The 72089-nt window shown below is 40.9% G+C and overlaps 3 protein-coding genes across 5 annotated transcripts; 2 read left to right on the forward strand and 1 right to left on the reverse strand.

Annotated features, from left to right (window-relative positions):
* Nucleotides 1-2010: 2010 nt before the first annotated feature.
* On the forward strand, nt 2011-34390 carry LOC131371199 (cullin-3-like). Of its 2 annotated transcripts, none has more exons than XM_058419047.1 (16): nt 2011-2308; nt 12264-12461; nt 13934-14047; nt 20263-20423; nt 21371-21485; nt 21997-22225; nt 22422-22567; nt 25794-25970; nt 27064-27234; nt 29296-29403; nt 30947-31071; nt 31414-31510; nt 32455-32586; nt 32889-33075; nt 33505-33650; nt 33823-34390. In XM_058419047.1, the coding sequence occupies exons 1-16, from the start codon at nt 2246-2248 to the stop codon at nt 33952-33954; spliced, it is 2301 nt and encodes a 766-aa protein (XP_058275030.1). In that variant the 5' UTR covers nt 2011-2245; the 3' UTR covers nt 33955-34390. The 2 variants fall into 2 exon arrangements, with proteins under 2 accessions (XP_058275030.1, XP_058275028.1); XM_058419045.1 differs by having other exon boundaries at nt 2012-2308; nt 32452-32586; nt 33823-34389.
* Nucleotides 34391-49161: 14771 nt separating this feature from the next.
* Nucleotides 49162-65648, forward strand: ap1s3b (adaptor related protein complex 1 subunit sigma 3b). The gene is made up of 5 exons (XM_058418952.1): nt 49162-49310; nt 58886-59064; nt 63926-64034; nt 64417-64554; nt 64925-65648. Exons 1-5 carry the CDS (start codon nt 49308-49310, stop codon nt 64958-64960), a joined length of 465 nt encoding a protein of 154 aa, XP_058274935.1. The 5' UTR covers nt 49162-49307; the 3' UTR covers nt 64961-65648.
* Nucleotides 65649-65970: 322 nt separating this feature from the next.
* On the reverse strand, nt 65971-68887 carry scg2b (secretogranin II b). Of its 2 annotated transcripts, none has more exons than XM_058418949.1 (2): nt 68731-68887; nt 65971-68110 (listed from the first exon to the last, which is right to left on the reverse strand). In XM_058418949.1, the coding sequence occupies exon 2, from the start codon at nt 68103-68105 to the stop codon at nt 66354-66356; it is 1752 nt and encodes a 583-aa protein (XP_058274932.1). In that variant the 5' UTR covers nt 68106-68110; nt 68731-68887; the 3' UTR covers nt 65971-66353. The 2 variants fall into 2 exon arrangements, with proteins under 2 accessions (XP_058274932.1, XP_058274933.1); XM_058418950.1 differs by lacking the exon at nt 68731-68887 and adding an exon at nt 68237-68381.
* Nucleotides 68888-72089: the final 3202 nt, after the last annotated feature.

Here is a 72089-nt window from a genome sequence, read left to right on the forward strand (position 1 = left end):
TATATCCGCTTTTATTACTGTAGTTTACATTTTAAATCTAACCTACAGGAAAAGTTAGACAGGATCAATGTCATGGATCTTGACTGAAACTTCTATGATTCAGATATAAGGGGTGTCAGGTTTAATGGGACAGTATTGGGCAGTAACTAAGCAGTACTTGTTTTCTTCCCTTTTCTTCCCTTTCACTTTCCAAAACTCCTTCATTGTCAGATGAGGATCAGTTAATGTTAACATCGAACATCAGAATGGGGAAAAGTGGGATGTTTGAGTTTAACAGTGAAGTGGTTGCTGGTAACAGATGGGTTGGTTTGAGTATTACATAAACTGTTGATCTCTTGGGATTTTCCACACAAAACAGTGTCTAGAGTTTACACAGAATGGTTCTTGATGAGACTGGCCAGACTGGTCTGAGCTGACAGGAAGTCTATAGTAACTCAAATAAGCACACTTTACTAACTGTGGTGGGCAAAAAGAATGTACAATACATCAAACCTTGAGGTGGATGAGCTTCAAGAGCAAAATACCACATTGTCTTCTACTCCTGACAGCCAAGAACAGGAATCTGACATTTTCATGGGCACAGACTCACCCAAACTGGACAAATGAAGATTAGAAAAAAAAAAGAGAAAAAATCTGATCTTTTCCTAGTCTTCATCTGTGCCCATTATAAAAGAGGAAGACTGTGTCTTTCTGCTGCTGTAGCTCATGCAGCTTGATGTTTTGTGTATGCTGAGATGCTTTTTGTTCACTATAATTTTGCTTATTTGAGTTACTATATTCCTCTTGGCGCTTGAACCAGTCTGGCCACTTTCTTATTCCGAGCTCTCTAGTCAAACTGTGCTGTTTACACAATTGTGCTATTCGCTGGAAACATTACCTCAAGCTCTTGACCTCTCTCTGCATGTTTTTGTGCATTGTGCTGCTGCCACATCATTAACTGATCATATAACTGAATGTGTAGGTGTACAGGTGTTCCTAAAAAAGTGGACGGTGAGTGTGACATTTTTCCTATTAGATATAGACAGTCAACATTTTCAGAAATTTGTTATGTGTTGGAGTATTTTGTTTTATCAATGGCAAACCTGTATCAGAATACCTGACTATCTGAGCTACGTTATATATTGCCAAAAGTTTTGGGACACCCCTCCAAATCATTCGGTTCAGGTGTTGTTTTTCAGGGGTTGGGCTCGGCCCCTTAGTTCCAGTGAAAGGAACTCTTAATGCTTCAGCATACCAAGACATTTTGGACAAATTCTTGCTTCCAACTTTGTGGGAACAGTTTGGGGATGACCCCTTCCTGTTCCAACATGACTGCACACCAGTGCACAAATCAAGGTCCATAAAGACATGGATGAGTGAGTTTGGTGTGGAGGAACTTGTCCTGACCCCAACCTGATAGAACACCTTTGGGATGAATTAGAGCGGAGACTGCGAGCCAGGCCAAAACTGGGATGTCTTCCTCCACATGCACATGAATGTAATATGGAGCTGTCCCGCCCTTGGCAGCTATAACAGCTTCAACTCTTCTGGGAAGGCTTTCTACAAGGTTTAGGAGTGTGTTTATGGGAATTTTTTGACCATTCCACTAGAAGCGCATTTGTGAGGTCAGGCACTGATGTTGGATGAGAAGGTCAGTCTCGCAGTCTCCACTCTAATTCATCCCAAAAGGGTTGAGGTCAGGACTCTGTGAAGTTCCTCCACACCAAACTCCCTCATCCATGTCTTTATGGACCTTGCTTTGTGCACTGGTGTGCGGTCATGTTGGAACGGGAAAGGGTCCCACAAAGTTCGGAGCATAGAATTGTCTTGGTATGAAGCTGAAGCATTAAGAGTTCCTTTCACTGAAACTAAGGAACCGAGAACAACGCCTGATTTGTCGGGGTGTCCCAAAACTTTTGCCAATATCGTGTACGTTCTGTCGGTCAGGGTGTTCGCGCAGCTTACCTGCACGCGCTCTGCGTGTGTGTGATCTCGCGTGATTTGGCGTGACTGCGCTGCGAGATCCTAACACATCCGCCATCACCACAGCTAAACACACAAACTGGGCAGTATCAGTAGGCTAGAGGCAGGCAAAGCTTCACAACATCACAGAGCCAGACAGAAGCCCAGGCCTTGGGGGAAAGGTCGAGTGGGGATTCATAAATGATTGTATGACGCTGTCCTGATTAACCAACAAGCCCCCAAAACACCGTGTTTGATGTTTGAGGAGAGTCAACACACTCACTGACCAAAAAAAAAAAAAAACATGTCTAATCTGAGCAAAGGCGGCACCAAGAAGGACACTAAGATGAGGATACGAGCTTTTCCTGTAAGTAATAGCCGGTGTTATTAGGAGCAGAGAAAACCCCAGCTTTCTCGAGCCCCTGTTTGACATGCTGTGCTAATCTGTGGTGCTGAATCTTTCCTACCTGCTTCCATAGCCATCAAGCCTGCTAGCGGAGTTTAAAAAAAAGTCTGACGCTAGCAAATAGTCTTATTATTACAGGCCACATGTGATGAAGTTAAAACATTTTAAACACCTGCACAGATCTAACCGATGTTTGCATGCTGCAAAAAACTTTTGGCAGCTAGTTAGCATGTCACAGAAGTTGAGCTAGCCAGGTAACATTAGCCCTTGGTGTGTGTGTGTGTGTTTTTGTTGGTGCCTCCTACGTAGCCAGCTGATTTACTTTCTCATTTTATTGTCATGGTTCAGTCACTTATCTGTTTGGTGTTTGGGTAAACAAAAAAAAAAATCACGTTTGTGGATTGTTTGTTGATTAGCCTCGTAGTGTAGCCTGCAGATAGCTGGGGTTTAAGTTAGCATCTTTTCCTCAGCTGGCTAGTTAGCGAGACTGCAAAGAAACTCATCTCAAAGGCAGAGCTTTAACTGAGTAATGTTTGACAAGTTGCTTTAATCCAGCACAATATGAATGGGGAAAATGTAGTCAGGGAAATATTTTCCGTCTAAAGGCTGCTGGTGTGTGTGTAATGGGGAATGGATTGTTTTGCTAGCTTTAGCCAGACAATCAAATTAACTGTGGCTTGAACTCGCTTTGTCTTACAGCAGACTACAGACAGACTGCACGTCATTAAGTTAACGCATGCGGTTATTATGTCTGATCACTCATGTGTCTGATCTCAGATCGCTGTCATGAGATGATTCAAAGCATGAAATAAATACACCTCCTGTGCTTGTTTGTTGAATTAAATCCTTTATTGAGTCAGCGAGAATATCAGACTCTCTTGGCTTTTTTGGTGACGTTCATCATAAAGTTTGTGTTGTGCATGGAGAACAACTGTATAACAGGGAAATAAAAGGGCTGCAAGTAATGAAGAACATTTTTTTGCTTGATTAATTGTTTAGTTTTGTAGGATTATACAGACTTGCTTTCAGTAATCGCTTTATCCTGGTCAGGGTCATGGGTCAGGTCATATACCTGGATACTGGGCAGGAATACACTCCATCATAGGGCTTTTAATGCACACATACACCGATCAGGCATAACATTATGATCACTGAGGGAGCTAAAATGGCCTAAATGGCTAAACACGCATACACACTGTAAGAATGAAATTATCTTCATGGGTGTAGGGAGTTTTGACAACCTGGTATGTTTTGATGCTCTCACTGCAGATCTGTCATGTGATGCTGTAGGTCCCAGGATGCCCACATGCCTGCATTATCTTCTAGATCTCTTTTTTTGTTAAGCTGTCATAGCCTGACCTGCCACAGACACGACTTACACCAATCAGCTATAACATTATGATCACTGAGAGGTGAAGTGAATAACACTGATTATCTCCTCATCATGGCCCCTGTTAGTGGGTGGGATATATTAGGCAGCAGGTGAACATTTTGTTCTCAAAGTTGATGTGTTAGAAGCAAGAAAAATGGACAAGCGTAATGATTTGAGCAAGTTTGACGAAGGGCCACATTGTAATGGCTAGACAACTGGATCAGAGCATCTCCAAAACCGCATCTCTTGTGGGGTGTTTGCAGTCTGCAGTGGTCAGTATCTATCAAAAGTGGTCCAAGGAAGGAACAGTGGTCATGGGCAGCCAAGGGACGTAATGTTTAAAGGCTCTTGAAATTAATATAAATGTCACAACCAGTATGGAGGTAGAGCTGAACTGGGAGGATATAACAGTGTAATACACACACACATGTCTATTTACATCCATCTGCAATGCAACAGTGTTAACATGTCCGCATGCTCGAGGCTAAGGCTGGGTATCCTACATGCAGTGAGTACTGTATAGAACAGTAGAGGTTAAAAGGGTTTAAGATGGATTTGGCTACTCTAGCCCTGCTAGGATGCCAGTCCTCACTGACCTTCCACCAGGGTGATGGCTTTTCTCCAAAGTATTCAGAATTGTTTGACCTCTTCTTTGCTGCAAATTCAGAAACAAGGATTGAGTCAGAGATATAGGTTCTGCATTGAAACACACTCTCTCTCTCTCTCTCTCTCTCTCTCTCTCTCTCTCTCTGAATATGCCTGTGTATACCCTTGACTTGCTCAGGTGTTGGAAACTTCATTCTTCTGAATCATCGGGTCAAGAGTGTTTGGTGCAGTGTCAGAGTAGTCTCTACCAGCGCTGTTTAAGCTGCTCTGTAATGCAGCATTCACACATACAATGACTCACAGCAACATCGTGACCAGAGATCGATCATTTTCAGTGAGAGCAGGCCACTTTCTGCAGCATGAGCGATAGAACCTGTTGGTGACTAGATGTGGGTACGTCCAGCGATGCCACAGAGTTGAGGAAAATGTAACTTTATGCCAATATCGAGCGATTGGTGCAGTGAATAGAGTAGAGCGCACGTGATCCAAGACAAAGAGTGCACACTGCTTCTACTTCATCTCGTATGATAGGATGCTGTTATACGCTGCTGAATTTCATGCACAAATGCCAAAACTGATTTGGAATACTAGTTATGCCACCTACTGATAAACCTTATTACTATGGCAACCAGTAATAGGAAGACCTACTGGGCACTTCATAGTACATCGACTGACGGCTTGCAGAGACAAAATCACCCTGTGTGTGAAGGCAGCTTAAGTGTGACTTGAAAAGCCTGACTTCAACACAACTCTGAGTGTCATGTGAATGTTTCCACTCGTGAACACAGCACAGCGGCAGGGTTTAGGAGCTGTGGGAACGTCTTCAGGTTGACTCCACATATCAGGGTTGAGGCTGAAGTTTTTTGTGACTGACAGGTGAAGCAGAATGACAATCATCAGCCGGTTTCAGGTTTATTTGACAATGTCAGCAACAGTTTACACCGAAATGTTGTGAGTCTCAGCTTCTGTACAGCTGTGCAATCCATACCTAAGTAGATTATTGGAAGGAGAAGAAGAAAGTAGTACAAATACAACATCTGTACAATGTATGCAGGATACATAGACAGTCTGCTTATTGTACAGAGTTGTGGACAAGCCTGTGATCAGCATGCACGTCAGTTTCTGCTTTTCCTCAAGTGTGTCACAGGCCAGCTTTAATTTTTTTTTTTTTTTCTGCTAATATGATTATTTTCCATTTCTCACTCCAGTATAACAGATATGTTGTGAGCTGGGAGGTTAATGCGTGAAGCATTTGTTATGAAGCGTGGATGCATCGGTGAAGAAAACTCTTTTTTTGTCTCATACATTACTGCACAGTGAAATGGTTTTCTACGCATATCCTAGCTTAGGAGGTTGGGATCACAGCACAGTGTCAGCCTTCATACAGCACCCCTGGAGCAGGGAGGGTTAAGAGCTTTGCTCCGGGGCCCAACAATGGCAGAGCTGGGGCTTGAACCTGGAACAGCTGATCAACAGCCTGGAGTCTTAACCACATAAACCCACACTGTCATCATCTGTGGTCACAGCAGCCAGGTTTCAGTTCAATAACTTGCTACTGAGGATGCAGTGCTTGTACGTTTGTTTCACGTTGTTTTTGCTGTGTTGTCATGTACCTGCGTTTCCTTCTTTCAGGGAACCCACGTGCTTTCTCTTCAGATGCTGTGGTGCTTTCGTGTCATGCAGCTAACGGGCTTCTCTAAGGACTTCACTCCCCGTCACATGTGATCACAGAAACACATTTAATATATAAGCTACGCCCACTGTTATTCCCCCTGTAGTTAAGGCAACTGTAAAGCAAACCTGGGTTACTATAGCAGTTACTTCACAAAACATTCAATCCGCTCCTCATGTGTGTTAGACTTGTGAAAGGACGTCTTCATCTTGGCTTCTCGATGATTAATGCTGTTGATGCATATCACACTTTCAGTGCAGGAGATGTACAGTACAGATCACTTCCTTGTCTGATCAGCATGAGTTGATGTGTGAATCGCATGCAAAGATGCACAGAACCTTTTAATCTCAGTGAGAGGATTTATATTGTTTTTGACTTCACTGTCGCATTTTCATCCTCTCTCCATCCTAACATGGGCCGGGAATTTAGCAGGAGCCCTCACCATCATTATTTATTTATTTGTTGACTTTTTTAATATTGTGCACAGTATGACTCTTCACCTCTTCTGTTTCCGACAGCATTCCCTCATGGTACATGTGTTATGGAAACTAATTATGCGCAGGTTACTTCCAGAACAAGTGAGGATCTGAGTACGAGATGCATTCGCGTTCACATGAATCGCAGCACAGCTCCAGTGCAACCGAAATGCATCACCTCCCGGGTTCAGTACCACGGTGCGCTTCCCGGTCCCCATGACAGCTGTGGTCTGTGTCACACTAAACCGCCCATTAGTTACGAATAGTTCCAGGGCAGAAACACTGGCTGTTTACATCAGCAGCAGGTTTGTTCCGGATGTGCAGTGCTAGACACATGGACGTGTGTAGAAGGTTGAAGTGCACTTGTCTGTAACACTGGAAAGTAGCACTGGAACCTGTTACATTTAAGGTTAAGGCTGAACATGGTGACCCAGTTTAACTTCAGGAAGGAAGGGCAGGACTTTGACAGAAGGTGCAGTCAGGCTTTCATGCTGAGTCATTCCTAGACTGTTTGCCACACACACACACACACACACACACACACACACACACACACTTGCACTCTGTTAAACAGGGACCTTTTAGCCGGTGTACAGATGTTATTTATATAGATTGCAGGGGTGGACAAATCACCAGACCGGGTGTTTGGCACAAGCAGATTACGTGTCCAGGCTGTTTAATTATGAGTTTGTTTTTTATTCTGCTCTCCTGTCCTGTCTGATCCATCCTCATGCACTACTTCTGGCTGGAATCGGATCACTTGGAGGCTGCTAACTGCTACTGAGCATGCTCCACACTGAAGATGCATGAGACTGTGTGGATGGTGGCACTTCGAAACCATGTTTTGCACTCAAAGTCTCCATCAGATAACTTTAACCAGACCTCATCTTCTAACTTGAGCAAATTTCCTGGTTACACAATTTGACTTTTTGACCACACAGTTGTAGAAAGGAAATGATTTATAATCACACTATTCAGCGCCGTCCAGATGAAGATGGCTTCCCTTTTGAGTCTGGTTCCTCTTGTATCATCATTTTTTTTCCCCCTTTTCCTCATTAGCGCTATACAAATAAAATCGCATTGCATGTAATGCGTAGGGCTGCAAGAACTAAACGACCCGAGTGTCAAAGTTCTATAAAGATTTGCAGTGAACGTCGTGTTTGGTGGTCTGGTGGTTAGCTTGTGTGACGCACACAGGAGTGTTTTTTTGTGCCTGTTAGTGGAGATATGCTGGATGTTTTTTTCTTTCATGTGAGTAATAAGTGTAAAGCCGTCTCTTTCATGCACTTCTGGTTCTCGGTTCTGCAGAGAGGTCAGAGTTGCACTTTTTCTGGTTTACAGGGACAGTGAAAAGTGTGCTAAAGCACCCGCTCAGATCACTTCCCTGTTATTTTATTATTATTCCCGTCATATGACGTGATTTTGCACACTGCCCACCTTCTGCTATTTTATTTTCCTTTTTTAATTAACCGTAACAAAGGGACTAGATTATCAGCATCACCTTTATAAAATCCATACAGTAGATGCCACATGAGAAACTTGGACTGTTGTGGAAGGCTGAACTTAGCTGCTAATCAAAAAAAAAATAAGCACCAAGAATTAAAGAACGGAATAATAATAGATGGTGCATAGTGTGTAGTACATCATTTGGGACACATCTCAATTCCTAGAAATTCAGAGTTAAATGCTGATTATTATTGTGATGTGCAGTATGCTATGGACCCCTGTGCTTGCCGTTTGTGGATTTGTCATCAACCCCTTAATGCTGAACTGTAGCCATGTGCAGTGATGCTTTCAGTCGTTCCCAGAATGAAGAAGAGGAAAATTAAAAGTCTTTTGACTAACAGAGGTGTCAGTGATATACATGGATCAGAGCTATACATGAAATTAACCACATTAATGTAGTGTATACACTGCTGCCTTCCTGCACTCCAGACACCGAAAACACTTGTCTTATCTGCCCACACAGTGGCAGGCTTTACCTCTGAAACACACAGGCGCTAAAGACCATGATGCCATTCTCAGTTCCTTTACTCAGCACAGAAAAGCTCCAGTTCCTTCTCACACCCCGAAGCCACTCGAACCAACAGACGAGTCAGCACAAGTCTATCAGTCACGATGTGCTCTGTTAGGAGCCGCACGCTTCACTCCGGGGGTGTGGGTGAACTTTCCGAGGTGTGTGATCTCTCTAAAAATGCATAATGCCGCATGTATGACACAGCTGATGAACATGACCCCCTGACTCGGGTATCACTCTCGGCACGGTGGGTTCAGTGGGTTACTCAGCCTCAGGGAGCATCTCTGTTAAAAAGCATCTTAAACAGAGATGGTGTAGTGGTATTTTGGGAGTTTTGTATAAGATCTTACACAGATAAACTGGGGTTTATGTAGTCCATCACATTCAGGAGAACATAATACATATCTACAGTATATACAATTTGTGTTGTTTCTCAACAAAATACACTTTTATTCCTTATAGTAAATTGAATTTAAACAGCTTTCTATTTTTTCTACTTTGTATTGGCTAGAGTGCAAGATCCAGTTACCATATAAAATCTGATGAGGATGTTGACACTGAGGGAAATAAATAAATCTAGTATTAAATTAACATGAGTGGCGGATATAATGCTGCCTCACAATGACCCGGGTTACATCCTGGGTTCGATGCTGAGCTTGAATGAATGTGCAGGGCATGATTTTATTGAGGGCTTTGAGAAGATTTGGAAAATGATGGATGTACAAAAACCGGGTAGCGCATCATGGTACTCCACCCATGACAAGCTGTAGGAAGTGGCATGAGTTCAGTTTGACTAGTACTCGTACCCGGGTCCAAACTCGTAATTTAATAATAAAAAAGTCTCCTTGTGTTCTCCATGCTCATGACACAAATGCATCAGGGTTCAACAAAATCAAGTGAGTCTGAAACGAGACCAGTGCTGTGGGAGCATCGGGAACACCCACACTCAGATTTGGACCAAAGGACCAATGTGAAAACTACACGGATCAGTAAATTCCTGTGGAAACGATGCATACATTTGAATGAAACATGTTCTCCCATCTACTGCACAGACGTTATTGCTCCTGCATGATTGAGCAATAAGTTTATATAAACCATAACATCTAAATTAGTATGTGTGCAAGATCATAATGGACTAGACAGAGGAAACAAACACAATAGTGTCAGGTTTAGGTCACTTCATCAAGCATTATCTCAGTCACGCCATGCTCGCTAGAGTGTTTAAATCAAACTAGCAAGCTCTTTATTTTATTTAAGCTATATTACTAGTCCTCCACAGCAGTGAGCTTTCCATGCACTGCAGTTTAGCGCTCCTTACTTCATATTTAAAATGAGATTAACAGCAATATTAAAGTTGGTGGAATAAACAATAAGGACCAAGAATTAAAGAAAATAATAATATTAATAGTCCGTAATGCCTCACCTACTCCAGGGAAAACTGAAACTGATCTTGTGTTGTGCTTAAACCTGTATCTGAGGCAGATATGCAATCTTCAGAGCGGTGTTTATCAAACTGAGTGCAGGTCTGATTCAGAGGGTAACAGTGATGCACAGGGATTTGGGGATTAGAAGCCGTCTGGGAGAAAATTGCTCTTGCAAGCTACATTTCATAAAGTGTATTGTTTCTGGTGGATTAGGGTGATGAGTGCAAGAGATAAGGTGTGTTTAAAGGATATTCAGGCTGTAACTGTGCACTAAATGGTGATGCTACGTTGATTCAGTTTGTCCTGGGACTGGTTGAAATCATGAAATCATGTCCCATGCCGGGTGTGTGTGTGTTTTTTTTTTATAAGGTTGATTATAAGCAACCTGCCTGACTGTTCTCGATGAGGAGTATCATGGAGCACTTTTTGCTCCTTGCAAGAAACTCATGTTAAGTTTTATGTTTAAATTCATAAAACTGAACACTTGACTGAAATGGCCTGAAGGTGTAGAGCAGTATCAGTGAGTGTGGCCTTTAAAAAGCCTGCAAGGACTTGAGTAATATGTAAACCCCGGGTCAGTGCTTATGTCTGTGACCACACTCGCTGATGCGCGCACACACACACACACTCATCAGGCATAACATTATGAGCACTGAGAGGTGAAGTGAATAACACTGATTATCTCCTCATCATGGCTCCTGTTAGTGGGTGGGATATATTAGGCAGCAATTGAACATTTTGGCATCAAAGTTGATTTGTTAGAAGCAGGAAAAATGGGCAAGCGTAAGGATTTGTGCGAGTTTGACAAGGGCCAAATTGTGGCTAGACGACTGGATCAGAGCATCTCCAAAACTGCAGCTCTTGTGGGGTGTTCCCGGGCTGCAGTGGTCAGTATCTATCAAAAGTGGTCCAAGAAAGGTGGTGAACTCGCGACAGGGTCATGGACAGCCAAGGCTCACTGATGCACATGGCCAATCCAGATGATCAACAGACGAGCTACTGTTGCTCAGATTGCTGAAGAAGTTAATGCTGGTTCTGATAGAAAGGTGTCAGAATACTTAAGAATACTTAATAAGTATAATTCTATGCCTGATCATATATATATATTTATTTTATATATATATATATATATATATATATATATATATATATTTATTTTATATATATATATATATATATATTTTATATAGGTGAGCGAATACTTTTGGCAATATAGTGCGCTGACCCCGCTCCGTCAGTTTACGTGGCCTAACACTTCGTGGCTGAGTTGCTGTCGTTCCCAAACACTTCCACGTTCTTATAATACAGCTGACAGTTGACTGTGGAATATTTAGGAGCGAGGAAATTTCACGACTGGATTTGTTGCACAGGTGGCATCCTATCACAGTTCCACTCTGGAATTCACTGAGCTCCTGAGAGCGACCCATTCTTTCACAAATGTTTGTAAAAACAGTCTGCATGCCTAGGTGCTTGATTTTATACACCTGTGGCCATGGAAGCGATTGGAACACCTGATTCTGATTATTTGGATGGGTGAGCGAATACTTTTGGCAATATAGTGTATATGTGTGTGTGTGTGTGTGTGTATGTATATATATATATACACACACACACACACACACAGAGTGGCTGCCTTCATGCAGCATTGAAGTTCCTGTATAAACAAAAGAAGCTTTTTTGTTTTGTTTGTATCAGATTACTTGTACTGAAGGAGGAGAAGAATCCTTTATTTTGTCACATATACATTTACAGCACAGTGAAATTCTTTTTTCGCATATCCCAGCTTTGGACGTTGAGGTCAGTGCAGGGTCAACCATGATGCAGTGTCCCTGGCGCAGGGAGGGTTAAGGGCCTTGCTCAAGGGCCCAACAGTGCTGAAGCTTGAATCCCGACCTTCTGATGAACAACCCTTAATCACTTGAGCTACCACTGCCCCTTGACATATTGTCATACTGCTAAGATGTTGCCATTATTATTGTCTCTTTAATATTTCAGAAGTGCTATTTTAATAATAATAAGATGAAATGTCACTGTTTTCTTAGGGTTGAAGAGAAAACTCTCCCTAACAGCTAGCCTTAACCTTAGCTGACCAGCTCATTCTGTCTGCTGTGTATTTTATTACCCAATCTCTCTTCTCTGTGTATTTTGTTATCTGATCTATTTTTGTGAAAAATATTAGCTGGCTAGTTTCCTTTCTCTTCATATCTGTATTTCTTTTTAAGGTTGGAGCAGGATAGCGTGTCAAATCCCACCCCAGCATTCCTGTCTGATGTATTATTACAGCACTGGATGTGGTATTGTTTATAGAACAAACAAATAGTGAACATTCTTCTGCCTGTGATGTTGCAGATGACCATGGATGAGAGGTATGTGAACAACATCTGGGAGCTGTTGAAGAATGCCATCCAAGAGATCCAAAGGAAGAATAACAGTGGCCTGAGCTTTGAGGAGCTGTACAGAAATGCCTACACCATGGTACTGCACAAACACGGCGAGAAGCTCTACACAGGCCTGCGCGAGGTCGTCACAGAGCACCTCATCAATAAAGTAGGTTTGTTATAGCGCACAGCTTTTATAAGGATGTTGAGCAGTGCTGCAGAAACTCGTGATGTCTAAAGCTATTCCATGTCTGATAATATTTAGGGTTCAGTTAGATTTGTTTTGTCTAGTCTGATTGTAACCATGTGTGAAAAAATATTTTTCTGAAAGTCATGGACCTGATGAATTTGGTTTGTTGAACAAGAGAAGAAAACATTTGTCGAGTGCAGATATGTGTTTATCTTTTACTAGTGTATTGTCAACCTCTGACACTGTAAATTGCGATTTAATGCAGTACTTCAGTGTTTCCCACAGATTTGAAATATATTTGCATGCTGCTCAGGGTTCTAGACCTTGATTGCTTCATCATTTAAATATACAAATACACCGATCAGCCATAACATTATGACCATCTGCCTAATATTGTGTTGGTCCAGCTTTTGCTGCCAAAACAGTAGATCCGTGAAGGTGTGCTGTGGTTATCTGGCACAAAGTGGTCAGCAGCAGATCCTTTACATCCTCTAAGTTGCGAGTTGGGGCCTCCATGGATCAGACTTGTTTGTCCAACACTTCCCAAAGATGCTCGGTTCGATTGAGATCTGGGAAATTTGGAGGCCAAGTCAACACCTCAAACTCGTTGTGCTCATCAAACCATTCCTGAACCATTTTTTGCTTTGTGGCACGGCGCATTATCCTGCTGAAAGGAGGTCACAGCCATCAGGGAATAGCATCTCCATGAAAGGGTGTACATGGTCTGCAACAATGCTTAGGTAGGTGGTACGTGTCAAAGTAACATCCACATGGATGGTAGGATCCAAGGTTTCCCAGTAGAACATTGCCCAAAGCATGACACTGTCTCTGCCGGCTTGCCTTCTTCCCATAGTACATCCTGGTGCCATGTGTTTCCCAGCTAAGCAACGCACACACACCCAGCCATCCATGCGATTTAAAAGAAAATGTGATTCATCAGACCAGGCCACTTTCTTCCATTGCACCGTGGTCCAGTTCTGATGCTCACATGCCCATTGCTGGTGCTTTTGTCGGTGCACAGGGGTCAGCATGGGCACCCTGACTGGTCTGAGGCTATGCAGCTGCTTATGCAACAAACTGCGATGCACTGTGTATTCTGACACCTTTCAATCAGAACCGGCAACAGTAGCTCGTCTGTTGGATCGGATCACACGGACCAGCCTTTGCTACTGATCGGTGTATATAATGGATAGGACTCATAAATATCTCCTTTTTAAAATCACTAAAGTATTTTATAAACACAAACAACAGATTATTTTATTTATCATTATACTGTGTCTTATGATATTTCAAAAGCAATTCCCCTTATCCGAAAGACACAAAGGAACACCTTGCACTTAGTAAACGTGGTGTATGTTTTGCTGTTACAACCAGGTCTGTGACATCTTGATGCATGTTATGCATAGATTTTGCTTCAGTTCTTTTTTTTTTTTTTAATACCGTTTGTTTAGGTCCGAGAAGACGTACTCAACTCCCTAAACAACAATTTCCTGCAAACACTAAACCAGGCGTGGAATGACCATCAGACAGCCATGGTCATGATACGAGACATTTTGATGTACATGGTGAGTAGGCTGTTAGAATGAGTAACAGAGGTGTGTGTTTAAGTATATAGTCATAATGTTCACTGATTATTCTTTATTGTTTCAGGCACACTGGCAGATTAACATTAATAGCAGATACATTAGTTACCAGTGGACATTGTTGCAAAGCAGCTTTACAGGAATGTATAAATACATAATGAACATTATAAGGTTTAACATTTCAATTGACATTTATATCAAATGAGAAAGCCAGAGGCAACAGTGGTAAGGGAAAAACTCCCTGACCATATGAGAAAGAAACCTTAAAAGGAACCAGACTCAGAGGGAACACATCCTCATCTAGTGGACACCGGATAGTGTGATTTATAAATAATTCCTTTTTTATATACACTGTATAGTCAAGTGGAATTGTGTATGAGCTCTTCTGCTGAACTCTAAGTTCACCTGAGCCGGTATTCCTGATGCCCTGATTCTCTGATTCTATTCGCTGCTGTAAGGAAGACCCTGCATGGACAGACTGGAGTTACATGGGACGGCTGTGGATGGTACCATGAAGATGGCTTTGTGCTGCAGCTGTAATCTGAACAGATTTATACTTAAGCCTCCATCAGTGAGAAGTTCTTATGGCAACTTCAACAAAATAGATTTCATGTTATAACTAAAGTGAATCTGCTTACATTATGGTAATTTCTGACCATATAGCTCACAGTTATAGAAGAGAAATTAGATTATCTGAGTTCAGGTTCCTCTCAAGGTTTCTTCCTTGTATCATCCAAGGAGAGTTTTCTTGCTACTGGCTTGCTTATTAGGAATAAGTTTAAAATATATAATTTATGTCTTTTAAGACATATATATTTCTTTAAAGCTGCTTTATGTAATGTCCATTGTTAAAAGCTCTATACAAAAATCTTATTGGAATGAATTCTGAATTAAGGAGGGATTTGGGTTTTTTTTCCAGCATTTGTTCAGCATTTCTCTCTGGTGATTTGAATCTTAGTGAAAGTGCTGTGATGTGTTTCTGCCACAAGCCTGGGTGCATACCCATTATAAACACATTCTATCTGTTCACCTGAGATGTGTACGGAGCCTGGGATTGAGTGCACTGGATTGTGGTGGACTGGTAATAGAGGGGAGAGGGTAGGAGTGTAGAGATGAAGGTGGCAGCAGAGGGGGACTGTGGGGACGGTGAGATGAGCCTAGGGATTTCACATCAAACCTGCTTTAAAAAACTTCTTGTGCCCCCATCAGGACCTTTCAAAAACATATTGTTTCCTTGGTTTGTGATGCACCTCAGACCTCTCTACACCTCACTTCTGGGTGACGTGGTGTTAAAAACCCCTGAGATCACCTTAAACACGTCATCTGTCAGGATGTAAACAACTGAGCACTCAAACTCTGTCTGCATGCAATGTGGCAGAGACTCATCACTCATGTCTGTGCTGCACAAGTGCTCCTTAACAAAAATGCTCAGAAGGAAATTTAAAGAATACATTAATGGATTTTTTTTGAAGTGTTGTATGTACAGTAACATATATTCACAAGATATTAGTCTATCTGGCAACCTCGGACAAAACTACCTTATACCTTAGTACATTATGACATTGCTAATGTCAGCTGTCATATAAAGGAACAATAGTTTTTGATGAGAAGGTTAACCCAAGAATTCATTTTTGTGAAATAAATTACTTAGATTAATTAGTTAGAATTAAATTAGTCTTTAGAACGAGTGGATGCTTTCACTTGGTCTGTATTAATGTAGATAAGTTGGTAACTAGTTCATCCTACACCATGAATATTACTTTGCTGCCACTGTCTGCCTGGTCAATTAGGTTTCTAGGCAACCAAAACATGAAACCGGGCAGCACATCGGACCCTCCGTTTGCTCTTTAGGTTATCGAATGAATTTATCATTTGTCCGTTTCTGATGTCTGCTTAGCAACTCTGAATAAAAGACATCCTGGATGTAAACACCAAGACCTTGGTGCTCCGGCTAGTAATTGGTTCATCCCTGATCATGCATGCTAAACAGTTACTACAAGTGCAGCTTGACTTGTCATCAGCACAAGAAGAAGATTAAGTCTTCCTCTAGAGAGCATGAAGACACTCAGAGCAGAGCATGAGCACGATCCCGTTCTGGAAAAGTAAGCAGGTGTCTCTTTGTCCCCACTATAAGAGCCAAAAGATATTCATTAGCCGCCTTCTATTACTGAGCCTTGCAGAGAAAGGGATATGCGTCCCTGCCAGAATCTGCTCATCTCTGTATTGTGTGATGGAACAGCTACCTCATGCCTCAGTGGTTTCAAACGCTCAGCCTTGCTCATTTTGAGGAATCTGGGCTTTTAAGAAAATCTGAACCAATATTTAGGAAGATGGGAAGCACAGTCATCTCCAAAAGTATTGGAACACCAAGACAACAAACCCCACCCATTTTCTCTGAACATATTTTCAAAAGATGAATATGGCTCAATAGGTTAGAATTTCAGCTTTCATTTATTGATGTATTATTGATATATCTAGATATGTTAAACAACTTCAAACATGGCACCTTTGATGGCAGCCCACCCAATGCAAACGAATATATACAAACAAATAAACAGTCTTAAAGTAACACTTAATATTTCCACCCATCCATTGTCTTCCGCTTATCCGGAACTGGGTCGTGGGGGCAGCAGTCTAAGCAGGGATGCCCAGACTTCCCTCTCCCTAGACACTTATCCAACTCTTCCGGGGGAATTCCAAGGCGTTCCCAGGTCAGCTGAAAGATGTTGTCCCTCCAGCGTGTCCTGGGTCTTCCCTGGGGTCTCTTCGAGGCATCCGAAGCAGATGCCCGAGCCACCTCAACTGCCTCCCTTTTGATGTGGAGGAGCAGCGGCTTTACTCCGAGCTCTTCCCAGGTGACAGAGCTCCTTACCCTATCTCTTAGGGAACACCCGGCCCCCTACGAAGGAAACTCATTTCGGCCGCTTGTATCCGGGATCTCGTCCTTTTGGTCTTGACCCAAAGCTCATGACCATAAGTGATTTGGGTAGCAGTCATGGGCGGGGGCCTCGACAACCCAAACCCTGGTTAAAAAACTTAATATTTGGTTGCATCTTTTTTTTTTTTTTTTTTTTTTTTCTTTTCTTTTTTTTTTTTTTGTGCAATAACTGCATCATGCTAGTGATCCACTGACATCACTAAGCTCATGATTATTCTTTTGTTATGATTTTCCAGACTTCTACTGCACCATCTTTCAGGTGTTGTTTGTTTATGGTGGGTTTTTCCTTCAGTCAGTGAGATTTGGTGATTGACCTGGCCAGTTTTCCATTGTCCCTCTCCTGATGTCCTCTGTTGTGGTGTCCTTTGGTGTGTTTTGGATCTTTGTCTGCATGATGAAGTTCCTCCCAATCAAACTTGATGCATTTCTCTGCAAACTGGCAGACAGAATGTTTCTGTAGACTTCTGAATTAATTCTGTTGCTAAAATCACGGGTTACATCATCAATAAAGATTAGTGAACCAGTTCCTGAAGCAGTCACTGTGCTTGTATGTTTTGGATCATGAGCAGATCCTGTATTTCTCCTCAAGTCGGTTAATCTTTTTTCTTTTTTAATAGCTTATCTCTGTATTTCTCCATATGATGCAGTGGTTTGCATTTTGTTATATGGCCTCTATATTTCTATTCTAAAAGTTTATTTGCCTTTTCACTAACTGCAGCTGTTATTTTCACATGAGATTAATATTTATTAATATTTATAAATCGTCGGGTTACTGTTTCTACATTTACTTAGTTTTAGCTCGCTCTTGCTCATATTTTCTGTGCTGAATCACATTGTGATGATTTCACCCCTGTCCTGTGGAGGCTGTTGATGATGTCACGGTTTTGGGGTTTTTCTTTACAGCTGTTGTATTTCTTTAGCCAACCTAGTTCAGTTGTTTCAGGACCAGATTGTCCCAAATTGTTGTACTGGTTATGCCCGAAGCTTGTCCAGAGGTTCAAATCAATTTTCTGTCTCCATTCAGCTTCAGAATGGCTTGCTTTTCTCCCATAGATAGCTCTCTGACCTGCATGTTTTTTTTTTCCCTTTTTCTTTTTTAATAAACAACAAATGCAGCCTACGTACATGACGCACAGGGTTTGAAACCGAAGTTGACATCCATATCTGTTAATTAGCGGAAAGAAAACCAGCAAAAAAAAAAAAACAAACGACAAAAAACCTTGGCAAGAAGAATCAAGTGTCAGTTACATGTTTCAATATTTTTTCTCCCTTAAAATTTGGCAGTGTTCTAAGTAGTTTGACACATGGAAATGTATCGGGAATTGAAAGCTACATTACTGCTGTACCCCATATCTAATGCTGATTGAACGAATGTGTATAGCAAAAAAAAAAACTTGCTGTTCCAATACTTTTGAAGAGGGACTGTATCTTAATTAGTGGTTGAATGTGAGCAGCAGCAAAGAATAGTGTGGGTGCCTCACAGATTCAGGTTCTAGGGTTTAAACCTAAGCTCTGCTTGCAGTCTGGATGGAGTTTCCTCTCATCCCTGAAAAAATACCGGAGCTGGCCTTCATTCAGCCACAAGAGCCTTAGAAATGTTGGGCCTCTTTACCTGACCTCAGTCACTAGCCTAAGGCTGTTATGGCTGAATGAACTAATCCCCATAGCCAGGTTTCAAAGACTATTGGAAAGCCTTCTCATGAGAGTCGAGTCTGTTGTAACAGCAAAAGGAGGAAAAAAACTCAGTGTTAAAGCCTGTGGATTTGGAAAGGGATTTTCAGCAACCACATATGGGTTTGATGGTCAGGTTTGGAATATCAGTAAAAATATCCTATATAGAGAATAAAACACTAGTTTTTAAATGCAGGATTGTCTTCACCGGTTCAGACTGTTCTGTTCCTACCCGAGCCCATCCGAGGTGACAGATATGAAGCCGTTTGCAGTTTTCTCTGTCTGCTCTCCTTCCTCAAGTCGACAGCTTAAATAACCAAGACTGATAGATCTGAGAGATAAATGACAGGTTATCTGTAGGCTACCTTTCATCTGCAGAGAGCATGTCCAGATAACAGCCTCCAGGCCATTTGCAGTCTGTCGCTCGTTTTAAATGGCCTGAGAGCCTCTTCTGAAGGAGCGTATCGTCCTGCTCTTAGGAGAAATGAAGATAAACAATTTCCCGATTAGAACACTAGGTGTTGCTGTCACTTCAAGCCGGACCGATCTGTGTTCAGTCTCCTTCCATTTACACACTTCACGCTGGATATTGATTCCAATTCAACAGGACTACATTAATGTTTTGAAGCTTTGGAGTATGCACCAAAAAAAAAGGAAATGATTTTATGTAACAGCTGAGATGAAAAGAAAGCATATCTGTTTCATTTGCCAAGAATCAATTGGTATAATGAAGGCAAAAACCTGGAAATTTTTGAGGTCATGTTAACAGGTTCTGTAATGGTGTGATGGCATTGCAAAGCCAATACCAGTAGCTGCCTAGATGTCTGATCTGATGCTTATAACAGCTTTGTTTCTGGTTGTGCCCCCCCCCCCCCCCCTTCACACTTGTTTCCCTCACAAGGCCACAGGGTTATGAGGCACTGCAGAGAGTGGCAGAGACAGGACGCTTGCTTCTGTGTGCAAATGCTTTATTGTTCATGGCCTTTCTCAAATTTACTCTGGCATCTGTTTCTAAACCAGGCAAGAATAGATGAAATGCTGCCAACAGCCCAGTGGCAGAGTTTTAAAGAGTGAAATTCATCAGGCAGCATTTGCTAATATTGCTAAGCAATGAGTGTTAGAGCACGAATGAGTGATTTTAAACCTCTGGTGATATTTTAAGTCTTTCCTTTTCTCACCATCAAGAAATGCAGCAGTGCAAATGTAATTCTAGGGTGAAAAGCCAATATAGCGTTAAAGACATCTCATTAATTATGTTTATTGATCTGCTTGTTTTAGAAAAAAGGATGTGATTATCTTAGTTGTTTTTTTTTTCCAAGCTCTAATTCCTAATGCCAACTGGGCCATAAAGATTCCAGACTGGAGAATATCCAGCAACAGGAGATTTCTCAGATCACCAGTGGAAGTTGCTTGCCAAGTTTCAATTTTATATGTTTACACAGTGTCTTTGTAAGAGTATCCACAAGCACACAGTTGTGAAGAAACCCCAGCATGGTCCAGAGAGGGACTGTTCCAAGTGGGGTCAAGCAAGAACCCTGAATGGTTGTTTTTATGTCACGTCACTAAAACCTCCTCTTTGGGTCTTTAGGACCGTGTGTATGTGCAGCAGAATAACGTGGAGAACGTGTATAATTTGGGCCTGATCATCTTCCGAGATCAAGTAGTTCGGTACGGCTGCATCAGAGACCACCTCCGCCAGACGCTGCTGGACATGATCGCCAGGGAACGGAAGGGCGAGGTGGTAGACAGGTGGGTGCTTTGTATGTTAATATGTCTGGTGTTTTTATAGTGAATTATTTTGTATTCCTTAGGCTTCCTTAGCTTTCAAAGTTCCTTAGCTAAGATTTGTCAGGGTGATGTTATGTGGCCTAATGCAAACTTACAGAGTATCCCATAAAGACACGGTGGAAGAACCACTCAACCCCAACCAGGACCTTTGGCATGAACGGGAATGTTCAGTTAATAAGCTTAAAGTCAAACACCGATTGTCATGCTACCAAAAAAATGAAAAAGCCTTGCATTACCTCTCTTACAAAGTACTCGCACTCCTTTCCAAAAATGCTACATAAATATCTGCTTTGGGAAAATTTCACATTACCAGTTGTCTATTTGAAATTCTACAAGTCATGCCAGTCATTGTGTACTACAAAATCAATAACACATCACAACAAATAAACCCAGACGAATGTATTACCCAAACTAATAAAAGTCAATCAAGTATATTGAATGCTGTTGTTGATGTCTGTTGCAGTCAGTGCAAGATCTCTGAGCTCTGGTCTATGAGCACATGACCCCACTGTTCACGGCACTGTTTCTGATCACGGCATATTTCATAAACAGTCCACAAAAGAGCAGTCAGAGAGACCAATGTCTTTGTTGGCTCAGTGCTTATGAAAAGATATCAGGATAAAATGGCTAGACTGCCATAAATAAAGTGCCCGTTGGTGGTGTTAAGAAAACTAACAAATGAAGTGTTGATTAGACTTTTAATAAAATGTTATCACCCTCAGAGAAAATCCAAGCCATTAAGTGGATCATCTGTAAGTTTTTGATTTAAATGAGTTCCCATTCTAATGATATTGTTTGACTCAGTTGTGTTGTTGCCAGAAAATGAAATGATCCTGAACTGTATTTAGGATGATGTCATTAAATATCACTTATGCTTATTATTGCCCTTTTCCCTTTCTCTCTCTTAGAGGAGCAATTAGAAATGCGTGCCAGATGCTTATGATATTGGGCTTGGAGGGACGGTCTGTGTACGAGGAAGACTTTGAAGCTCCTTTCTTAGAAATGTCTGCAGAGTTCTTCCAGGTTGGTGACAATTTGTATGCATTTGTTTCTCAGTGTGTTTATTTCCTATTACACTTATGAGCAGGGGGCACAGCGGCTTGGTGGTTATCATGTTTGCCTCACACCTCTAGGGTTGGGCTTCTATTTCCACCTTCGCTGTGTGTGTGTCTGTGTGTGTGTGTGTGTGTGTGTGTGTGTGTGTGTGTGTGTGTGGAGTTGCATGTTCTCCCTGTCATTCAGGGGTTTCCTCCAGGTACTATGGTTTCCTTCCCCAGTTCAAAGACGCACGTTGTAGGCTGATTGGTGTCTCTAAATTGTCCATAGTGTGTGAATGGGTATATGAGTGTGTGTGCGTGTTCTGCGATAGACTGGCATTCTGTCCCGAGAAAGTCTCCAGGTTCTGGTGTATAGGATGGATGGATGGGTGGATGGATAGACAGATGAATGAATGAATTTAAGAGTAAAGACCTAAACTTTTTTTAGTGTCTCCTCAGTGTTATACTGTGTTCAGAATGTTGTGTTCTGTGTGCAGATGGAGAGCCAGAAGTTCCTGGCAGAGAACAGCGCGAGCGTGTACATAAAGAAAGTAGAAGCGCGGATAAACGAAGAGATTGAGCGAGTGATGCACTGCCTGGACAAGTCGACAGAAGAACCAATCGTCAAGGTGGTAGAGCGGGAGCTCATCTCCAAGCACATGAAGACCATTGTGGAGATGGAGAACTCTGGCCTGGTCCACATGCTGAAAAACGGAAAGACCGAAGGTGAGGGGAGTGACCGTGTTATTCCCATGCAGATAATGAATGAATGAATGATTATTTAAAAAAATATTACAAATAATGACTGGGGATTTCAGAAACGTACTGTCAGTAACTGTCAGTTTTGTCAATATGTAATGCTAATCTCTCTCTCTCTCTCTCTCTCTCTCTCTCTCTCTCTCTCTCTCTCTCTCGCTCTCAGATCTGGCCTGTATGTATAAGCTATTCAGCAGGGTGCCAAACGGGCTGAAAACAATGTGTGAGTGCATGAGTCTATATCTGAGAGAACAGGGGAAAGCACTGGTGTCCGAGGAGGGAGAGGGCAAGAACCCTGTCGACTACATACAGGCAAGAACTTCCCGAACCTGCTACTGCACTGAGATCGAGAGTGTTTCAACTGAGAGAAAATGTCATGTCATTATTAGCATGGAGAGGTTTTCTTGTGTAAATGCAGTTCACTAATTAAAGGCAGTTAATACCCATGGTCACTTGCCCTCTTAAAGGAACACCCCTCACCTTATTTTCCCACATTTGTAGCACAGCCAAGGATTTCAGCACTGACAAAAGTACAGAAAGTACTGGTTGCCAGTACTTTCTATGGTACTTATTCATGGTAAGAAGGCCAGTCCATTGCATGCATTCATACACTGCTTCAAACCTATGGGCAGTGTAGTGACATGCTTTCAGAAAGTGGGAAGAAACCATAGAACCAGGAGGAAAGCCCAGAAACTCCATACAGAGAGCAGCACGTTGCCAGTGCAGTCACATGGATGGATTTTTCAGAACATCACCATAGAAGCACATGTTCATCAGCAGACACACAAACAGTCTCCCTCTGTTCACAACCACGCATCCCTTCATCTGTCTTCTGTCCTTCTCCATCTGTTGCAGCTCCTCATTAGTGTATTCGGGTTCATTTTATATTTGCCTTTACATTTCCATTGCATCTGCTTCAGTTCAGCAGATTTTCCCTTATTTTTTTTTAAAGCAGAGTCAATTATTATGTTATTGTCCATGGTAATTTCCCTATACAGAATTGAGGGTTAATAAAAAATCGGACCGTAATCAGCTGTTTTGTGAGTCAGTCATGGCTCATTTCATAACTCCGTTTCTCATCAGTATTATATAAACTGAGCTGAACACATTGCTGCGTTATAAAGTAACACCAGTGCTGCATTTAACTGCATGGACGTCATGCAGCCTACAGGGACTTTATCTCCTCCACCAATAGCAGTGGCCTGCTCTACAATATTAATACGTTGCTCAACTGGACTGCTGTCATTTAGAATAAAACCAGTCTCATAGAAAATGTGTAAATAATTCTGGGCTGGGAAATGAAAAATAATTACTCCCTTTAGTGCCTGGGCAAAATGAGAAGCCTCTTAACCCAACTCCTCTGATTCAGTGTTTGAACTTTGTGAAAAAGGTAAGCAGTGAAGAGAGTTAATTAAGTTAGATTAAACTTTAATTACAACTACAAGGTATAAAATCCTCTCTCTCACGCGCTCTATCTCTCTCTCTTTCTTGCTCTCTCTCGCTCTCTCTCTCTCTCTCTCTCTCTCTCTCTCTCTCACTGTCTCCTGCTCTGTCTCTTTCTCTCTCTCTCATACTCTCTCTCTCTCCTGCTCTGTCTCTTTCTCTCTCTCTCTCTCTCTCTCTCGCTCTCATACTCTCTCTCTCTCTTTCATGTTCTCTCTCTCTCTCTCTCTCTCTCTCTCTCTCTCTCTCTGTCTTCTGCTCTCTCATTCTCCCTCTTTCTCTTGCTCTTTTCCTCTCGCTCTCTCACTTTCTCTGTCTTTCTCTCTCCCTCTCTTTCTTGTTCTCTCTCTCTCTCACTCTCTCTTGCTCTTGTTGTCTCGCTCTCTCGCTTTCTCTCTCTCTCTCTCTCTCTCTCTCTCTCTCTCCCTCTCCCTTTCTCATGCTCTCCCCCTCCCTATCGCTCTCTCTTGCTCTCTCTCTCTCTCTCTCTCTCTCTCTCTCTCTCTCTCATGCACTCTCTCTCTCTCTCTCTCTCTCTCTCTCTTGCTCTCTCATGCACTCTTGCTCTCTCTCTCCCTCTCTCTCTCTCTCACTCACTAATCTCACACACACACAGTCTTTTTGTCTGCATTGAAATCGTGAGCTTAGCAATGTGAAGCAGTTTTGTGCCTCATCGGTACACACCCAGGAAACCGTGTGGAGGTAGCATGAGGAAATAGTTACTTGGCAGTAAGTTAACTCACCTCATTGTGAGGATGTCAGGAAACTTGATAAGATGAAGTGTGGAATGTTTTGCACACCCTAGGGAGTTCAGCATCAGTCCAGTTTAATGTTGAGGTGTGGAGATTATGCAGACTGTTCCAGAACATGTCTTTGCTTCATCATGATCATCATACTCAAACGCAGGTTTGGACTTAGGCACCCTTGGCCTAATGTCCCGTCATTGTAGTGTTTGTCTTAGACAAGATGCACTACAGGTAACCTCAGACTGTAGACAACAACTGATCTGATTTTATGATCAGTTACGTCCATCTAGGTTCATATACTATTGTCATGTACAGTTTGACACTGATATTATTGGTGGATCAAAATGGTTTTTGTCTGGGGAGCTTATCAAAAGTTGGCTTAGGCTGTTTGTCTTAGAGTTTGCACTTAGGTTAGACTAGACAGAGGGAGAATATCAGATTAACCCCGCGAGCTCTGGTATTTACTTACTCTCTAGTAAATTTCCACTGTGTTCAGTGATAGAAGTCTTTTAAAGTGGAGTTGCACCATCAAAATTCAGAAAGCAAAATTATCTAGCTCTTTTCAATACTATAAATGTGGTAAAATACTCTATTCTTGAACTTTCAACACTTTTGATGACATTTATCTAGGCCAGTAGTAGACTGAACTGAAAAGCTAAAGGTGAACTGAATTTAGAATGCTGAATTTTCTCAGATGGATAAAATGCACACAATGGATACAGACCCATATATATATATATATATATAAAAGTTATTTGCGAGAGATATCGGCCCATATTTTATGCTTACCTTGCTGCTGAGGCCAGAGAGCAAACAGACACCAGTATGAAGCAGGGCTTAAATAAATCTCTCCACTGCAAAACAGGCCAGAAGAGTAACTTGGCTGAGCTTTCTGGCTCACATGCATTACCACCTCTACAAACACTCAGCAGGAGTGAGTATGAGGTGTGGAGCTTTATTACAATCTCACAACAATGAAGTGTAGAATGATCTATAGGATTATGAGTTTAACATGAAAAGTCCTTTTAATCTGAAAAAAGCTCCTGCCTACTGTGTTCTATTCACATAAATGTCCTGAAGATTTACATTTATTTATTTGTCTTTTATCCACAGCAGCTGAAAGTAATGCAAAAGCCAAGAATACTTAAGGACCTTGATCATTCTTCATAGCAGTTGCCAAAAGTATTATTTATAATTATTGATGTTTTAATACTTCAACAGATGGTAATGGAACTTAAATGTCTTCAGTAACAAAGAAGGGTGAAAAAAAGAGACAAGAAGTATAATATTGACTGACATGAACAGATATAAATGATGTGGCTAAATGTCACTGTGTCTGTGTTGCACAGGGTCTGCTGGACTTGAAGACGCGCTTTGACCGCTTCCTGCAGGAATCATTTAGTAACGACCGGCTCTTTAAACAGACCATCGCTGGGGACTTTGAGTACTTTCTGAACCTCAACTCCCGATCACCTGAGTACCTCTCTCTCTTCATTGATGACAAGCTAAAGAAAGGAGTCAAAGGAGTATGTTGTTTATTACTATTTGTTATGTTACATATTTTAGTCTTGCACGCTTACTGGTGTGTACTCGGAGGATGAACCAGTTAAATCATGTTTTAACAGGATTGTGCCTGAGCAGAGTGAACACTTAATTACATCCATTCATATGCTGATATTTATCCTTATGTACCTAGAAAGCACTGAGCCAGTGGCAACAAACAAAATGTCTCGGAAATCTATAGACCATTACTTATGTAACATCCAGCTTAAATAACAATTACAAGCTGTTTTTTAGTCAGATGATCAAATGTAGGAAAGGAAACTCAGAAAATGAGTGATATTTATGTCAACTATCACACCCATATGTGTCCATTTTGGACAATGAGAATTAAAACCCAGTTGCCCTGTGCTGTTATAATATCTTCCACTATTCTGGGAAGGCTTTCTGCTAGATTGTGGCTGTGGGAATTTGCTCAGCCTGTCACAAGAAAGGCAGTGAGGTCAGGAATTGATGTAGGGTGAGGAGGGCTGGGTGGCAGTCAGCATTCCAGTTCATCCCACAGGTATTTAGTGAGGTTGAGGTCCAGGCTCTGTACCGGCCTATCGAGAATTTCTACCTTGGCAAGCTTGGTTTTTTTTTTTTTGCAGGAGGGCATGGTCATGCCAGAATATGTTTGGGCCCTTTAGTGCCACTGAAAGGGAATTGCAAAGCTACAGCATACAAAAACATCCTATGCAGTTGTATGCTTCCAACTTTCTGGCAGCAGGCCCATATATGGGTGTGATGGTCAGATGTACACACAGTTTTATACTAGAAGGCTAATCCAGTTAGCGAGCAGGAGCCAGGATGAGCTTGCATATAGTTTGTGTATAGTTTGTATAATAGTGAGTCTGTGGCTGCTGGAGCCTCAGTCTCCTGTTCTTGGCTGACAGAAGTGGTGAGCTTTTCTGCTCAGCCTGGTAGTAGAGTGGTTATTTACATTACCGTACTTACTGTTTTAGAGGTGCTGTACTTAATGTACTTACTGTTACTTCTACTGTAGTAGTAGAAGTACTTTGTTGTTTTTATGCAATATTGTGCACACAGTAAACACGTGTGTATTTGGGTGTTTTGCAGCTAACTGAGCAGGAGGTCGAGTCCATCCTGGATAAGGCTATGGTGCTCTTCCGCTTCATGCAGGAGAAAGATGTTTTTGAGCGTTACTACAAACAGCATCTGGCCAGAAGGCTTCTCACCAATAAGAGCGTCTCTGACGACTCGGAGAAAAATATGATCTCCAAGCTTAAGGTATGAGGCGCTCCCGGAGTCTTCCTTCCTTTACACTCTCTGTTCTATTCTGTTGGTGTTTTTTTAGTGCATCTTTTCAGGGATGGTTTATTTATTTTATTTATTTTTTCCATTATTAAACTTTTAAAGAGCAGCTGTCAGATTTGAAGTAGCTCTTAAAGAAACTATCACTTGTTTTGATGGCCTTTTTACTGATGTTACTAAGATGGAATATATTCAAAAGATGAATATAGTGATGGTGATAGATCAAAATTTCAGTTTTCATTTCCTGATATTTACGTCTATATGTGTTAGACAAATTAGAACATGGAACCTTTTGTTCGAACCCATTCTTATTTTCCCACCTCAAAGATATTGGAGCATGTGCCCTGTTAAAATGATTGACAAAATAATTAATAATTGAATGTCTGCTCTTGCTTTGAGCCATGGCTCTCGCCTGTTAAGACTGCAATTAATGTTAAAACCAACATGAAGACCAGAGAGCTGTTTATGGAAGAAAAGCAGAGAGAAGAGAGCGAGACTCAGACAGTGCACGAGCATTTAGCATAGCCAAAACAACAATTGTATTCACTGTATCACATTTCACCATTTGAAGATCACTTTCAGAAACACAGAGGCCATCCCACAAGATGCAAACCACTCATCAGTAATAAGAGCCACCAATATTAACCTCTACCAAAGTGACTACAGTGTGGAGAATGCAAGGATCCGCTCATGATCCAGAACATACAAGCTCTTCAGTCAAAGCGCAGTGAATGTATTGTCATGGCTTGGACTTGCATGGCTGAATCACTAATCAGTATTGATGACGTAACTCATGCTGAAACGCTCTGTCTGCCAGTTTACAGAGAAGTGCATTGAGTCTTAATTTAAAGAACTTCATCATGCTGCAAGACCATGACCCAAAACACACTGCCAGCACAACAGAGGGAAAAAGTGGCACATCACCTCGTGAAGAGGAAAATTAAGGTAGAAACCTCCAAAAGAAACAACAGCCAAGAGACGCAGAAGTACAAGCCTGGAAAAGCAGCACAAAAGAAGAATGCAAATAATTTAGTGATCACCAGCTTGATACAACGGAGAGATGTACAACCAAATGTTAATTAATAACCTTTCACTTATTTTGCACACCTAAAATTGGCATCAAATGCACCATTTACTAAGTTATTGAACATGTGCATGTTCTGAATTATTCTCTCATGTTCATCTTTCAATCAGAACTTCAGCTGTCTTCAGTATATAGCAAAAACACTCACATTGCTGGCAAGCTCTGAGCTGTTCTGTTTCCTTGTATATGAAACGGTTCCTTTTTTTCCTTTGCAGTGTTACAAACACATCATGTTGAATCTGACATTTTTTAAAATTCTGATTTGTTCTGAAATTCAGTGTAGATCAGTACAGATGTGGCAACTTCTGCGACTTCTGTGTGAATAGATTTATCGCGATCATGTCATCAACTTCTGAGATGTACGTGCGCTGACTTTACACTGTACACTGAAGCCGTTGCCATGAAAACGAACACCGCACACTTTCATCAGCAGCCAGAGCAAGTGTGAAACCGCAGGTTATAAGCCACAAGCTGCATTAAAAAGCAAATCATTAACACTTGCACCGAACTTCAGAGTTACTCTCAAGTTACTCTCAACTCGCAAGTAATTTCACGTAATGTCGGGCGGATTTCTTTAACCCTTTTTATTCTTTAAATTTCTCAAGACATCAGGCCAAGAAATGGTGAGAATATGTTAAGCATGTGTTTAACTATGAGAAGTGATCATCACTTTTATTTATTTTGGTTGTAATTCCCTCTCTGTGCTAAAAGTGAAATTTCTAAAAGTAGTGCTGTGAATGAAACTGCTACTTCTTTTCATAAATGTGATCTGTTAAGAGTCTGTCAGATCTGTTAAAGAGTTTTAAATTGATTTATTATCCATACCTATATGGCGGCTCAGCAATGGTAGAAGCAATTCTAATATGAATTACAAGCTAAACAAATGTTGATTGCTTCTTGTTTCATGCTTCCTGTTAGTTATACATTTCACACTGATGTTTTCTGTGTTGCAGACAGAGTGTGGTTGTCAGTTCACGTCTAAACTGGAAGGCATGTTCAGGGACATGAGCATCTCTAACACCACCATGGACGAGTTCCGGCAGCACCTGCAGTCCACTGCGGTAAGAAACCACCACCATCATAGGTCATAACCACTAAACCATTAAACATATACACCGATCAGGCATAACATTATAACCATCTGCTTAATATTGTGTTGGTCCCCCTTCTGCTGCCAAAACAGCCCTGACCCATCGAGGCATGGACTCCAATAGATCCCTGAAGGTGTTCTGTGCTATCTGGCACCAAGATGTTAGCAGCAGATCCTTTAAGCCTTGTAAGTTGCAAGGTGGGACCTCAATGGATACTTACAGGTCCTAAAGGACTCACAAGATACTTTTGATAGATACTGACCACTGCAGACTGGGAACACCCCACAAGAGCTGCAGTTTTGGAGATGCTCTGATCCAGTCGTCTAGCCATCACAATTTGGCCCTTGTCAAACTCGCTCAAATCCTTATGCTTGTCCATTTTTCCTGCTTCTAACACATCAGCTTTGAGGACAAAATGTTCACTTACTGCCTAATATATCCCACCCACTAACAGGTGCCATGATGAGGAGATAATCAATGTTATTCACTTCACCTGTCATAATGTTACGCCTGATCGATGTACAGTACAACACAGTCCAACACCACGTAACACAGTTATAACCAGTGCATCACAGATATTTCAATGTAAAGATATTGTATGTGTTTCTGGGTAAAGAGATTTCATTTCATTTGTGCTATACACATCTGTGTAATACCGAATACCACACACAACAGACGATGAAAATAATCCCAGGATGAAAGAAACAACTAAAACTTATATATCAGATTGTTTGCCAAAAATAGAGAGTCCAGAAGGGTCAGAAAATAATGAGCCAGACTGTTTTATCATCATAGGCACATTTCTCAGATGTCCAGTTGGCCTGTTAGACAATCATACCACAGGAAAAATGTGCCTTGATTGTAATGTCACATACACTACCAGTTAAAAGTCTGGACACACCTTTTAATTCAGTGTTTTTTGTTTAGGGATTTATTTTCTACATTCTAGAACAATACTGGAGATTTCAAAACTATGAAATAACACACATGGACTTAAGTAATCCATATGTAATGACAACAACAAAAAGTCAGTTGTTATTTTAAGACACGGAGGTCAGGTGTTCTGGAATAGTTCTTGTAAGAACAGTATTGTCAAGTGCATTTGCAAAACCCATCAAGCACCATGATGAAACTGGCTCACATGAAGACCATCCCAGTAAAGCAAGACCAAAACTGACCTCTGCTGCAGAGGAGAAGTTCATTTAGAGTGACCAGCCTCAGAAATCACCAATTAACAGCACCTCAGATTAGAGCCGTTATGAAGGCTTTACAAAGCATCAGTAGCAGACGTATCTCAATATCAACTGTTCAAAGGACATTATTGTGTATTTTGGCCGCCTTCAGAATTGTTTTACAATGTAGAAAGAAATAAACTTCAGTAAAGACCATGGAATTGGAAGGTGTGTCCAAACTTTTGACTGGTAGTGTAGATCAAAAATTCTAATCTGTGTCCACACTGTACCAGTTGTACCAGCAGTAATGAAGGTGTGTATGTGGTCTCTCTTTGTCTCAGGTATCTCTAGGCGGTGTTGATCTCACAGTGAGAGTCCTAACTACAGGATACTGGCCAACACAGTCAGCTACACCCAAATGCAACATCCCTCACTCCCCTCGGCATGCCTTTGAGGTCTTTAGAAGGTACGATATGCAGTTTCACATTACACTTATTGTTCCTTTTTGATTGTCTTTTGTCATTTTCCTTTTGCTGTGATGGAAGTCAGATGGCAAGTGAATTTAGAACATTGCATTTTTTTCTTATAGAATGTCTGCACATTGGAGCTGTACGCAGCATGACAGAGCTTAAGCGGACGCTTGGTGTTTTCTTAGCTCTAAATAACCTCAGTGAACTCCTCACTTAAGGAGCAAGCCTATCAAGTTTCAGGCTATTGAATCAAGTGTGTAAAACATTGCTTCCATTTGCAGAATGGGGTATAAAGGGATCAAAGCTTGTGTGTGAGCTGTTTGAACTGTGTATTACAGGTTTTACTTGGCCAAGCACAGCGGCCGGCAGCTCACACTGCAGCACCACATGGGCTCAGCAGACCTCAATGCTACATTCTATGGGCCTGTGAAAAAGGTAACACACTCTCACTTTAACACAAGCATGATGAACAGTAAGGTGCACAATTCTGATGCATGATGATGAACAAAAAATGAGATACAACAGAACAAATACAAATGGTTGAATGTATAGAATCTGAAGGTTTGTTCATGAACATACACTATATATATAAAAGTTTTGGGACGTCTGACTTGGTGATGTAAGGCTTGGATGCAGCTGCTTGGTCATGAAAACCCATTCCATGAAGCTCTCTACACATTGTTCTTGAGCTAATCTGAAGTTTGGAGGTCTGTAGGTATTGACTCTGTAGAAAGTTGGTGACTTCTGCACACCGTGCGCCTCAGCATGCCCTAACCAGGCACTGTGATTTTACGTGGCCTACTATTTCGTGGCTGAGTTGATGATGTTCCCAATTGCTTCCACTTCGTTATAATAATTAGTATTCTAATATATTATTATTATAATAACACTAACAGTTGACCGTGGAATATGTAGTAGTGAGGAAACTCCATGAATGGACCTATCACTGTATCAAGCTTCAATTCACTGAGAGCGACCCATTCTTTCACAAATGTTTGTAGAAGCAGTCTGCATGCCTAGGTGCTTGATTTTATATACCTGTGGCCGTAAGATTAATTGGAACGCCTGAATTCATTGATGATTTGGAGGGGTGTCCCAAAACCTTTGGCATTATAACCATCTCCCCTTAATGCCTATTGTGCAGAGAATAAAATAAAAACACTGAAATATAACAAGTTATGTACAACACCTTCATGCTGGTAGGGCTGTTACAATATCAAAACCTGGAACAGATATGGCTGCAGTTCCTGGATACAGCATATGAAAATGGCTGAATGTCATTTTTGTGTCTTGGCAGTATTAAGTACAGTATCTGTAACTGGTTGTAATTCTATCTATGTGTCTGCCATGCTCTGTTTTGTTCTGTGTCTCTGGAGGAGGATGGGTCAGAGTTAGGTGTAGGAGGTGCACAAGTAACCGGCTCCAACACAAGGAAGCACATACTGCAAGTGTCCACCTTCCAGATGACTATCCTCATGCTCTTCAACAACCGAGAAAAGTGCACTTTTGAGGTACAACAGTGTGTACTGTGTATTCTTTACATATTATTATTATTATCATTATTAGTAGTAGTAGTATTAGCAGTAACAGTAGTTGAAATAGCAGTAACATTAGTACACATAGGAGTAAAGTAAAAGAAGCAGTAGCAATACCAGAGGTAGAAGCAGTAGCAATTATAGTAGTAGAAGCAGTAGCAGTAACGGTAGGCGATGTAGTAGTAAGGAAAAATAGTAATTTACATGTATTAACATACTAAATAAATCCATATTAGTGATAGCAATATAAAAGTAAATGATACCTTGATACACTGTAGGAGATCCAGCAGGAGACGGATATCCCGGAGAGGGAGCTGGTACGAGCGTTGCAGTCTCTGGCATGTGGAAAGCCAACGCAGAGAGTGCTTACCAAGGAGCCGAAGAGCAAAGAGATCGAGAACGGCCACTTGTTTACAGTCAATGACCAGTTTACCTCCAAACTGCATCGAGTCAAAATCCAGACAGGTAGCGCCATTACAGACAATATGTTCACATTCAAAGCCTCATTCCTCATTTTCCTCACTTCTCCTCATAGTATGTTATGGCTATAATTCCTGTTTATTAGCAGGTCTGATCTGTCTAACTCTCAGATGCATATTTAAACAAATCATAATCCAGAAAAAATACATAGAAGCCACTGTTGGAGTGAGAAAAGCACAGTAGCAGGCACGGGTTTTCACCCTTAAGAAGCATTCAGTCTTGTTAGGTACGTTTTTTTTGATTAGGGAAAGGAGGAGAAAAAGGCCCTTATTACTAGCAGGTCTGTAGCTCCTGATGAGTGTCATTCGATATAGGTTTAAAAAATACAAGTCAAACATCAGTATATGCTTTTCTTTGGCAATGCCATGCTGTATGGTTATTTTTACACACTTGTAATAAAGTCTCGTGTTTCAGTCGCTGCTAAACAGGGGGAGTCGGATCCAGAGAGGAAGGAGACACGTCAGAAAGTGGACGACGACCGAAAACATGAAATCGAGGCAGCCATAGTACGCATCATGAAATCTAGAAAGAAGATGCAGCACAATATCCTTGTAACAGAGGTTTGTGTTTCACTAACTCTGAATCTTTTGTTCTAGTCATAACCTTAGTCATCTCGCTTAATTCTCATCTGTGGAAAATCCATCCTGAATTATTATGAGTTGTAATTTGTTTGCGTCTCGTTTCGTTTTTATTCGTCTCAATAATTGTCAGATTTGTTTCTTCTTTCATCAGGTGACTCAGCAGCTAAGGGCACGGTTCCTCCCCAGCCCAGTGGTGATTAAAAAGAGAATCGAAGGACTTATAGAAAGAGAATATTTGGCACGAACACCAGAGGATCGCAAAGTGTACACTTATGTGGCATAGACATGGACACAAACAGAAGAGTGTGTGAGGGGGGGGTGAAAAAAAACAAAACTGTTCATATGGACTGGGAAATTCATTTTAACAGATGAATTTTGGAAGCTGACCTTTTTCTTCTGAACAAAAGCAACATAAAACAAACACAAAGGATCAGAAATTAACAAAAAAAAAAAAATTTCCATTAGAAGTGTTGTAGATGTTTTGATTAGGCCACCATTTGCACTCCTGTTACGGATCTCAGCCATGGATGGATCCAGCTTCAAGCTCTTCACTGGTTAAAATTCTGTGTACAAACTGCCGTTCAAAGGAAAAGAAAAAGAATCCCTCGGGAAAATGTGAATGCACCGCGCAATTTTTTTTTTTTTTTTTTTTTTTTTTTCCCATTATTGTAAAAAAGAAAATAAATTACTAAAAACAAAAAAAAAAAAAAAACAGCAAAAATGTTGGTTGCTGGAAAAAAAAAAGAAAATAAAAAGGTTAATATTGAAACACTTGGCGTGTTTTTGAGGTTTGAGGTTCCACCAGTAACACCAGTGGCTTCTATACACTTCCAGTGAAAGCAGCATGAACTCAACTAATGCCTGCATCACTCTGTCACAAACACACGATTATTGAAGAAACACTAAAGCTTTCTAATGCAGATGGAAGAAATGTAAATGCACTGATATTTCCTAGTTTCGTCTTCTTTTTATCTGTTTTCTATGGAGATAGAATAGTTGCTTTTTTAGTGCAGCAGAGCTTCACAGCTGCAGGAAACCCATAAATGCCTGAAGAAACTGGCTAATGAGAATTGGCCCTTAATTGTAATGGGTTTAGGATCGAGTCAGCTGGTAAGAAGTCTCTTTATGCCTGTTTATTACTTTATTACTTACACAACGATACTGTTGAATGAAACACATTCGTATTATTTACATATTAAAAAATATAGAAGCAGTGTGTATAGAGAAGGTTTTTGGTATCGATAATTTTTTAATACGTTGGATGTTTTGTGTTCAACTAGCCGTGACAGGTTTTCAACTATTTTGCAGTAAAGTTTGTTTGTTTAAAAAAAAAACTATAAAAATGTTCTATTTGTATAGTTTCACAGGTTTGGTTTCTCTCAGCTTTAAGAAAATGTGCTTAATCTATCAGAATATACTAGATTAAATTATATGAGAACCTGCTGTTGTGGTATACCTATCAGCCATAACATTAAAACCGCCTAGATAATATGGTGTAGGTCTCCTTTGTGCTGCCAAAATAGCTCTGACCCGTTGCAGCATGGACTCCACAAGACCTCTGAAGGTGTGCTCCAGTATCTGGTACCAAGACATTAACAGCAGATCCTTCAAGGGTGGGGCCTGTTTTGTGTGGACTTGTTTGTCCAGTACATGCCACAGACGCTTGATCAGATTGACGTTTTGAAACGATTAAACTTTAAGTCTTTGTCATGGTCCTCAGACCGTTCCTGAGCAATTTTTTCAGTTTGGCAGGGCGTGTTATCCTGCTGAAAGATGCTCACATGCCCATTGTAGGTGTTCTTGGTGGTGGACTGGGGTCAGCATGCATGGTTTTGTGTGTCTATGGCCACAAATGCAGCAAGCTGTGATGCACTGTATGTCCAAATACCTTTTTATCATAGGCAGCGTTAACTTTTTCAGCAGTTTGTACTACAGCAGCTGGACCAGGCATAGCCTTCACTCTCCACATGCATCAAGGAGCCTTGGGTGGACTTGACCCTGTCCCTGTTTTACCAGATGTTCTTCCTTGGACCACTACTGCATACCAGGAACAGAACTGTTTTGGAGATGCCCTGACCCAGTCGTCTAGCCATCACAATTCGGCCTTTGTCAGAGTTGCTCAGATCTTTAAACTTGCCCAGGTTTCTGTTTCCATCACACCCACTTCAAGAGCTGACTGTTCACTTGCTGCCTAATATAACTGACCCCTTGACAGGTGCCATTGTAACAAAATAATATCAAGTTCACCACTCAGTGGTTTTAATATTATGCCTGATTCATATATAAGCTTATTTTGAGCAGAGCAGAATGTTTTCATCCAGGAAGTATAACAATAATTAGTCATTTAGGGTTTAAGAAAACAGAAAAGAAGCAAAGAATGAATGAATGTACATTTGTTTTTCTCTTTTAGTCTATGAAGCATTACAGGTGGGTTCATTCCAAATGAACCACCAGGAGCTAAGCATGGCCTTCTTTTGATCACACCACGGCACACAGAGAAGACTTTAACCGTAAATCCACAGTCTTAATGACTCGCTGTAGTCGATGAGAGAGTGGCCCTGCAAGCCTTTCCTCACAGAGATGACAGCCAATGCAAGTGCACAGGTGATGTGGGAAAAGACCCAGATTGTTCCTTATGCATCATTTATCACCCCCATTTAAATCCACAAATCCACTGAATGGGAACAGCGAGTGCCAGTACAGCATACGCAGGAAACATTCATTGTAATTATATTAATCATTTATGTATGAGATTGAACATTTTTAAGAATCTTGCCAGACATCTACAGCGTACAGCATATGTTTTACCAGTAGACTTTAGCCTTGTGTAAACTTTTATGCATTTGTGTTGTATATTCCTAGACAAATATCCAGATCAGATCAGCACAAAACCTTTGAACACACAAGTGAAACATTTATCTTTTCTCTTCCTCACAGTGAACCTGTTTTACTGCACAGAGGTCAGATGAGAGCAGAATTCAAGCACTAATAACCTCCACATCCTGTCAGATCTGACTTTTAAATGTCCTCTGCAAATGAAAATAAATAATATGGTGTGTTATTATAATGGGTATATTACAAATATGAAAAAGATTCATTAATGCTGTGCCTATGTGACGCATAACTATGGGTCATTTATAGAATATCACTGTTTAGTTCAGCATTCATGTACAGCTACACCTTTTTTTATTTTTATTTTTAATTGCAGGTGTCTGAGCAGAGAAAACACCAAACTGTGAAATTCTGTGGCACTCCACTACCAGGGTTGAGTCAAAGGAGCTCGAATCGTGACTGTCGGCCATCGTGAGCAGGCATCAGGGGTCTGGTGTTTGGTGGTCATGATGAGGATGTTCTTCAGCTGCTCTATGAAGACTCAGACTTCCTGCAGGGAAATGCATGTGCACTGTGGGCAGCAGGTGAGTCCACTCTGTTGTCTGATCTGAATCATATCTAGTGATGTCAGAAGTCTATTTTAATTTAAAAGTCATTGCGTAGAAAATTCTTCACAAAATACAGAGACCATTTTGACCTGAGTAACAAACAAACACGAAATCTTTGGGAATATGAAAGAGATTATTATTATTAGTCTCACATGACGTCTATCAGTGGTTTGACACATCTGCCATCAGGGAAGCACATGATAGGATTCCAGTACATCTCAGTGAACCACACTCACACACACTCATTCATATTCAGTGGCAATTTCAAGTAGACAGGCCACCTAGTGACATGTCTTTAGGGCATGAAATGACAACACAGGAGACGCAGGAGCGAGAAGACTTACGGATGCATACACCACTCTGCTGCACCATGGTCCCATCTGAGGTACACGCATTCTGACCTCACACCCATTGTTTGTGGAGTCTCTGGACATACTGAAGCACTTTACTGAAGGTAAGTAAAATGAGATATCTTTGTTTAATGGACCTAACATATAATAAGGGTAAGATATCAGAGCATGAATATGGGATCAAAAGCATGGGGCGAGATATAATAGTTTCTTTAGAAGTGATCTGGGTTTTAAAAGCTGATTTTTAGGCTCCCATGTGGCACAACAGAAAACTCTTCACCTCGTCATCTAGAGAGCTGACAGTCAGAGGAGCTAAATTGGCCATGCTTGTTATACTTTAACTTTTCCTGGTCAGTCAGCAATGCTAGCCAATCATGGGTGCCTGTGAGCTCAGAGGAGAGGACAGAGAGCTCTTTCCTCTGACTGTGATTCAGTGTGAATCAGCTGAAAAAGATGTGGGTGGCTGGTCTTATATGTCTTGAAGGAAGCATGTGATGAGCTGGCTAGGGGCTGAAAATTAGCATGTTATTAAATATAGGAGAAAGTAGGGGGAAAACATATATAATCAAATGAATGAACATACAAAGAGCCAATTCCCATGTTGCCACCTTCAATTCAGAGATAAACCGGTGGTGAGATGAGTCAGTGAGATGAGTCAGTGATTGAAACTGAAGTCAGACTGGATCTCTGGAAAAACCTTTATATGAAAAATCATTCACTAGGCTAGACATTCACATGTCTGTCATTCTAATGATATGTAGCTGGGTTGCTTACATTTCATGCATGGAAAGTTAAATATAGGGAAAGGGATGCATAATAAAAATAAAATTGGGATAAAATAGAAACTTAAAATTTTATATAGATTTTTTCTTTTCTATGTTTCTATGCTTCTGTAAAGCTGCTTTGAGACAATGTCCATTGTTAAAAGCGCTATACAAATCGATTGAATTGAATGAAAATAAAAACTCTAAGCATTCATTTCCTGTACTGCTTGTCTTACACAGGGTCAGGGGGATCCTGGAGGTTTTATTCCAGCAGACTCAAGGTAAGGGGGAAACCAGTTTGCACACATATACACTCCTAGATGGACAATTCAGAGATGTGAATCAGCCTGCAACACACGTCTTTAGACTGGGTGAGGAAACCCCAAAGCATGAGGAGAACATGCAAACTCATGCAAATGCACTCACAGAGGCAGGAACCCAAACCCCAAACCATGAAGTGGGAGGTAAACATGCTAACCACTATGCCACCACACTCTCCACCTAAGCAATGATTTATGAATAAATTATATTCTTAAAACATTATTATAACTTCATCTCTACTTGGTCTATCTCGCCAGCCAGGGTACATCATGGAGAAATGGATTCTGGGACTTCTGTCCTCACCACTTGCTGCCTGTAAAGAAGGGAAACATGCACATCTACAGACGCTGTGATCGTTCAGCTTTCACAGAGAAAGGTTGAGAGCGAGTGTTTGGATAAAGGTCATCATCATTACTCTCTGATATCCAGCAGTCACCCTGTGGCTCTCTGGGCCACCTGTTGCTTGGCAACTGCCTGGAGCGGAACAGAAGCTGTTCTCCCTCTCGCATTTAGCACATCTAACTGGGCAGCGGGGCATTTTGCCTCGTTATAGTGATTGATAGAAAGTAAAAAGTGAAACAATATTCTCTTTATCTTAATGCTTCCTGTTCTCTGTGCACTGAGATGGGAGACCAAAGCAGTCTCTTTTTTTTAAGTATCTAAGGTGTTGCTTTTAGGCATATTTTATTTTTGGTTAGTTTTGCCTAATTCTTTACTCAGACACAACTTGTATTTTAAGATACATAACACAAAAACGTGTAGCTGTACTTTAGGTAGCGAGAGAGGTCTCTAAAAGTATTGGAATGACCTTTATGGCATTTGGCAGACACCATTATCCAGAGCGACTCACATTATCTCATTTTTACGAGCAACTGATGGTTAAGGGCCTTGTTCAAGAGCCCAGCAGTAGCAGTTTGGAGGTCCTGAGATCCGAACTCGCCATCTGACCAGTAATCCAACGCCTGTCCACTGTCCCAGTACTTCCAACTGCCGAGGCTGATTGATTTATTTTTGCTATACAGTGAAGACATTAGGATTAGAAGATGATTAAGGGACAGTAGATCAGTAGAATTTCTGCTTTTGTTTCCTATTATTTACATAAACACATGTTAAACAACTTCGAGAACAAGGCACCTTTGGTGGCAGAGCACCCAGTTTTGGTGAGCAATAGTATTGGAACAGATCTTAACCTAAATACCCACTGACATCACCAAACTGGTACACACTGTACACTACCATTCAAATGTATGGGATTACTTAGTTTCCAGTTGTGCACCAGGGGCTCCCATCCCCTTTTTTCTGTTCTGGCTAGAACCAGTTTGCACTGTTCTGTGAAGAGAGTAGTTCACAGCATGGAAAGATAAGTTCTTACCATGCAAAGAATGAAGTTCTTTCTTTCTGACCATTTTGAGCCCGTAAACAAAGACGCACAGTAGTAGCAGTTTGGTTGTCCTGAGATCCGAACTCACCATCTGACCAGTAATCCAACACCTGTCCACTGTCCCAGCACTTCCCACTGCCAAGGCTGATTGATTTATTTTTGCTATACAGTGAAGACATTAGGATTAGAAGATGATTAAGGGACAGTAGATCAGTAGGATTTCCATTTTGAGCCCATAAACAAAGACACAACTCCTAATGCTCCAGATCCTAAAATAACCTAAAGAAGACCACTTTTATTGCTTCTTTAATCAAAACAGTTTCCAGCTGTGTGAGCACAATTACGAAAGGCTTTTGTAATGTTCAGTTAGTCTTATAAAATGATTAACTTGGATTAGAAAACATAACATGAGATTGAAACAGAGGACTGATGCTTACTGATAATGGACCTCATCAATGTAGATCTTTCTTTAAAAAGAATCATTTTATGTTTCTGAAAATGGATAAAAAATAGTTTTTTCTTTGGAAAACAAGAAAAGTGATCCCAAACTTTTTAAATGGTTTATTTTTTTTTTTCCAGGTTCTGCCACTGACTGACTGACTCACCACTCGATCCCAAGGGAAATTAAAAATTTACTGCTTCATTTGTATTACCATACCATCATATCTGACTAAGCTATTATTCACCACTCGTGGGCTCTACGCTGTTCTTCAGCAATTAAACACTTTGTGAGGAGAAAAAGAAGAAAGCATAAAACACACACCTGAACAAAGGCAACAGATCCAAATTATTTGATGCATCATATTATCTGACTGTTATGGAAGAGCTTTGGACAGTTTTTAATGATTTTAATGAAGTTTTCAGTGAGGTGTAGCTCTAAGGCAGGGGTGCCTTAATATGTCGATCGTGATCGGCCGCTCGTTCGCAAAGGTAGTGTGGGTAGCTCGCTTGGCATTAAAAAATGTTTTAGATATTAGCCAGTCATCCATCCTCACTGCCCTGTATGTCATTTGACTGAGTGCAGCCAGTCTGAGATCTCATTTTTCCTAACACACAGGTTACTAAGTTTGTGCGGTAAACCGTGCGTGCTACTGATCTAAGGTCATGCAAAGGGCTGCACTCTATTCAAAGAACCACATAAATGTTTATTGTAAATGACAGCATCTGTCAAAATTGCTCAGGCAGACAACAAGCTTAGGTTCAGAGAAAACCTACACACTTCTCTTAATGCAGTGTCATGTCTTGTTGTATTCTTAAAGCATCCTTTAAGCAGAATATTTTAAACATATTACTTAATGGCCTGAAAAAAATGACACAACACATAGTGTTCATTACAGCATAACGACTGTCACTATATAACTGTCTCATAACACCCTCTGATGACAATTTGCAAGTCACTTGCCTCAGTGTTGTGTCATTGTGATGTTCGTCTTTATGACAGCTCTTGATATTTGGAGCACGACTTCGGAAATGTCCTCCTAAGCTGCTCGTTCCGTTGTCATGAAGGCTTTATGTAGGTGACAGGTAGCTCTGTGAACACCAGCCTGAAGTGTTATTAAGATTTCCACCCTTTATGTTGTTTTAATGTGATGAGACATACTGACTGATGTGCTGTATGTAGCTTACCCACAGTGTTGGTGTTTTCTCTTCAGATCATGATAGGTCATTTCTCTCTAATTCACTGTTACTGATCTGAGACTGAGGAGGAAATACATTCATCTGCTTTTATAGTTTGGCACATGTGAGACCTTTATCATTAAAGTGATTTATAACTGCTTTATTTCCCAATTGCACTTGTTTTCATGTGATATTTTTCAGCTTAAGTTTTTTATTTGTTTTTCTAGCAGTATGACCCCCAGCACAAATATGACTTAGCTCTCCTTTTAGGTTGTAATTTCTCAAATCGTCTTACATGAAGATGCCAAGAGCACTCCAGCTAATCTGTATAATTCATCATGTCTCCTACCAGAACACTGAGAGAGGACCACTTCTTCCTGAAGGCTTTTGCAAATCCCCAAACCTTGCTTATTTCTGGCAGATCCAGTAAGAGGATGTAGAACTCCTAAAAAGAAAAAGAAAAGTGCATTAGCTTCAAGTCATTCTAACACTGAAACCATGATGCTATTATTACTACATCATGTCCAAAAATAATGCTTTTTCACAAAACAATGATAATGACAATGTACTATAAATGAAATAAAGCCTTGTTCGTGAATAAGACTGGGATTTGAAATCAATTTTATTTGATTTATTTGTATAGCTCTTTTAACAGTGGGCATCTTGTAACAAACCAGCTTAACAGAAATATATACTTTTTAAATTGATAAATTTGTCCCTAATGAGCAAGAGATGAGGTTGCCTCAGAAAAACTCATTGAAATGAGAAACTTTGAGAGACTTAAAAGGAAGCCCATCCTCATCTGGGTGACACTAGATAGTGTGACTTGAGTGCAAAACGGTTGCAGTCCAAAGCCGTCTTCTAAGTAGCACCGTCTACATAATCTCCTGTATCTTCAGTCTGTCTGTGTGGAGTTTCCTCATCAGTAGCAAGCAGCCACCAAGTGATGAGACTCCAATCAGAAGCAGGGCATCAGGATGGATCAGATAGATCCGGAGAGCAGCAGGGGGTCAGGATCACTGGTATCTCAGGAGTAACGTGCCTAAATGTAAATCTTGCACTATAAAGAAGAACACACCAAAAGACAAAAATAAAGTAAATACATTAAAAAAAGGAAACCAAGTGACATAATAAGGGACATAAATACCTAAATAAAATACAAACAAGGGGAAGAACAATTCACAAAGAGAGGGATAGAAACCCGCATAGAAATCATGGAAGCACAAATATGTCAAAATCGTGATAATCTGCAGTCATATAAATGATGGAGGAAGGGACCCCAGACCTTGGAAAAAAATTTTTTAAAGGCTTTTAAACCATATTTTCTCAAGATGTAAAACAGAGACCATCTCAGTAAGCCACCTTTGAAAACATGGGGAAGCAGCAGATTTCCACTCCCTCAGTATAATGCTCTTGGCCACCACCATGCCCACCCTGGCTATGGTGCCAAACGATGCTGTATTAGGATATGTTTATGAGCAGACACACAATTGGAAACTATACAGCCTCACATCACATGCTGTATACAGTCACAGAAACCCTGCGTGTTTACTATGTGAACAGTAATTGAGGGAATGAATGAATGAATGAATGAATGAATGAATGAATGAATGAATGAATGAATGAATGAATGAATAAATAAATAAAGTCAAATGGTGATGGAAAATGCTTCAAGTGGTGTGAAGAGGAGGCAGCTATTGTCAGAAACGTCTGTTCAGGACAAACTGGGTGGCACTGGGACTCACAACTAGCTGAGTATTTAAGGAACTAGCTGAAAACCTAGAAGCTGGATATCAATACATACACTTAAAAAGGCCAGAAAGATGCTGTGAAAGATATCACTGATTCTACTGTACAGCTATGATATGAGGATTGGTTTCCTTCTGAGCCTGGTTCAGGGATCAATAGTAACATAACTTTAAACTTTAGAATATTTTCCATGTTTCTATACTTCTGGAAAGCTGCTTTAACACAATGCCCATTGTTAACAGTGCTATACAAATAAATTGAACTGAAGAAATCTCTCCATGCTTAAAAAAACTATCTACATAATTGGCTCCTCTGTGTTTTCTTTTCTTGTTGTCATTGTTTTCAGGCCTTTGTGTGTCTCAGGAGACTTAAAACAGCCAAAGAGGATTTATATGGTGACATTTTATCTCAGTGATTCGAAAGCACTTGACATTATTTAAAGCAGGGCACTATATTCATCCCTTCATGGTTGCTGACACGGCAAATATGCAAAGAAGAAAGTTAACCCAGGGTTTAGGGATGTACAGTGTGAAACCCAGGATTCTGTTTCCCTGGGGTTTACAATGACCAACTATTTCAAGTATGAAAAGCCATAGTGAGTGTCTAATTATTCATTTTAAAGCATGTGGTTAAGCAGCTGCAGTTAAACTAAGAACAAGAGAAAGGGTTAATTATAAATGTAAAGAATGCAAGTGTGGATTATCTTGCATGCTTTGGGGTTAACTAAAGAAAACTGAAGGAAAAAAGACCTTTTGCTCTGGTATTTGTGAATATGTTGACTGTAATTTTGATAGATTCGGCATTATCCCTACCCAGGCCCCTGTGTTATCACTGCTACACAATATGAATCTCACACATACAGGCACTAAATGTTGCCCTGTCACATATTTAATGAGAATTGCTTTAAATAGGAGCAGGTTTCCATGTTTATTTTATCATCTGCTTTAACACAGCATGCAGTCTCTTCTCTTTGTAGAGTAAACACCAATGGGCAAATGCACACCATCTTCAAAGTTTCTTTCTCGAGTTCAATCCTGTGTGTTCATGCAGGGAAATGCTCAACTGTGTCCTGTGTGATTTCGAGCGCAGGAATCTTCCGAATCTTCCCTGATATGGATGAAATATCTGTTAAACAAAACAAAACCTTTCTTTGCCATGCCCGTGGCTGCTGTGAAGGATCCATAAAGGATCGACCCACCACTGACACTTCCAGATCTTGAGCCACAAAGTTTTTCCAAGCCTTTTCATATCCATCTCTTTTCCATTCATAATGAATTAATGAGCTGAGGCTTTAGAAAAGATAAGAGAAACATGTCACACTCTGTGAGCTGCTGTGTTTTACCCTGCATTAACATCCTAATTCAGTTCTCGAAGATGGAGATCCATTCATTTTAATTAACAATCATGCTCAAACACACACACACACACACACACAGCTAGTCTCTCTGAAACATCACCACAGGAGTGCACATGAAAAAGGTTATATTAAAAGACGTTGTATTGAATCTGTCTCTGCTTTTTATTCACATAGCTGCAGTAATTTGATTCCACAATTCGCTGATACTTCAGATCATATATCAGTTGCGTATTTCGAGTTCTATTTTTAATGTTAAATACATACATATAGATTTAAACGTGTGTAAGGTTATCAGATCACACTATTCATATATGCAGTATTGTTAAGTGCGATAACTTGGCTGATCTTTCTTTATATCTTTATATCAATTGAACAGTCCATTCAGATCAGGCAGTTTAATATTTGTACTCTTGTTTACTTATCCATCCATCCATCCATGAAATGACATCACAGCACACTTTCCTGCATGTAGCAGGTTTTATTATTACTTTATCATTCTGATGGACTTGCAAAACAAGTAAAAAATTTGGAACTCAACAACCATGAAACTAAATGGCAAAGCATATAAAAGAAGACGCTGATATACAGGAACTTATTTAATGGTCCTAATCAGGCTCATGTGACTTGCCTGGGCTGATGGGAAATGAAGTTCACCATGACACCGTTAGCTTCATCTTCACTGTAAAGGCTTAAAGATCTTCATGTTAGGCCTGTCACTGTTATCAACATCTTAGCTAATGATCAGTTTGAGTTTTTGTGTAGATTTTCTTTTCTTTCCCATTATACAGCCATTTGAAGACACCGAACATGTTTGTCTCTTTTCTCTGCTGGAAAGAATTGCACGGAAGACAAGCATGCCTTATAACAAAGCCTGCGTATGAAACCTATTAGTGAAATACACAAAGAGTTTACTGGACAATAGTTAGTATACTCTAGCAAAACTTTTAATGAGAGTGCCTGAAATTCCAACTCCACTAAATATGACTGTGTTCCATGCCAAAACAGTTGCAGTGTGTAGTTGAGAAATCCAAGTCTTTAACCAGGAATAATGATAATATGCTTGTGAGAATAAATGCTATAGTGTATTTAGCAGCTAGGTATAGGCTAGATTATCATGTGGAGTTTTGCTTGTGCCCACATGGCTTTCTGGATTTGGCTTCACCAGTTTCCTCTCGCCTCCCAGAAAATGCTGCTAGCTGCATTCCCCCCTGTTGTGAATATATGTGTGAATGTGTGTGTGCACCCTGCTGTGGCCTGATACTCAGAATAATCTCCAATCCACCACAACCCTGAACAAAACAGTGGTTACTGAAGGTAGGTGAGTGAGTGAATGATCTAACAAGTGATTACAATCACCTCAAATAAGAGCAATCGGCTCGAATAACTGTGATTAATCTGATTATGTTGGAATCATTACAGGTCTAACCTTATCTCCAACTATGTGCCTTTGTTTATTGATGAAAATGCAATAAAGGATAAAATTTCATACCATAATTATCTTTGTGGCTCTACATTCTAGGGTCCATACAAAGGGATAAATGCAGCTCATTTAATCGAATCCCGCAATTTATTGCTGGATCTACAGGAGAGCAATCAACACACATTTTTATACTCGTACCAGACCATACACGGTTTTCCTCAGGCGTAATATTTGTACTAAGATTACCAGGTACTTCGGGGAATAAGGCGGCTGTGAGCAGTTTCTACACCAAAAACTGGTCTCATGTCAAGGAAGTGCACAAAGAGATCTTGCAGACTCTTTGCTGGTCTGGCACACAGGTGGTGTAGATGTCTGAACAGCTGAGTCACTGGCTTCAAACCATGTTTAAAGACCTACCTCTTAAACTAGCACTTAAAAAAATCTTGTCTGTGGGCTTTTCTTGCTATATTTCCTCCTTAATAGAGTTTTAGACTGATGATATTTTTAGTCTGTGACCTAGTGAACCAGTATCAGGATTTTTTTTTTTACTAATAGAGACTTCAAAGCACTTTTGTAAGACACTCTGGATAAGAGCATCTGCTGAATGCTGTAGATGTAAATATAAATGAAACAGAAATGCCTTTAAAGCAGCCAAAGAATAAATTATATTACATTAGGCAAGAGAAGGCAATGATTATATCAAACCCACAAGACGAGGTACTTTTAGAAAACCTGCAGTGTTTATTCCAAATACTGTGTGGACATCTATCCAGATGATAGATAGATGGACAGACGGATGGATGGATGGATAGATAGATGGATGGATGAATGGATGGATAGTTGGATAGATAGATAGATAGATAGATAGATAGATAGATAGATAGATAGATAGATAGATAGATAGATAGATAGATAGATAGATAGATAGATAGATAGATAGATAGATAGATTCTCTATGAAACAGCCTCTAAACTGGACTAGACAGCTATCAACTCCTTGCAACTGTACCAACAGTTGACTAAGTAATAATAATAATAATAATAATAATAATAATAATAATAATAATAATAATAATAATAATAATAATATAGGGGGTTGATATCTGCTCTGTGTGTAGAGTTTGCACATTCTCCCTGTGCCTCAGGGGTTTCATCTCTCAGTGCAAACAGATATATGTGTTATAGCAAAATAATCACTGCAGAATTTCTGTCACCATCTTGATAAAATCACATTTACCAATTTAACAACATTTATGTAGTATAACAGAATTTATGCTGCAATTATGTTGAATTTGCGCAAATCTGATGATCTGGTCAAAAGGTGTTGATTTATTTTCTTCATACGACAAACAAATGGAATTCTCGCATTGGTTAGAAAGTGTTGATTTATCATCTTTAAAAATGAATCAACACTTTTCTGACCAATCCCTTCCGAGACCTCAGCAGCGCTGTGGTGACATTTTACTACACGCTCGTGTATAATGGAGTCAAATTCCTCGCCCTCTAGTGGCAGGATTGTGATAGTTCAATTGAATTATTTTCTAATAGCATAGCTAGTAAGTTTATACCGTGCTTTTATGAATTTAATTTGTGTGCTAATAATCTCAAACCTCATCTATTCAGTGAGCCTTGTACAGGACTTTTTTTTAACGATTATTTTAAAATATTCTGAATGTGTGTTTGTGTAAAAGCATCTAATTTACACCACTTATTTACCCTCTTCAAAGCTCTTACTGGAATGGAATTCCAGTGTGTCCTGTAAGATCTTATTTGATTAAAATGCTGATTGTGTTGTATAAGAAATGATTTATTATTTATTATTATTATTAAGTGCTTGTGCGCTCTCTCTCTCTCTCTCTCTCTCTCTCTCGCCTCTTTCAGCAGGATCGTGCCTCAGAGCAAAGATGGTTCAGGAATGGTTTGATGAGCACAGTAACAAGTTTGAGGTGTTGACCTGGCCTCCAAATTCCCCAGATCTCAATCCAATCAAATCCAATCCAATGTGGGATGTGCTGGACAAACAAGCCCAATCCATGGAGGCCCCACCTCACAACTTACAGGTGTGTGTGTGTTTGTGTTTGTGTGTGTATTATATGGCAGAATTGTTAAAAATTATTTCAAATCAAACCAAATCAAAATTATAAAATTATTTGGTTGCATGCTATTATTTCTAAAATAGCCTACGTGATTACATGGGTAGGTTTTGCTCACTGATTCTTCTTGTTCCATGTTGTTTATGATGTTGCTGCAGGTTGAGCAGTGTGCAGCATACGGTGATATTCTCTATATATGCTGATTGAGTTGTTGAGCTGAGGTGAGAAATTGCAATAAATACATTTTTATTTATTTATTTAATTTTTTGTAGAGAAATTCATTGGAAAAGTTGATCTTCAGGAATCTTTTCACATAAACATGACACTGAATTTCCATACAGACCTGAATAGGAACAGAAATGGATCCTATAAAAACAACAACAACAAAACAACAACAACAACAACAACAACTGGTGGAACTGGTCTTACTGGATATTTAAGTCTCGTCCTTTAAGACCTATAGGAATCTTATAGGAATGGTTCCAAAATATGACGGAAATTCTAATATAATCCAGTCCAGATTTCTATGGGAATCCTGCACAAACATAAGATCGTAGATGTACATCAAAAAGACATTAAAAAATCAGATGAACGTCCTTTATCACGCATGCGCAGCTTATGAACGCCTTCTACAGCTTAAATCACTTACTGAGCGAGCGGAGTGCAAAATATCATTCGGCAGAAAAATAGCCTATCCTCCGTCTATCCGTTTGTTAGTTATAGTAATGTTAATCTAGTTAAAGTAAGTATGTACAGAGTAATTCGGTACAGAATACAAATCTGATTCGGAAGAAAGGCTTGGTTCGTTTGTTTCCACCTGGAACCCCCCCCTCCACCCCACACCCTCGAACAGGTGTAGCAAGGCGATTCCGCTGACGCAAAACAAGCGGTCGTGTTCAAATAACCCTCCTCCGTGACGCACTCGCGCACTACTTAGGTGATGGAGTAATGGGTTTAGTCACCCTATGTAGCGCACTATAATATCGGATAGGTTGTTGTTTGGCATGTACACCCCGGACTCCGGGCAGAGGAGGAGTTCCGCACTTTCTGTTTGAAGCATTCTGGGAGAGACAACGATGTGTCCGTCTGAGCAGACGGGAGAAGAGACAAATTAACTTAACTCCATAACTTCACTGTTTTTCAAAATGGTAAGTGTAAATGTTTCAGACTGAAACCTCAAGTTAAGTCGCTACAGTTTTCACTGGGTGCTTATTACAGGCTGGAAGTAGACAGGTCGCTAGCCTGCACCTGTTCGTACCAGGTAGCTGTTTACGTTCAACTTCCGTCCTAATCTATCTTCCGTCCTAATCTCTCGGCAGATTTGTTTCGGCGGAGGTCATTTAATTTAGTGGAAGTGATTCATTAAATAAAGGTTGAATACGCTATCAAGTAACAATTCTGAGTTTGCTTTAATTTGCTGACCTTGTGTTATTACCTGCTGGTAGTAATACACACTCCTCCGCGTTAACGCTTCCGTAAAGTCTAGCGAAACTGGTTCCATCATTTTTACGCTGCATATTACTCCTTCATTCATTTATCTCAGTTTGTTTGTTTTCTTTGCTTAAATATTTTTTTTTATCTTTCGTTTGTCCACGACTTTTCAGAACCTCCACATGAACTCGTTTCTAAGTTGTCTTTTAGCTGTTTGTTATAGCCTGCTTTAGGCTGGCTGCAGGTCCACTGATGTCCGGTTCTGTGTAAAAACATTTAAAGCTGCTGTGTGTGATTGGAAGAAAGTATGGCCAAAAGTTTGTGGACACATCTGACTTCAGATTTATTCTCCCCTTTGCTATTACAAGAGGCTCCCCTCTTCTGGGAAAGCTCTTCACAGTGTGTGGAGGATGTGTTCATTCAGCCACAAGAGTGTTCGTGAGGAGAGACCCTGATTCAGGGATTCAGTTTATTCGTGAAGCGCTTTTAACAATAGACATGGTCTCACAGAAGTATAGAAACATAGAGCGAGAAAAAAATTATAAAGTTTAAAGTTAAGTATCTATTTCATGCCTAATGAGCAAGCAACGAACATTTGCAAGGAAAAATCTCCCTGTGATGATATGAGGAAGAAGCCTTGAGAGGAACCAGGCTCAGGAGGGAACCTCATCCTCATTTGGGTGACACTGAACAGTAAATAATGTAACTGTGAATAATATCCTTTCTACAACAGCAACTAGTTCATTATAGACAATAATTCCTTGCTGTCGCAAAGCTGACAGATGCAACGGCAGATCTGTGATAGTCTCCAAGTGGTTCTGGATCTGGGACGATGATGATGATGAGGAGGAGGAGAAGGAGCAGGAGGAGGTCTGGGGTGCAATCAGCTTTCCAGTTTGTCTCAAAAGTATTCAGTGGGGTTGGGGTCAGGGCTCACGTTTCAAATGCTTCGGCTGTGATTTGGAAAAGACGTGTCGTCATGCAGCTCGGTTTGTGCACAGGGTTCATTGTCATGCTGGTACAGGTTGGGACCCCTATGTTCCAGACAATTGTGTTCTTCTAGCTTTGTTGCTACAGTATGGGTGAAGGCTTACATATGGCTTGGATGGTCAGGCGTCCACAATCTTTTGGTTACATGGTGTAGCATCTGATTTGAGGACTTCAGATCAATGTCATTTAGTCTATGATGTAACCAAAGCATTATTATTGTTGAAATAAGAATAAATCAATAATAATAATAAATAATTATTCTTAGAATTGACACTCATCGTGTGTGTGTGTGTGTGTGTGTGTGTGTTTGTGTATTTCTATATGTAGTAACAAAAGTCTTTCAGCACAGCAGTAAAAAGTGAACCATCCTGCTGTTTCTCTGGACACTACAATTAACATTTACTATATCTACTCTCCTTACATCATATACAGGGTTGTCAAACCTTCCTGAAGGCTTAAGTCAGCTTCACACTGTATGATTTTGCATGAGTTTGTATGTGGTCATGAGTTAGGATCGGCATCCAGTTTAATGCCATGCACTGAGAGCAACGACAGCTACCAGCAGTAGTGTGAGACCATGATGCTCATGTATAAAAGACACCATTATGAGGACGCCTAAAAATAATATATGATTAGACAAATCTCATGGAGGGCTACAAATACGGTAATGACACTGGCAAATCATAAACTAAGCATGCTAATGAACGGGAACAAATAATCCTGATTACCTCAAGCTCACCTTGAAGGATATTTCAGATTACACAACTCCTTTTTCTGCACAAGTGCACATCATAACCTATACTGAGACTCTGGTGTCAGCTTTGAACTGTCATTTTGGACTTTGATGGTGCTGTCACTAGAGGACCTTTACCATATTTTCTCACATGGAGAGTGTGTTATTGCACAATCTATACACCATACAACAGTGTTAAAACACAGACTTCAGATCCAGCTAGCAACACTTAAGCTTCCATTTGTCAAAGAGCTCTTATAATTAAGATTCTGAGCTCATCAGGGAAAGTAAAGTTAATGTTTTGGCGTTAAAGTCTTTTTTTTCTGTGCCTTATTTTGTTCAGTAATTATATCCTCATTACATTTGCAAAGTAAGTGAAGATGTGTGTTTATTATTATAAATTACTGCACGTTGGGCATGTAAGCAGTATTCCTGAAAGAGTAGGCAGGTATGTGTTAGCGTGTGTGTGTGTGTGTGTGAGAGGATGTGTGAGAAAGTGTGAGTGTGAGAGTTTGAACAATAGAAGGACATAATAGTGGAGGAAATTGTAGGCAGGATGAGTCTAACGGGGAAACACATCCTTGCTGAGGAGTTTGGAAAGCTGTGCTTGTCTAACTGATCTACGTAGTCTTATATGTCCATCACGTACATGTGATATACACTATATTGCCAAAAGTATTCGCTCACCTGCCTTGACTCGCATATGAACTTAAGTGACATCCCATTCCTAATCCCTAGGGTTCAATATGACGTCGGTCCACCCTTTGCAGCTATAACAGCTTCAACTCTTCTGGGAAGGCTGTCCACAAGGTTTAGGAGTGTGTTTATGGGAATTTTTGACCATTCTTCCAGAAGCGCATTTGTGAGGTCACACACTGATGTTGGACGAGAAGGCCTGGCTCTCAGTCTCCGCTCTAATTCATCCCAAAGGTGTTCTATTGGGTTGAGGTCAGGACTCTGTGCAGGCCAGTCAAGTTCATCCACACCAGACTCTGTCATCCACGTCTTTATGGACCTTGCTTTGTGCACTGGTGCACAGTCATGTTGGAAGAGGAAGGGGCCAGCTCCAAACTGTTCCCACAAAGTTGGGAGCATGGAATTGTCCAAAATGTCTTGGTATGCTGAAGCATTCAGAGTTCCTTTCACTGGAACTAAGGGGCCAAGCCCAGCTCCTGAAAAACAACCCCACACCATAATCCCCCCTCCACCAAACTTTACACTTGGCACAATGCAGTCAGACAAGTACCGTTCTCCTGGCAACCGCCAAACCCAGACTCGTCCATCAGATTGCCAGATGGAGAAGCGCGATTCGTCACTCCAGAGAACGCGTCTCCACTGCTCTAGAGTCCAGTGGCGGCGTGCTTTACACCACTGCATCCGACGCTTTGCATTGCACTTGGTGATGTATGGCTTGGATGCAGCTGCTCGGCCATGGAAACCCATTCCATGAAGCTCTCTGCGCACTGTTCTTGAGCTAATCTGAAGGCCACATGAAGTTTGGAGGTCTGTAGCGATTGACTCTGCAGAAAGTTGGCGACCTCTTCGCACTATGCGCCTCAGCATCCGCTGACCCCGCTCCGTCAGTTTACGTGGCCTACCACTTCGTGGCTGAGTTGCTGTCATTCCCAAACACTTCCACGTTCTTATAATACAGCTGACAGTTGACTGTGGAATATTTAGGAGCGAGGAAATTTCACGACTGGATTTGTTGCACAGGTGGCATCCTATCACAGTTCCACGCTGGAATTCACTGAGCTCCTGAGAGCGACCCATTCTTTCACCAATGTTTGTAAAAACAGTCTGCATGCCTAGGTGCTTGATTTTATACACCTGTGGCCATGGAAGTGATTGGAACACCTGATTCTGATTATTTGGATGGGTGAGCGAATACTTTTGGCAATATAGTGTATGACTTTCACGCTTTTGTATACATTACTTTTTTTCTTCACTGGCTGCCATAGGGGTTAATGTGTTTAGAGACAACACAAACACACCCGTTCAAAGCGTTTACATGTGGGCCATGACGTAATTTGTTTATACTTCTAGTCTTTTAAGCTGTTTGTTGCTAAGAGAGGATTTACCCTTTTTTCTTTTGACAGTGAGACAGCAGAGCCTGTGTGAGTCTTTACATCTACATGCACCTCCTGTGCCCTTGGGTGTGTGTTGTCTTCTCCTTGCAGATGATGTTGATTTAGATCCTCTTGATCATCTATTGATTTACATGCTGTTATAGAGGGACAAATACTGTATCAGGTAGAAATTATAGGCACCGTTTATAAACCTTTGGAGCTTGTTGTTTGTGGCATTTTTTAGAAGATTAGCAGCTGTCTAACAGTCTATTTAGTTAATGCAGTGTACAGAATCAATAGCCATGTGTTCCTGTTTATTTGCATTTTTTCTTAAAAATGTAGGTTCTTGCTAATAGAGAAACATTAGGAACTCGTGGTCCTTGATAGTTATTAACACATGACATTGTTTCATGTGTCTCTGCTGCCTGTATGGACTAGATGAAGAGGAATTGTGTAAAAGTGTTTTACCCTCCAGATTGCATTTATTTAAAGCTGCAGGTTTGAGCAACATTGCTGAAGACATTGTGCTGCATGCAGGAGGAAGTGTGAAAGCCATATTCAAGCAGGAAGCTTTCACAGAATTCTAGAGGGTAATATTATGTCTTCATTTATTTTGAGTTGCTGTAACTCTGAGGTCAGCAGCCAACAAACCTTAAACATGTATCTTAGCTATGCTGGAATAGCAGCGCTATCTCACAGCTTCAGAAGTCCTGGGTCCTGAGCTCAGGTTATTGTCTGTGTCAAGTGTCATCTGTTCTCTGTCTGTCCCTGGTGGTTTCCTCCAGGTCCTCCAGTCTCCTCCTACCTCCCATAAACATTATAATAGATGGATTAGCCATGTTCATTTGGGTCTAGGTATGAATGTGTGTGTTCATGGAGCCCTCTGAAAGACTGGCGTCCCTCCCAGGGTCTATTCCTGGATCATGGTCAGTGTCCCTATGAGAGGTTCGTCATATCCAGTGTCCCTTTGAGAGGGTCATCATGTCCAGTGTTCTCAGGAAAGGTTCATGTCCAGTGTCCTCAGGAGAGGTTCATCATGTCCAGTGTCCATCATGTCCAGTGTCCCTATGAGAGGTTCATCATGTCCAAAGTCTCTATGAGAGGGTCATCATGTCCAGTGTCCTCAGGAGAGGTTCATCATGTCCAGTGTCCTCAGGAGAGGTTCATCATGTCCAGTGTCCTCAGGAGAGGTTCATCATGTCCAGTGTCCATGTGAGAGGTTCATCATGTCCAGTGTCCATGTGAGAGGTTCATCATGTCCAGTGTCCATGTGAGAGGTTCATCATGTCCACTGTCCATGTGAGAGGTTCATCATGTCCACTGTCCATGTGAGAGGTTCATCATGTCCACTGTCCATGTGAGAGGTTCATCATGTCCACTGTCCATGTGAGAGGTTCATCATGTCCACTGTCCATGTGAGAGGTTCATCATGTCCACTGTCCATGTGAGAGGTTCATCATGTCCACTGTCCATGTGAGAGGTTCATCATGTCCACTGTCCATGTGAGAGGTTCATCATGTCCACTGTCCATGTGAGAGGTACAACATGTCCACTGTCCATGTGAGAGGTACAACATGTCCACTGTCCATGTGAGAGGTTCATCATGTCCACTGTCCATGTGAGAGGTTCATCATGTCCACTGTCCATGTGAGAGGTTCATCATGTCCACTGTCCATGTGAGAGGTTCATCATGTCCACTGTCCATGTGAGAGGTTCATCATGCCCACTGTCCATGTGAGAGGTTCATCATGCCCACTGTCCATGTGAGAGGTTCATCATGCCCACTGTCCATGTGAGAGGTTCATCATGCCCACTGTCCATGTGAGAGGTTCATCATGCCCACTGTCCATGTGAGAGGTTCATCATGCCCACTGTCCATGTGAGAGGTTCATCATGCCCACTGTCCATGTGAGAGGTTCATCATGCCCACTGTCCATGTGAGAGGTTCATCATGCCCACTGTCCTCAGGAGAATGTCATCATGCCCAGTATCCCTATGAGTGGTTCATCATATTCACTGTCCTCAGGAGAGGTTCATCATGCCCAGTGTCCCTGTGAGACTTTCATCATGTCCAGTGTCCCCATGAGAGGTTCATCATGTCCACTGTCCTCAGGAGAGGTTCATCATGTCCAGTGTCCCCATGAGTGGTTCATCATGTCCAGTGTCCCTATGAGAGTTTCATCATGTCCATTATCCCCATTTATTTATTTATTATTTATTTATTTATGAGAGGTTCCTCATGTCCAGTGTCCTCAGGAGAGGTTCATCATGTCCAGTGTCCCCATGAGAGTTTTATCATGTCCAAAGTCTCTATGAGAGGTTCATCATGTCCCCTTTCCCTGTAAGTGGTTCATCATGTCCAGTGTCCCTATGAGAGATTCATCATGTCCAGTGCCCCTATGAGAGGTTCATCATATCCAGTGTCCTCAGGAGAGGTTCATCATGTCCAGTGCCCCTATGAGAGGTTCATCATATCCAGTGTCCCTATGAGAGATTCATCATGTCCAGTGCCAATATGAGAGATTCATCATGTCCAGTGCCCCTATGAGAGGTTCATCATATCCAGTGTCCTCAGGAGAGGTTCATCATGTCCAGTGCCCCTATGAGAGGTTCATCATATCCAGTGTCCCTATGAGAGATTCATCATGTCCAGTGCCCCTATGAGAGATTCATCATGTCCAGTGCCCCTATGAGAGGTTCATCATATCCAGTGTCCTCAGGAGAGGTTCATCATGTCCAGTGCCCCTATGAGAGGTTCATCATATCCAGTGTCCTCAGGAGAGGTTCATCATGTCCAGTGCCCCTATGAGAGGTTCATCATATCCAGTGTCCCTATGAGAGATTCATCATGTCCAGTGCCCCTATGAGAGATTCATCATGTCCAGTGCCCCTATGAGAGGTTCATCATATCTAGTGTCCTCAGGAGAGGTTCATCATGTCCAGTGCCCCTATGAGAGGTTTAATATGTCTAGTGTCCTCAGGAGAGGTTCATCATGTCCAGTGCCCCTATGAGAGTTTCATAATGTCCAGTGCCCCTATGAGAGGTTTAATATGTCCAGTGTACTCAGGAGAGGTTCATCATGTCCAGTGCCCCTATGAGAGTTTCATCATGTCCAGTGCCCCTATGAGAGGTTTAATATGTCCAGTGTCCTCAGGAGAGGTTCATCATGTCCAGTGCCCCTATGAGAGTTTCATCATGTCCAGTGTACTCAGGAGAGGTTCATCATGTCCAGTGCCCCTATGAGAGTTTCATCATGTCCAGTGCCCCTATGAGAGGTTTAATATGTCCAGTGTCCTCAGGAGAGGTTCATCATGTCCAGTGTTCCCATGAGTTTCATCATGTCCAGTGTCCTTATGACAGGTTCATCATGTCCATTATCCCCATTTATTTATTTATTATTTATTTATTTATGAGAGGTTCATCATGTCCAGACTCCCAATGAGAGGTTCATCATGTCCAGTGTCCTCAGGAGAGGTTCATCATGTCCTCAGGAGAGGTTCATCATGTCCACTGTCCTCAGGAGAGGTTCATCATGTCCAGTGTCCTTATGACAGGTTCATCATGTCCAGTTCCCCTATGAGAGTTTCATCATGTCCAGTTCCCCTATGAGAGGTTCATCATGTCCAGTGTCCCTATGAGAGGTTTAATATGTTCAGTGTCCTCAGGAGAGGTTCATTATGTCCAACACATGTATACCTGCTCATTTATATAAATATCTAATCAGCCAATCATGTGGCAGCAGTGCAGTACACAAAATAATGCAGACACATTTCAAGAAGTTCAGTGAATATTCACATCAAACATAAGGGTAAAAATGTGATGTCTGTGCCTTTCATCGTGGCATTGTTGTTGGTGGGCTGGTCTGAGTACTTCAGAAACTGCTGAGCTCATGGAAATGTCACACACAGCAATCTCTAGTGTTTACAAAGTATAGTGCATAAAGCATCCTATGAGCAGAGGGTCTGCAGGCTGAAACCCTTTCAGCTGAAAGAAAGTCTATGGTAACTCAAATAAGCACACTTTACAACCATGTTGAGCAGAAAAGGTCCCAGTGCAGTCTTCTGCTGCTGTAGTCCATACAGTTCAACGTTTGATGTTTTGCTCATGCTGAGATGCTTTTCTGTTAGCCACGGTTGTAAAGAGTGATTATTTGAGATACATTCTCCCTCCTGGCAGCTGAACAACTCTGGCCAACAAGGTGTTTCCACACACACACAACTGTCACTCATTCAGTGTTTTACGTTTTTCGCACCATTCTGTGCAAACTGTAGAAACTACTGTGTTTGAGATTCCCAGAAGATCAGCAGTTTCTGAAACTCAAGCCAGCCTATCTGGCAACACCATCCAAGTCACAGAGATCACCTCCAACATCAGAATGAAGAGAAAGTCTAAGCTTTGGAAGTGCATCTGCATGATTTTATGCATTGTGCTGCTATGACGTAACTGGCTGATTAGATAACTGCATGAATTTACAGGTGTACCGGTGTTCCTAATAAAGTGGGCGGTGTGTGTATGTCTAACAGATTTCCTATAACATGAGTAAGTGTTTGGATGTGATTACGCTATAAAGTTTTTTCGGAAGAAGGAAGTGAACATTGTGATATTTTCCAAAGTAACTCCAGGGCTGTTTACCACCTCAATAGTGGTGCTTACTCAAAGCTTTGTTCAGATTGCCAGATGTTTCCCCGGTCCTCCATGTGCTTAGTCAGTGTTTACAGGCTAAAGTCCTGCATTCTTCACAACTCGCCAGATGGTGACGGTGGCTTGCCCTTACTTTACTATAATAAATCATAAAAACCTGCCTTGTGTCTTGTTCCTGTATTCTAAAAGTAACATAAACGAATGGATTCATTTGATGATTTGATTCAGAGTATATCAGTGCACAGTAACCGTGATCACAGAAGTTAAATACACAATCTTATTTCCATTTCATCCGGACAACATAAGACACTGGCGTGACATAATGACTCTATGTGAGAAAAAACATCAATTTAGGAGCAGCCTGGTCCTAAATTGTTTTAATGCTACAGGAAAATTGTTTCCGATGAAATGACTTTGAATTCAGTGGGAAATTTGTTCTTGAAGGTATTTCAGTGTGATGTAAAAGCAATATAGTAGTTTTAACATCAACATGTAGGTTCAGTGATTTTATATAATGTATTCAAATATAAATATAATTTATTTTATACATTTTTAAAATTTAACACTGAACAGAAACAAAAATTGTAAAGATTATTTACAAAAGTTATCATTGAATCAGCTGTTTCAGGTCAGTGTGTTAAATTGTATTAATTAAAACCATTAAAATTAAATGTATTAATAAAAAAAAAGCCAACATGCACAATAAAAGTATATTGTATCATATTTTATCATCATCTCAATATTACATTGTTCTATCACCCAGCCCCTCACTAATAGTTTTTCCACTAATACCTTTAGTTTTAAGCTTAATTTATGTGCCAATATATTTTCTTATTGTTCTTTATCTGTGTCATGCAGATGCGTTTTCTGCTGCTCTTCAGTCGCCAAGGGAAGCTCCGGCTGCAGAAATGGTTCCTGCCACTGCCGGAGCGAGAGAAGAAGAAGATCATCAGGGACATGACCACCATGGTGCTGGCTCGAAAACCACGCACGTGTAACTTCCTGCATTGGAGAGATCTGAAGATTGTTTATAAGAGGTGAGGAGGATCCAGCTGAAAGAACAAAAAAAAAAAAAAAAAGTGATTCCTCTACTGGCTTTCACCGGTCTCAGTCAAAGAATGGCCCTTTCTCATACTTATGTGTTTAGTAATGCAGACTAATACAGTAGTCGTGTTTCAGAACTTCAGGTGAACAAGTGCAGTAACTAAAGCTCTCCATCACGACAGTATCCAAAAACACACAACTAACACGTTACCCACCATTGTGCTTTGTGAGAATGCGCTATTCCCTGAGATGCAGGAGAGACAGTAGGTAGCCAGCATTTCAAAGAGTCTTGACTACTCAATAACCACTGGCCATAAATGCAGAGAACATGTCAATTTGAATGGACAGATCAAATCACTGTTGTCCAGCAAAATGTTTTTGAAAACTTAGTAAATCCAGCTGTGTGTGTGTGTTGGACCTGCTTCTGCTGTAGACCACAACTGTGTCATCCTCCTCTAAGTGAGCTTACTATTATCCATACATTGGTTATAAAAGGTCTACACACCCATGTTAAAATTGCAGCCTTGTCTGATGTAAAATGCTGAAGCATGTCAAAGATGTTTATTTCAAGCTCACTTGAGCACAGCTCACCTGAAAACAGCAACTTCATTGCATACGTTTACACACCTTTTATAATGGGGCAGTTGGTTCTGCTCAGAATGAACCAATCACATTCAGACTCGTGCTCAAAACTGAAGGTCATACACCGGCCTTCAGTGAAGTGATTCTAATTAACTGCAAAGAAAGATCAGCTGCTTCTGTAGGATTTTCTGGACGATATCTGACCGCTGAAACTATGATCTGCAAACAGCTTACAAAGCATGCGCAGGAACTCACTGTGGAAAAGTATTGATCAGGTGAGGAGTACAGAATGTATTGATCAGGTGAGGAGTGAAGAATTTCCAAAACATTATAGATCACCACAAGGAGCATTGTCTGTTTTGGCATAAAACCTGCGCAGACCTCTGGTAGTCAACTGAAAATAAAGAAACATTACACCTTCCAGTGTTATAATGACCTAAAGCACAGATCCAATTCCACAAAGGAATTACTTCAGAAGAAGGTCAACATTTTGGAATGGTCCAGTCAGAGCCCACTGAAAACCCAGAGAATGACTTAAAGAGGGTTGTGCACAGGAGCTCCTCTCACTATTTGATAGATCTGGAGCATTTATGCATGTGGAACCAGAGTGGAAAAAAATTAAGATGTTCAGCATTGGTGCACTCCTGCCCTCAGATCTGTATTACGATCAAAATGTGCACACTTATATACAACCAGGTCATTGTGTGTTTTTAATTTATTTTGTTGCTGGTTAATATTTTACATTGAGGGTGAATCCCACATGATTTATCTGTGTTTTATTCTTTTACAACACAAAAATTAGAATTTTTTTAGAAGGACTGTCGACTTTTTTTTTTTTTATCCATGTACATATTAAGTGTCCATTTTCATAATGTCCTGCACATGCCTTGACTGATGCTAATGCTATTGGTGCTGTGTTCATTAGCTTCTTTGCCAGGCTTAACGACTTAAACAAATGAGCTAACTAGCCAGGATGTGATGACACTGTATTTGCAATTAAGTAAATACCTGTGGACACATTTATGTGCCCTCTTCCAGATTTAGTCTTTGCTGTTAAACCTCCTCTCTTCTGGGTTGGCTTTTCAGTAGATATTGGATCATGGCTATGAACATTTTTACCCATTCAGCCACAAGAGCATTATTGAGGTCAGGCACTGATGTTGGGTGAGGAGATCTGGGGTGCAGTCAGTTTTCCAGTTTATCAGAAGGGTTGAGGTCAGGGCTCGGTGAAGGACAGTCAAATTGTTCAACTCCAATCATATGACAAACCATGTCTTTATGCAGCTCATTTGATGCACAGGGGCACTGACATGCTGTTTTTTAGTGAAGAGAAATGCTAAAGCTACAGCATACAGAAACATTCTAGACAATAGTGTGCTTGTGGCTACAGTGAGGTGGTGAACGCTCACATGGTGATGTAAAGGCCACATGTCTGCATACATTTAGCCATAGAGCGTACATTCAAACACTGAACCACTGCATCGTAGAGGGAGATGAGCTGTATATTTATTCATGACCACAGGGGAAATTCATGATGACACAGCAGAGCAACTAAGAGGAGAAAACATGTACATGAAAAGTAGAGTAAAATAATATAAGATAAATAGAAATGATAGAATACAAAATAAATCAGTGTGTCTGTAAATAAGGTAGAATTGCTGTTGAATTGCTGCTATAAACCACTTCTTACTCCAGCATCTCTCAGATATGAAAATGAGAACATAATATCAAGCTGGAGTCTTAATCCAGTTAACTACTAATCCAGTATGTTGTTTTCCATGAAGCCAGTTCAGAAACTTTATACTGATGCCAAAGGCTGACATCATGGTTAGGAAAAAAACAAAACAAAACACAGACCTCTAAGAATCTTTGCTTCTTTTTCCAGAGCTGACAATAATCCCTTCATGACCCACACGGCCTGCTCTCTACACTATTGTCCTCTCGTGTGCAGCTGTCCCAGCATGAACTGTATTACTACCGTTCTGTGACCTTATTTCAGTCAGTGGTTTCGTATTTAAATGAATGAATTGTTTTTTTTCTGTACTTTACCGTATAATGTTTTCTTGTACGAGTCTTAAGTCGATGTCTGAAAACCGAAATAAGACTAATGTGCAGTTCAATTCAGCGTCTGTAATGCTGTTTTTATTGTAGGCAAAAAGCTCTGTATTGTTTCTGCTTAGTTCTTTCCCAGGTTTGTTGCTTTACTTGAACAGGATTATTGCTGCAGAGCTCAGAATTATGACATTTTCGACCTCTGTGTGTTTGAGGTACAGAGTGGGAATGCATCCATGTATGTCTTCTGTTAAAAACAAGCTAGCCAGCTCATGTTGTTCTTTGCTGCAGACAGACTATATATTTAAACATATCACATATATGCTGTTCTAGCAGCTAGAATCTGCATCAAAGCAATTGGAACTATGCTGATATTTATCGATTATGGTGCATCGGTTTTATTCTGGTTGTTTTTCATATATAAGCTTTATTTTCATTTATTCTGAAAAGGCATACAGTATATTTCCAGCTAGCAGTAGATCATTCCTTCTGTGCTGCCCGCTAGCCATTACCTGGCTTGCTACATTATGGGAGAACTGGAAGATTTATCTCAGCAGCAAGTATTGTAAACATTAATTAGTTACTTGGCTGATACTGACTTTCTCTTTCTAATGAGGAAAAAACTTTACCTACTCAGTCATGGAGAGCTGGTAGCTTTCTATACAGGGATTACTGGTAACAATACCATGTGATGGCATAAAGTATAAACTTCATGCAATAATACCTTGACAAAAGCATAGTGATAAAATGATCAAATAACAGTGTGAGCTATCAGATATCCAATCACAGAACTTGAGTTGAGTTGAGGTTAAGAGAAGATATACAGTACACTTGTGTGTTTGGAGTTTCTCTTGCTTTTTGTCAGACTTTTACATCCAAGTGGCTGCTTTCACACACGAGTTCACAGAAAGCATCGATTGCCTACGATTGCTGTGATTGGCTGGGGAGAGAGTGTGCCATCCAGCAAATTTTGCTCCCTTGGCTCCTGGTCATGAATGGTTGTGTTGGGATTCGAACTCACGGTCATCTGAAGTTAGTAGAAGGTCTAAATTTAATAGTAGAACTTCAGCTAATAATGCTGTAAATGACAAAATGTCTCCACTACAAGTTCATTTGTTTTTACTCACATTCAAGTTACCCAGGAGAGTCTCTCATAGAGCCATTGTATATAAATACACATGGTTCAGAGACGGTTCCCCTTACTGGGCTGAACACCTGCCCTCTGCTTGGATCTAGGAAGCTTCAGCTTATGTTGCTAGAAACCAGAAATCCTGCGTAATATGAGGCCCACAGATGGCCTGATTCATTTATTTGAAGTTAGTGTGGGTGGTAGTTTATTTGCACAGCAGAAAAAGCTCTCAGGATTTGCCTGAATGACTTGTGAGTGACTCGTACGTCTAGCTTTCACATCATGCTGTTAAATGGCGTTTAGCTTTCAATTGGTACGACATTCTAGGCTTTCATCCTGTGATCAGGAGTTGAAGTCCTGATGATATTGTGGCACTCTGTCTGAGAGAGCACTGCTCTCTGGTGAGGATAGACTGACATCCCCCTCTCTCCTGTCAATCATCACCACCATGGCATTACACAAAAGGGCATAGCTAATGGGTGGAATCTGCAACAGCCAAATTTAGAGATATTGCGCTAAAGATTTGTCAATCCTTCATAATGTGTGTATACTAATGACAGTTCTATCTACACTTCAACAGTGACATTTGTGCTATATCATTTACTTAATAATCGGATGCATGTCTCGCAATAGTGTGATATTTTTTTCTCAATAACAAGATGTTTTTAAGTTGTAAGTGGATCTTTTTCTCATAATAAGATGTTTTCTCATTATAACAAGATGCTGATGGGGATTTTCTTCTTGTGTGGCAGTTCTGCGCTTCTGTATCAATCTTTATCACATTGTTACACATGACATTAGTCTTCAGCTTGTTTCACTGCTGCTTAGTTTATTTTTCACAAAGTGAAACAAGAACATTTTATTGACTAAATGGAGTTCCTGGGTTTGTGTTGATTTTAATAATCTGAGTATAAATCTGAACTCAGAAAATATGAATGTTTCTTCTAAACACTGCCAGTAGTTTCTGCTGTTTTTCCCCCCATTTTCAGCTTGTTTATATTCATCAGATTTGGCTGGAAATCCTAATTTAAATGTTTAAATACAAACAAAATACATTGCCAGTAACACATGATTTGCTGATTTGTATACAGGTATGCCAGTCTGTACTTCTGCTGTGGTTTGGAAGACCAGGACAATGAGCTGCTGGCTCTGGAAGTGCTGCATCGATATGTTGAGCTGCTTGACAAGTACTTTGGCAATGTAAGTAAAAGTGAACTGTTAAGTAGATCATCACCTCCTCATACAACCATAAGAAGTTATTAATCATCTGTGAACATTAACCTGGAGTATACACAGAGATACACCCCTGATCCTGGAGAGTTCCACTGCAGACTTCAATTCCAGTTTCTTCCAAACTCCTGGAAATGGAACTTATACAGAGTTTTCACAACAGTCCTAATATAACATTCCTGATACTCCTAATAGTATAATAATGAATCTATGCTTATGTCAGTTTGATTTCATTCTATTGTAGCACCTTTTGAGGAAGTGAAAGGAGAAGTATAATGCACTTATATCAGAGTCAGAGTATAATACCGTATCATTTTGAAACTGTAAGAGTTCATGTGAAGTGTTCCCTCAGGTGTGTGAGCTGGACATCATCTTTAACTTTGAGAAGGCGTATTTCATCTTGGACGAGTTCCTAATGGGGGGAGAGATACAGGAAACATCCAAAGTGTCTATTGCTAAATCCATCGAGGCTTCAGACATGCTGCAGGAGGTGAGAGATTCAGTTCACTTAAGCAGAGACCTTGAATAGAATTGTAAAGTTCCTGACATGTTGCTAATGATTCATGACACATTGGAAAAAGTTTTGGGGTTTGGTAAAATAGATTAATAGTAAGATTAACATGGGTTGAGCCAACATTAGATATGTTGTTACATTAGAACGAACATTTGTTTCTATAAACATCAGAAACACATGCGCAAGCAAGACTGATTATCTAATAATACAAGCTAAATGCTTTTTGAGCATTATCACAAATGGTACCCACCCAGTAATGCCTCCTGAAAAAAGAGCTTAATTAATACAGAGGGAAAGTTATAAAAAGGTTATGAATGTAACATTCACTGCAGTTTCTTCTCTCCAGACGATGGAAGAGTACATGAGCAAGCCGGCCTTTTAGCAGCTTGTCAGAGGGAAGCAGCACTCATCCACGGAACAAACATTACAGCACTCACAAAACAGACCATGGCTTCTGGTTACACTTTTCTAATAGAAGCTAAGAAGATATGAAGTTACTGTTAAAAGTCTGTATGTGAAGGAAATATCTGTGTGTAACACGTCTAGGAGAAACATTTTGTGTGCTTTTCCAGTCACAATTTCAAATGGAAGTTTTTAAACAATAGTAGTTCTTACTTATATTAATAAGTATTTGAGGAGTGCTTGTCTGTTTTTTTTTTCAACATCTTCTCCCCCTCTTTCACTTCTTTGTTACTTGAAAAGGTTGATTTTGAAGCAGAATAATACAGACTTGGGAGAATTTGAGTGAAGATGTAGGACTCAGTTTGCACGACTTGGAAAGAAGTTTCAGTTCACATCCTCTTTTACCTGATACATGATTGATCGCTTGATTTGCAATAATTCTAATGAACCTCAAATTAATGTAAAGTGCCTACTTTGTGATTGTATGTCACCTACATGTTTTAATGAGTGTGGTGTATGTCTTATCAAAGCAGATATTTTGAAAACACTTGAAGAGAGATTTTATATGCATTGAACTGGTTGCTCACTATTATGCTATGATGATTAAATTGTAAAATCTACACTGTTAATATTGACATTAAAATGTATTTTGATACATTTTCGGTCCACTCGAGCTTCTTGTTCTTGTTCTTTACCGGAGCTGTCCAAGTGCTGACATGACGTAATGCAGTGATGACGAAAGCAGCTCTCCATTCAGCATTTCAGAGGCAGCTTGGTGTGAAGGAGCACTCACTTGCAGTCACGTTAGAGTACAACATCTGAATTTGTTTATTTTAGCATCGTCTCTTCTTTCAAAGTAACACACCCAACAGAAACCACTTCGTGTCAACTCGTCGATATAATCAGCTTTTATGCTATTACGTTTAAAATGGTTTTCTCAATCGTGTAAAGGCTGATCTTGGTTAATAAGGCAACACAATACAGCGAGAGGAAAAATAATACAGTAATGCTTTATTAATCTTTGAGTCATTTCACACTTCAAAACAGGTACAAAATGACTGAGAAACGAGGTTCACATCCACCTGTGTCTAATAATGATATAGCTCATACGATTAGGACCATACCAAGCTCCGTAGTGCTCAATATAAGTGCACATCATACTAACGCACGTTGCAAAAATACACTTGAAACACTAATAAACCCAAAACAGACAAAATGTCGTTTACTTTTGCACGTTTGTATACGGTATATTATGTACATAATATAGAATGTCATCCTAAAGCACTTAACGTTGGTTAATCTTGAGGAAATATAGGCATTTGTAAGGAGAGGGATGTGAGGAATGTTGTTCCATTGTGGTTTATTCTTACCCACTACATTCCAGCCACCAGTTTAGTATGATGCTCCTTCTCTCCTTCGGTTACCGACTCGGGGATTTGCTGATCAGCCTGCTCCGGTATCGCGATCTCGGTCGGTGTTTTTTGCTGCACTTCCGCCTCCTCCTTCCCCTGCGTGTCTCTTTTCGCAGGCGCTCCCTTCCCTGTGTCTACTTGGTCGAAGTAATCTTTCATGGCCTCCTCATAGATTTCGTATGGAAACAGTGCGTTAGAAGAGTCCACGGCTCTTTTGCGGTCAGATGAACTGGGGTCGGGGTATTCGGTTAAAAGTTTGGCGGCAAGGAAGGTGGCCACTTCGTCTTCATCCACCGCATCGTCGTAATCATCTTTCCTTTTGCTTGGAGCTCTGTTCAACTCCGACACCGAGTAACTCCCACGTCTGCCACTTGGCGCGAAGTATCTTGATATGGGCGTCTTATACGGTCTCGGTTTGACGAAATATTTCGCGTTCTTGTTGGCCAGGTTTCCGAGACCCAGCACCTTTAAGATATCTTCGGTTTTGACGTCGGCTGGAATGTCGCTTACTGTGACTTCCGGTTGGCGTCCGTTGTAATATTTGATGACGCGGCTCCGGTAGCGAGGCGCACTGGGTTTCCTCAAAACCTGCGGTTCGGGTAGACGTTGTTGTTTCCGAGTCTCCTCCATAAACAGCATTCCGACCAAATCTTCAGGAGGGATCTGGAGCTTCATAGAAACGGCCGATAGCAGCTGCTTGATCGCCCGCGGGTCGAGGAGAGAAGGCATATTCAGCAATCTTCTCCTTCCGCTTTGCACGTCTGTCAGATCTCGCTTCTGCGCCTGATCGGTCATTTCCAGCACTTTCAGCAAGACGTAGTCCACAAGTTTCGTGTCGTCATCTGCATTATCTGCGGCTTCAAGCGCAGGAGCAGCTCGTCTCTCAATCATTTCGCGCGCCTCCTCACTGTCTTCTAATCCCCGATCAAACTCCTCATGACTTCCTTTAACCATCTCTTCTGTCTCGACCTGCTCCTCTAAAGGCACCCATTCCTCTCCTCCTGTCACGTCTTCATACGCAAGTTTTCGGGGTCTGTACACGTCCTCGTCATCTTCATCATCATCTTCTGCCTCGTCTCTCTTCAGGTTCTGCGAGTTAGACAGTTTACCGAGCTCTTCGAATATGGAGCGCATGTTGGCGAGACTCTGCGGCGTGTACTGCTCGTCCAGGTCCTCCGTGGCTCGCTTGTTGTCTCGGACGTTTTCCTCGTCTTCGAACATGAGTGGATATTTCTTGTGAGGCCTCACCACGGCGGCGGTCTCGGTCGAGGGACTGTCGGTTTCAGTCGCCGGCCGTCTGCTCTTGTGAAAGCGGCGCTCGTTTCCAGGAGTCAGCGCGCCGTCCGCGCCTTGCTCGAGTACCCTGAGCAGAGCGCGAACCCATTCTGGTGCTTTATTATCAGGCCAACTCGAAGCGTCCTCGCGTAACGGTGCGTCTTCGTCCCGAAGCGAAGCGAGCTGCACCAGGAGCCGGAATTTGTCCACTTCGTCGTAGTCTCCTGTGGGACTTTCCGAGTCGTCGGTGCGCCGTTTCAGGCTCTCGATGTATTGCAAGGCTTTGATCATGTCAGAGTTAGGGCTCAGATACGCGTCCTGATTGCCGCTGCCGCTTTGCAGTCGGTGGTGACGGCTGACGGACGCGCCATGCACAGCCTCAGCGTGGAGGAGAGCGACCAGGACAAGCGCTAAGAGCTTGCTTAATGAACGTGTCATGCCGCCTAAACAAGGGGATAAATAAAAACAAACAAACAAACAAACACACAGAAGGACTCAGTATAGTTAACATCACAGCAGGGTATTGAGAATGCAATCATTTACACTAAATCAAAAAAATCAGTACTCACTTCAGGCTCCTAACAATACCGCTCAAAATGAGTGTTAAAGTAACCTACTATGTATATAATTTATTCCCCCACAAGATCAGGCACTCGGAGGAATCCTGAGCAGAACTGAGCTGTGTAGCATCATAACATGTTTTTAAACGACTACAGTAGCCTGGCGGATGACTCACAACCCCCACCCCCCACCCCCCGTTGTCAAGGTAACCTTTTACTTGTGGCTACCGTCACTCTGTTGGAGCGATATTTTTGTTCATTGCTAATTTTTTTTTTCACACGTCGTTGAATACAATAGAAGCTAAATCCAATGCGTTGAATTAGTATAGCGATAGAATCACAATGAAATGAAGTGCATACAGATAGCGAGATCGCAGCTGAGCCACACAGATACAATCAAAACAGTAAGATAAAAAGGATGCTCTCTATCTTTGTTGTGGCTACATGCCATTGATTCTTTCTACAAATCAGATTTACGACGATCATGTTAACAGTCATCTTACCTTTTTTTTGCGAGGTAGGAGCTCAGAAAATAGATGGAAGCGAAAATAGCATTTCCCCCCGTGCGCGTCTTTCGCGTGTGCCTGTAGGCTCCCGTTTCAGCACCGGGACAGCTCCCTCGCGCGCTATATGAGGCAACACCTGACCGCGTGCGTCACAGCTATACACGTAATGCACGGCCCGGTCCCCATCTCTCTGATTGAGCCGAAAGAAAGCAGAGAAGCCGATCTAATTTTAAGCCTTTTGAGACTTTTCTCTGATTTCTGTTTCTTTATTCATGAAGGTGGTCGTCTATTTGTGTCTCAAAGGGAAGAAACAAGGCAGTGCAGTGGATGGAAAACTGCTTTCCCTTGAGAGAACTGACTTTTCTCGTGTGACGCTCATGTATACAACCTGAGAGAAAAAGATATATATAAAAAACAACCTAGTAAGATTTGTGGCATACATTGTGTTTTTATTCTGACGCACGGGAGTCATGGAGTTAAATCCTCTGGTGATGACTCACACACACACACACACACACACACGCACACGCACACGCACACACACACACACACAGGGAGTCGTTCTGGCGGCTTCATCCTCCGCAGTGGGAAGAAAGCTACTGATAAATGCTATGGTGATGGCCACATCTCTCACACTGTCCCTAGAAATTGATAGAATTTCAGCATGGATCAATCAGACAGTTATTGCACAATCCTCAGGTCGTGGACAACTATTTTGCTTAGAGACGTGTGTGGTACACGTCTCTAAGTAGATTCAAATACAAAGAAAATATCTGTACTCTGCAGAAAAAACTACTCCAAAGACTCTCCCCCTTACTGTGTGCCATAAATAGTCAGTGTCTTGACTTGCAATGTTACATATAGCTCAATAACCAAAAGAACAGGGCAGGGTGACTAGTAAAACTACTCAGGGCACCTAGCTGGAGGGGATCCTTAAAAGCCTCAAAAAGTTTTTAGTTTGAGGAGGTGAAATGAAAGTCCATAGAGATTGCCTTGGCACAATTCTCTGTCTTCCTCCCACCTCCTAAAAACATGCTTGTTGTGTGTGTGTGTTTGTGTGTCTCTTCTTCATGCCCACCCAATGTTTTTGGGATAGGGATACTGGTTACTGAAGATAAATAAATGTATATGAAAAGATAAATGTATAAGATAAATATATGTGAAGTCTTTCCTTATGCTGCAACATCCCTTTTTACACCCACATGGCACTAATTCTGTAGCGATGTGCAATGAGCAATGTAGCTAGCAATGAGCAAAGTGATGGCAAACATGCTTTCAAAACACCTCACAACATGGTGCTGCCACCCCATGCCATCGTACTGGATGCTGTTATTTTGTGCTTTGTCTGAGTAGAGAACACTCCTCTAAAACTTCAGTTTGGTTGTTTTACAGCCACGTGTATATCCCAGTTAACTCCTTATGACATTTATCCAATCAGAACCTTCTAAAATCAGTAAGTTATCTTGGTGTATTTAATGTTTTGACTGCCAGGAATTCTGAGATTGTGAAATAAAGTTGAAATAAATCTGTTTTTAATCACTTGTTTTAAATGCGCCTGTAATGTGAACAAAGTAATAAAAAATAAATGGATGGTAACAAAAAATGACGAGTGTAAACCTTTGACCTCAAATGTAACCGTAGATTCTGACCAATTAGAATCTGTATATGTTGTGAAACCAAAAAGATACTGTATATGTTGTGGCCCAGTGCCTTTTAGTGGGGAAGAAATTCTTCTGGAAGCTTTACATAATGATACTGGTCTAAAGTTTATTATGGACAAAAATTATGGATGAAACTTTCTTTTATATTTTCATTTCTGTTATTTAGCAGACCCTTATCAGCCCTTATCCAGAGCTTTTTTTTATTCATCTCATTTTATACAACTGAGCAATTGAGTGTTAAAGGCCTTGCTCAGTTGCCCAGCAGTGGCAGCTTAGTGGACCTACGATTCGAACTCACAACATTCTGATCAGTAGTCCAACACCACTAAGCTCCAACATCCCATTTTTCTTACATTGCATTACAAAGAACCTTACAAGAGACTCCAAGGCTAGGCCTGAGCCTTAAAGAGTCTTCTTCAATGGCCTACAGTGGCTCCCTGGCAGTTATGGGATTTAAGCGACTGCTGCACCACTGGTCAAACGTCTTAACAATTTGATCTAATTAAACTTCATACTATTGAAGGCCTTAAAATTCTCTAGCACTGCTGACACAGTATGTGGCACTGACCAGAACTTCCAATCACTTTGATCACTTTGCCACATGCATGCCTGCTAAAATATCTACTGTTTAATAAGCTTTCAAAAAAAGTCAGTGATGTTATCTGACTCTATGGTGTCTATGGTGTAGAATTGACAGTTACAAGCCAAGTTGTTGCATTAATTGTATGTTTGAAGTCTACTCATATCATGTTACTAAATACTTTACACACATCAGTGAATGTTCCTTTACTTAGAAGCTTACAACACACATTTCAACTCTGTGCTTTGTGTGTAATTCCTATGAACAACAAAACAAAAATAAATCCCTAGTTATGATAAAACTTCACAATCATATATCTGTAGAACCAGATTATTTCACCAAACCTAGTCTTCTCCTTCTTCTTCTTCTTCTTCTTCTTCTTCTTCTTCTTCTTCTTCTTCTTCTTCTTCTTCTTAAAAATAAGGATAATAATATCAATAGTAGTAGTAGTGTAAATCTTATAATCCAATATCAGTCCTATGTCCAATTTGTAACTGTATAGAATTAAGAATAAATCAAAAGGGGCGGCTGTGTTCATCTGGTTTAATCACATGGTAATTTCCCAGCTCTAAGATGAGTCTAATAATGTACAGTTTGCCATAAAAGTTGCCCCTAGAAATCCAGAAATCAGTAAAGGACAAGTGAGGTCACTGATGGTAGAAATTTTGATGAATCTCCATATGATCTCCTTAAACAATAAAGCGATTCCATCACTCAGGCTTAAAAGGCAAAATGAAGCTAAGCTTTTGTTGTAGATAGATAAACTACTTAATTTTAGCACCCCTGTTTGCACTTCTAAGCTTTTTGCTCTTGCATGTTTGTTTACAATCTTTGGTGGAGAGGCTCTTTTTCATAGAGCCAGAATTTGTGTGAACTGTCTGAAACGAAAAACAGATGGTGAAAAGAACACAGTCATTTTGAATAAACCCTTAAAAAAAGAATGACAGCGCAATTACAGGCTGTGGAATTATCGAAATGTAGCATGAGACAAGAAAAATGAGCCTTGTTCGGGAGTGAATATGAGGTGATGACGACTGGCTTATCTGAGATATTTCATCATGGAACATCATCAACTGAATCAATGGAAGAACCTCCTCTTGCATTTCTTAATTCAC

The sequence above is a fragment of the Hemibagrus wyckioides genome, linkage group LG20 (assembly GCF_019097595.1).
Source record: "Hemibagrus wyckioides isolate EC202008001 linkage group LG20, SWU_Hwy_1.0, whole genome shotgun sequence".
In the NCBI taxonomy this organism is placed as follows: domain Eukaryota; kingdom Metazoa; phylum Chordata; class Actinopteri; order Siluriformes; family Bagridae; genus Hemibagrus; species Hemibagrus wyckioides.

Coding starts and splice junctions, on each gene's coding strand:
- LOC131371199 (XM_058419045.1), top strand. CDS start 2,246: ATGTCTAATCTGAGCAAAGGCGGCACCAAGAAGGACACTAAGATGAGG. Junction 14,048..20,262: donor GAGACATTTTGATGTACATG/GTGAGTAGGCTG, acceptor TTGGGTCTTTAG/GACCGTGTGTATGTGCAGCA. Junction 32,587..32,888: donor GAGAAAAGTGCACTTTTGAG/GTACAACAGTGT, acceptor GATACACTGTAG/GAGATCCAGCAGGAGACGGA.
- ap1s3b (XM_058418952.1), top strand. Junction 64,035..64,416: donor TTGACAAGTACTTTGGCAAT/GTAAGTAAAAGT, acceptor GTGTTCCCTCAG/GTGTGTGAGCTGGACATCAT. Junction 64,555..64,924: donor CTTCAGACATGCTGCAGGAG/GTGAGAGATTCA, acceptor TCTTCTCTCCAG/ACGATGGAAGAGTACATGAG.
- scg2b (XM_058418949.1), bottom strand. CDS start 68,105: ATGACACGTTCATTAAGCAAGCTCTTAGCGCTTGTCCTGGTCGCTCTC.